The following is a 63179-nucleotide window of genomic DNA, read 5'->3' as shown; positions in this document are numbered from 1 at the left end:
GCAATGGTCACAACGTTGGCGAGCAAGGGATCGATGGGAAGATGGCACGAGGCAAGCACCAGAGCCTATTTTCATACAAGCCTTTCATCACCTTGCGGCTTCAGAAACTTCTCTAGCCCCACGATGGTATGCTTCCTATCTCTGCATGTAAGAAATCTGTATATTTGAAATATTTTAGCTTTGAAACATTCTTGACAGCGTAGAGTTAGGGTATTTCATTAGACGCCAACATTGCTTGCCCAATATGCCAAATTTTGTGCCCCTTTAGATCTTTGATCCCCAACCCTCATCTTTCTTCGATCTCGTCATTGTGTCATTAATTAAACATTCTTCTGCGCCTTTTTGACCCACCAAAATTGCGAGAGCATGCTATGAATCTCAGTTAACAGCGTGTCCGGAGATTGAAACAAGAGAGTGTATAAATAAGAATTGCTTCCCCCACCGCTCTCAATAGCGTGTGCTGCCACCCGAGGACAATAAACTTGTTTTCCAACCCATAATCCTCTTCTGAACTTTATCCTTGATAGCTCAAAGGTTGCTTTCTTTGATTTTGAACTATGGAGGGCAGCCCCAAGTATTTGTCTTGGCTCCGATATGTTCAATATTTAGTGTCTGCGCAATTACTAGTCTTGTGTTCTAAGGTGTGTTGTGACTGAAAAAGATGGCTAACTTGTTCAAATTGACTTTTTGCCCACTGAAGCCCTCGTAGATCTCTAGCAATTCCAAAATGCTTTGCCTTGTATTAGGTGAGCCCTTGCAAAAAAGGATTGAATCATCAGCAAACAAAAGGTGATTAACTGTTGCATCTCCGATTAACTTGAACTCTTTGAATTAATTGTTTTGCTCTTCCTTGTGTAGCAAGAAGAAAGCCCTTCCCCACAAAAAGAAATAATATGGAGAAGGGGTCACCCTGTGGGATGCCCCTATTTGGCCTAAAGTAGCCAAAAGGTTGCCCTTCCACAACAACAGAATAAGAAACAGTCGTTACCAATTCCTTAGTCCAGTTAATCCATTTAGCATCAAAGCCCAGTTTTTTTCATGATGTACCATAAGAAGTGCCATTCAACCCTATCATAAGCCTTGCTCATATCTAGTTTAATAGCCATCTCATGATCTGCTCCAATTCTCTTATTTTTCAAATAGTGCATACATCCTTGGGCAATTAGAATATTATCTGAAATGAGTCTACCTTTGAGATAAGCACTCTGATTTGGGCTTATGATTTTATTCATAATACCTTGTAGTTGGTGCACCATAATTTAGAAATAATTTTATACATAACTGAGGACAAACTAATCGGTCGTACTAAGTCATGTCACTGGCATCTGGCACCTTTGGAATCAAACAAATTTGAGTATGGTTTAAGCTTTTTAGAATTCTACCACTGTGAAAGAAACTTCGCACAGCCTTAAAAATGTCACCTCCAACTATATCCAGAAAAAGTAAAAAAGCTTAGCTATAAACCCGTCATCACCAGGAGCACTCGGAGCATGAACACTGAACATAGCTCTTTTGACCTCGTCTATAGTTACCGGCCTTTGGAGCCTACGGTTCATGGAAGCTGTAACCTTAGGCTCCAAATCCTCCAAATATGGATTCAGATCAACCGAACAAGAAGAAGTAAAAAATATCACAGAAGTAGTCTTCAACTACCTTTGCAATATCCTCCGGTTTCGATGTAATCTCATTGTTCCTCCCAAGTAATCTCCAAATTCTGTTCCTTCGCACCCTTGATTGAAATTTCTGGTGAAAGAATCTGGTGTTCTGATCTCCTTCTCTTAGCCATTTGACTCTAGATTTTTCTCTCCAAAAGCTCTCTTCTATCATATATGCTAGCTCCAACTTCTCTTCCAATCTGGTAATCTCCTCTCCCCCATTGATTCCAGCCATCCGTAGCTCCTCTAGGCTAGCTTATTGATAAACCACTATTTTATGGTTTATATTGTGTTTAATTGCGTGGTTTTATCATGATCCTTACCCACTTATTCATTAATTTAGCATGCATTTATATTTCCTTCCTGAAATTATTACATGGTTGAAAACTGCTTCCTAGAGACTTTTTTATTATGCATTTTAGTTCTCCTTTATCCCATTCGATGCCGTAATCTGTGTGTTAAGTATTTCATGCTTTATAGGGCATGGATGAGTTGGACAGTGGAAAGGAAGCTAGCAAAAAAATGGAAGGAACACAAGAAATTGAGGAGACAACCAGCGAGAAGTGACGCGGCTGCATGGCTCACGCATTCGCGTGAAAGAGGAGAAATCGCAGTGACGCGCCGTATGGCTCACGCGACCACGCGGAATGGAAAAGCACAAGTGACGCGGAAGCGTGGACGACGCGAACGCGTGGCAAGGAAAAACGCGAATGACGCGTCCGCATAGACGACGCGATCGCGTGACGTGCGCGATCTGCATAATCTGCAGAATTCGCTGTGGGCAATTCTGGGCCCTATTTTGACCCAGTTTTCGGCCCAGAACAGCAAATTAGAGCCAGAGAACATGCAGAAACCAGGGAGAATAATTCATTCTATACAGTTTTTAGTTTTAGATCTAGTTTTTACTCCTCCTCTAGGTTTTTCTCTCTACATTCATAGTTTTTAGGATTTTATTTTTCTATCACTTTTTGCATTGGGATACTGAGAAGAGTTATTACCTCATCAAGACTTCGTCATCCCAGTTCGTTTTCTTTACTTGGCTTTACTCTTCCATGTCCTTTGCTTTGTTAATTTTACCATTGGAATATTTTTAGGATTATTTAATACAAGGATTACTTTAATTTTTAATTGATTATTTTTTTATTTACAATGTCTTTCCTTAATTCCTTTTCATATGTTATGAATTTTACATTCACAATTAGCGAGTAGTTCCCTAACTTGATGGGAGTTGATTGAAAGGAACCCTTGAGTTGGAAGGCTTGAAAGAAAGATTATAATTGGGTTATTGTTGGCTTGCCCTCTAGTCACTAATACCAACCCCTTTTAATTAAGTGGGTTGCAACTTGTGAACGGGCATAGCATCCCAACTAGTTTGACTTTCCCTTACCTAGTAAGAGATAACTAAACAGGATAACCTTTAATTATCAATTAATCTAGAGAGTAATCCAACAACAGCGGGGCTTACAACTAATCAACTCCCAGTCAAGGCTATTATTTACATTATTCAAATTCTCCAATTTTATTTCCTGTTTACTCAACTCAAACCTTTTTGAAAACATCTAATTAATAAAATAGCACACTTTTCTGTAACTCGTTGGGAGACAACCTGAGATTCATACTCCCAGTATTTTCATTTAACTTCTGTGACACTTTTCTAAATTGATAAGTGGATTTCTGGTGAGTTAAGAACTATACTTGCAACGTATATATTTTAATAATTTTTAATTCACCAATTTCTGCACCATCAACTTTTTGGCGCCATTGCCGGGGAGTTGCAATAGAGTGCTAAAGTTATTAATTAGAATTTATTTATTTATATTTTATTTTATTTTTGTCATTATGAACTATACGTTTCTTTCGTTAAATGACGCGTTCACTTCTTGATCCAAGCTTGCCAGCATTTGACCCTGAGATTGAAAGAACTCTTTCACATATAAGGCAAACTCGGCGTAGGTGACTCCTCTTTGAGGACGAACCTGAACCGTCATCTAAGGAAGAAACAAGCCCCCTCTCTATTAATACAGTTCATTTATGTCCAGGTGACATGGCAGCGCCCAGAAGAGTCACTATCCAGGAGGAAGGAGCCCCTGATTTTTTGCTCCAACCATTCCAGGTGCACCACCCAGCAGTAGCTGTAGATTTTGAAATAAAGTCTTCACTACTCAACTTGATGCCCAAATTTCATGGCTTACCTGCTCAAGAGCCTATTAAGCATCTTAGAGATTTCCAGACCGCTTGTTCTACTGTTAAGCGTGATGGCACTGACGAAATCTCTATTCTATTGAAAGTCTTCCCGTTTTCTCTGGAGGGAAAGGCAAGAGAGTGGTACTACACTCAACCCAGAGCAATTGTTTCCAACTGGGATGCACTTAGGAGAGAGTTTCTGGATAAATTCTTTCCAGCTGAAGTTGCCGATAAACTGAGGAAGGACATGTCTATGATCGTTCAAGATGAATCTGAGACTCTCTATGAATACTTAGAACGCTTCAATACTCTTCGAGATGCATGTCCCCATCATATGATTGACAAGATATTTTTGCTCGGTTACTTTACACAGGGTTTGAAATCTCAAGATAGGACCACACTGGAAGGTGCTTGCAATGGTTCTATGAAAAAGTACAAGACTATGGACGAAGCATGGCAATTGATTAGAGACTTAGCTGACTCTACTAGGAATCATAGGCAGAGACAAAGTCGGTTAAAAGCTGTTGTGGAGGTATCCACTAGTAAAGAGAATGCTGCTATAGCTTAGAGCTTATGTGAAATGACTAACTTGCTGAAGCAGATGCAACTGAATCAACAACAACCTCAGCAAGTTCAGCCTTCGCCACCACAGCACAGCCAGCAGTTAGTTCCACAAAGAGTGTGCAAAATCTGTGCAAATTACAGACACTATACCGATGAGTGTCCGTAGCTCCAACCAAAAGACAACACTGTAGCAGCCACTCATAACTTTCATGACCGCCCCAATCAAGGGTACAATTAAGGTGGCAACTATAACCAAGGATGGCAGGATAACTCTAACCAAGGTTGGAGAGATAATTCTAACCAGGGTTGGAGGGACAATTATAACAGAGGAGGCAGAGATAACAATGGAAATCAGAGGTGGAATAACAATAACAACTTCAGCAGCAGAACCAGAATCATGCCTACAAAGCACCTCATCTCAGACAGCCTCAAAATTCTGATCACCTATCCCTCGTCATCCCCTAATGATGAATTACTACAAGCCATTGATCAGAGACAACAGGCTATGGAAAATAACTTTAATGCAACTCTGAATGGTTTGAATTCTACTTTGCAAGTCCTTATCTCACAGATTGGATCAATGAACAACTCCAACAACCAGTCCTCAAGCTCTGGTGGACTCCCCTCTCAACCATTACCCAACCCAAAAGGTGGCATTAATGCCATCACCTTAAGGTCTGGAACCACACTGTAGGAGAGGAATCAGGAGGAACCAAGCCCACCAAAACACGCCTCAGCTGAAGAGGTAGTAGAAATAGAAGATGTTGAAGAGGAAGAGGACATACAAGACATAGTTGAAGAAGAAGAAGCTCAACCACAGGAGGAAGCACCAAAAGGCGCAGACATTGCAGAAAACACCACTCCCATTCCATTTCCACAACTTGCAAGGAAGCCCAGGAAGCAGTTGGAACCTGATCCCAAAATGGTAGAAATCTTCAAAAAGGTTGAGGTAACTGTTCCCTTTTTGATGTTATTCAACAGGTACCTAAATATGCAAAGTTTCTAAAAGATTTATGTATACATAAAGACAAAATTAATGAATTAGAAACTATCCCTTTAGGTAGTTCCATATCTGCTCTAATGGGAGGATTACCTGAAAAGTGTAGTGACCCAGGTCCCTGTATAGTTAGTTGTACTATTGGTGGTGTAGTAATTTATGATTGCATGTGTGATTTGGGAGCATGTGTTAGTATAATGTCTTTATCTGTATATGATGTTTTAAGGCTCCCTCCCTTAAAAAGGTCGGCAGCTCGTTTTGTGTTGGCAGATAAAAGCATTATTACAGTAGCTAGAGTTGCTGAAGATGTTTTGGTGAACATTAAAGGGCTCACTTTCCCAACCGATTTCTATATCTTGGAGATGCCCAATAAACACTCAGATAAGCCATCATCAATCCTACTTGGCAGACCATTCCTGAAGACATCAAAATTCAAATTAGATGCTTTTTCAGGAACATATTCTTTTGAAATAGATGGCCGAATGGTAATCTTCAATTTGAATAGAGTCACAAACAACCCTCCAGAAGATCATTCTATCTTCCAGTGTGATATCATAGATGAAACTGTAGCTGAAATTCACCAGGAAGAGTTGGAAGAACAGTACACAGAACAAGGTTCAAGTGTGGGGACTCTATTAACTGACAATAAGGGCACTTCGGCATTTTCACAAGCTCCAGATAATCCAGAGCCTGCCCATGACCAGAAGATAGAGTTAAAACCTCTCCCTCCACATCTCAAATACGCTTATCTTGAAGATGGGCAGAAGTTTCCAGTTATTATTGCACAGGACCTCACTCCTGAACAGGAAAAGCAGTTACTTAGTGTGCTGAGGAGGCACAGGAAAGCAATTGGGTGGAGTTTGGCAGACATAGTAGGCATCAACCCTCAAGTATGTGAGCACAGAATATTTTTAGAGGAAGGAGCAAGACCTGTCCGCCAACCCCAAAGAAGACTGAATCCCACTATTTGGAAGTTGTCAAAAAGGAAGTGACCAGACTATTGGAAGCAGGTATCATTTATCCCATTTCAGACAGTGAATGGGTTAGCCCAGTACAAGTGGTGCCCAAGAAGTCTGGAGTCACTATAGTGAAGAATGAGCATGGAGAGCTCATAGTAACCAGAGTACAGAATGCTTGGAGAGTCTGCATTGATTACAGGCGTCTCAACCAAGCCACCCGTAAGGATCATTACCCACTTCCATTCATTGATCAAATGCTGGATCGTCTGTCAGGTAAATCACATTATTGCTTTTTAGATGGTTACACAAGTTATTTCCAGATTCATATAGCTCTTGAGGATCAGGAAAAGACTACCTTTACATGTCCTTTTGGGACTTATGCTTACAAGAGAATGCCCTTTGACTTGCGCAATGCACCAGCTACTTTCCAGAGGTGCATGGTGAGTCTTTTTTCTGATCTGATTGAGGATTGTATGGAAGTTTTTATGGATGATTTTAGCGTTTATGGTGATTCTTTTAGCCTTTGCTTAGATGGATTATCTAGAGTATTAGATAGATGTGTCAATACAAACCTTGTCTTAAATTTTGAAAAATGTCATTTTATGGTTAAACAAGGAATTGTACTAGGACATGTTGTATCTAATACTGGCATTTCTGTAGACCTAACAAAGGTGAATGTTATTTCTAGTTTACCTTACCCCTCTTCTGTGAGGGAAGTCCGTTCGTTCCTTGGCCATGCAGGTTTTTACAGGAGATTTATTAAGGACTTCAGTAAGGTAGCACTTCCCTTATCCAGATTATTGCAGAAGGATATTGAGTTCGAGTTCAGTGAGGATTGCAAACAAGCGTTTGATAAGCTGAAGACAGACCTGACTCAAGCTCCAATTGTGCGAGGACCAGACTGGAGCCAGCCGTTTGAAATCATGTGCGATGCTTCCAACCATGCAGTAGGAGCAGCGCTGGCTCAGCGTGAAGGTAAGGATCCTTTTGTTACTGCTTATGTGTCTAAGACTTTAGACGCTACCCAGTCCAATTATACTACTACTGAAAAAGAGCTTCTTGCTATTGTTTTTGCTCTGGATAAATTTTGAGCTTATTTACTTGGTACTAGAGTAGTAGTGTATTCGGACCATGCAGCTTTAAAGTATCTATTAGCTAAAAAGGAGTCCAAACCAAGGCTCATACGTTGGATACTGCTATTACAAGAATTTGATTTAGAAATAAAGGATAGGAGTGGTAACCAGAATCTAGTGGCAGACCACTTGAGTCGCCTTGAGCACATTAAGGATGATTCTACTCCTATAGATGATAATTTTCCATTTGATAACCTGCAAGCAGTATCTGAGGTAGCACCTTGGTACGCACCTGTAGCTAATTATCTAGTTAGCCGCACATTTCCTCCACACTTTTCTAAGCATCAAAGAGACAAGGTGAAAAGCGAGTCTAAATATTATATATGGGATGACCCATATTTATGGAGATATGGCGCTGATCAGGTAATTAGACGTTGTGTGCCTCACTCAGAATTTCAGTCCATTTTAGAGGCCTGCCACTCATCTGAGAGTAGAGGACATTTTGGCCCTCAAAGAACAGCTAGAAAGATCTTAGACTGTGGATTCTGGTGGCCTACTCTTTTTAGAGACGCTGCTGAGTTTTGTAAATCTTGTCTCCCATGCCAAAAATTTGGTAATATATCCAGGAGGGATGAGATGCCTCAACAAATTATGCTTTTCTGTGAAATTTTTGATGTTTGGGGCATTGACTTCATGGGTCCGTTTCCAAATTCTAATGGTTATGTTTATATCTTGTTAGCTGTGGATTACGTTTCCAAATGGATGGAAGCAATTCCTACCCGCACTGATGATGCGAACGCCGTTGTTTCCTTTGTGAGAAACCATATTATTTGCCGCTTTGGATCACCACGAGCAATCGTGAGCGATCAAGGCACCCATTTTTGTAACAGGAGACTAACAGGATTAATGAAGAAGCATGGGATTGTTCATAAGGTTGCAACAGCATATCATCCTCAGACCAATGGGCAAGCCGAGGTGTCAAATAGAGAGATAAAGCATATCTTGCAGAAGATAGTCAAACCTCATAGAAAAGACTGGAGCACCAGGCTACAAGATGCACTATGGCCATATAGGACAGCATATAAAACACCCATTGGGATGAGTCCTTTCCGCTTAGTTTATGGAAAAGCTTGTCATCTCCCGGTTGAAGTAGAGCATAAAGCCTTTTGGGCAATCAAGGAGTGCAACATGGGAATTGAGCAAGCTGGAGCTGAAAGGAAGTTGCAACTGCAAGAACTGGAGAGCCTTCGCCTAGAAGCTTATGAGAACTCAAAAATATACAAGGAGAAGATAAAGGTTGTACATGATCAGCACATCAAGAGAAAAGAGTTCCAACCTGGGGATTTAGTCCTCCTTTATAAATCTCGACTGAGGCTCATGCCAGGCAAGTTGAGATCAAGATGGGAAGGTCCATACAGAGTAGAGAAGGCCGAACCATACGGAGTTTATCACTTAAGCCATCCTTCAAGCTCTTAACTTATCAAAGTTAATGGACAACGTCTGAAGCTGTACCATTACGAGAAGATGCAAAAAAACAAAGAGCTTGAGATCTTCCTCTTGGAAGATCCCCACATAGCAGAAGATTGAGCTAGTGAAGCATCCAACTTACGGACGTTAAAGCAAAGTGCTAGGTGGGAGACAACCCACCATGGTATGATCGTTCTTTTCTTTCTATTTTTAGTTTTTCCTAGTCAATAACTCTTCTCTTTATCAGTACCTTCAAGCATCTGCATTTGCATACTTTTATATAAAAAAAAATGGAGGTCACGCGACGCGACCGCATCAGCGACGCGTCCGCGTCGACAAGAGAGATGAGAAAATAAAAAAATGAACAGAGAGTTTCACTGGAGCATGGCTGGAGGCGTGCCAGTGGCACAAATTGTCCCATGTGACCGCGTCGTTGACGCGTCCGCGTCACATGGGATTCATGGCCTCCCACGCGACCGCGTGCCCTGATTTTCGACGTAAAAAGGGGTGCACAACGAAATATTGTGCGAGAATGGTGCTGGACGCACCATCCCATTCACGCGACCGCGTCGCTGACGCGGCCGCGTCATCCCTTCTGAAGCCCACTCACGCGATCGAATGCCCCACGCGATTGCGTCACCCCAAATTTGGCAAATATATCAATTTGCACGTAGAGTTGTGCGGGCGCGAGGCTGTACTCGCGCCAGAAGCATCACATGGGTCACACGACCGCGTGACCGACGCGACCGCGTCAACTAAATTAGAGCGCAGTCACGCGAATGCGTGCCCCATGCAGCCGCGTCGCTTGCGCCGCACAGCTCAACCAAAACTCCCAAAATATCTTATCTTTCTCCCCTCCAAATCCTAATTTTTCTTTTCCCTCCTTATTTCTTCCTTCTCTCTTCTTTCTTCTATCTCACCTTCCATTCTCTCTTTCTCACCTCCATTAACAAGGTTTTATTTTCTTCTTCCCTCCTTCCTTTTCTATCATTCTTCTTATTTTATATGTTATTTTATTTTCTTTTCTTTTTCTTTTCATTATTCATATTTTCTTTCTTCTTCTTTCCTTTTTACATCGTTGCTAGAAATTTAATTGAGTCATCATTTCTCATTATATACTTGTGGATTGTTGCAAATTGTTTGGCAATTATATATTATTTTTCTTAAAAGGGTTGCTTGCATGTTTCCTTTAATACTTTCTATACCTTATTTCATATGCATGCTATGTGTTTGTGAAAAAGCCCGTATGGCATTATGCACTTTTCTACATTATCCTATTCTACTACTCAATGCATGTTTTTCACAAATTCCCTTTACTATTTTATTAATTAAATTTAATTGCCAATACAAACATGTTAGTTTGTTACGAAGTGATGCTTGATCTATGCTACTCATGCCCTTGCCGGCATGCCAATAATCATCTTGCATCTACTCACCCTTTCGTGCACTTGTTCTATTTTCTTTCATGATCTTTTCACATGTTGTCATGACCATGTGTTTATTTCATTCTTCTTTACCGTGCACTGTTTATCACTCACTCCATCCCCTTCCTTGCTTTAATTCTTTGGATTTAACTTACTTTCTCTTCCCTTTTTCAGAATGGCCACCAAGAAAGGCAAAGAGAAAGCTACCCCTAAACCCACAACAAGGAAAGGAACGAAGAGAGCATTAGTGGCAAAGCCTTCTTCAACTGCAGTCAAACCCTCAACAAAAAGAATTAAAAGGATTATCAAGGTTGATAAAAAAGAGATAGCCTTCCCAGCCAAGGACACTGCACGATTCCTAAATCGCTACTGTGAGCAGATGTTTCCTATTCTGGCAGCTCGAAATTACAACAATAAACACCTTTTTATCCTTCCGTCTCATATTGCTGAATTTGTTGAGCCATAAATTGCACAAAGACATTGGGGATTCTTACAGAGACCGCCACGACAGGTTAATCTTTCTTGGATTGTTGAGTTCTACTCCAACTTCTACCTGTCGAATCTGCAGTCCGTCTATTTACGCCAGAAGCAAGTCCCAATTACAGACGAGGCCATACAGCAAGCCCTAGATCTCCCACCTGCTCCAGAAGGATTGGACGCCTTTCAGAAAGCCGCAATCAAGCACCAGGCATACACCTTTGACTGGGACGCTGTTCTTAGAGTTATCGCTCGACCTGGCAGTAAATGGATCTTCGGATACCATCGTTCCTGTCCTAAAGGAATCTCGGCTTCTGCACTCACCTTAGAGGCTCACGTATGGGCACAGATTATGTCCCATTACGTCTTCCCGAGTACTCATGAGTCCTCCTTCACGGCAGACATGGCCGTTCTACTATGGTGCATCCTCACAGACCAGCCTCTTAATTTACCAAGACATATCCGGAATGCTATGGAACATGTGCAGATCGCGGACAACCTACCTTTCCCCGCATTGGTCTCTGATCTTATCTCAGCAGCCGGAGTATCCTACAGAGCTAGGGACACCAAAGTCATTCTTCCACGGGATGATCAGTATGTCCCTAACGGGAGATATCTCAGGCCACAGCTTGCCACTACCAGCCAGTCCACAGAGGATGCTGCAGCTCCTCCATCATCTACTAGTCAACTGCTGCATCAAATACTGAAGCGGTTGGACCAACATGAACAGAAAGCAAAGCTCCGAGAGCGCCGCAACCAACGCCGATTCAAACACCTCAGGGAGCTGCTTAGAGGAGATTACAGAGACTCCGACACCCCGGACTCCACTTTCTTCACCAGCACAGGGAGCCATGACGGCCCCGACTGTGGAGACACTGCTACCAGCCCACCACTGTTCCTGACAGATGGCACCGAGGACGGTGCAAAGCCTTAAGTGTGGGGAGGTCGGTCGGTACCTGACTTCCGGAGGTAATTTCTCTTCCCTAGCACCAATAAATTAGGATATTTTAGTTAGATTTTCTTTCTTTTATAGAATAGGATAAATTGCATAGTAATAGGTTAGTTGCATGCATGTTCTACTTGATTGCAAAGACAATAAGTTTCTTCTAAAAAGATATCTTTGGAACAAAATTTCACTAATTTTAATCAAAACTTTTATGATAAATTTGCTTGAAGTTGTATTTGGAACATGATTTTTGAGCTAAAAAATACACAACCTGTGAAGATTTGAGCCTTTATGCATGGTTACATTATTTAACCATAATTATTTTATTCTTGTGTGTTTACTTCTCTATGATTGTAATCTATATTTTATTTCATCCTATATGTCCAATATTTATTATGTTTATATGCTTGCATGTGATTGAGGCCATTATTTGTTTAAACTCACTTATCCAAATTAAGCTACCCTTTTTAATTACCTTTGTTAACCACGTTGAGCCTTTAAATCCCATTTGTTCTATATTTTACCACATTACTAGCCTTAAGCGGAAAAAAAAAACAATTGTATATCCTAAATTGAATCTTTGGTTAGCTTAAGATAGAATTGTGTATGCTAGTTAAGTATGGGAATTTGTGGGAACAAAAGTTATTAAGGGAATGTGTCATGATAATACAATGGGAATTTGGATACCTACTCATGTGAAACTATAAGAATTAAAAATCTATGTGCATTGATAAGCTATATTTATTTTTATGTCTATAAAAAAAATTTATCAATAATTAAATAAGGGGACAAAATTACCCCAATGCTGAATTAAAAATTCAAAGATCAATGCACATATGATAAAATTGATACATGAGTATGGAATGTAAAAGGGAATTCTGGGTAGCTAGGTATGAGTTCTAAGGTTATATAAAATATATAGGTTGGGTTAAAGCTTGGGTTAATTAAAGATTCAATTTATAAGCTCACTTAACCATATATGTATCCCTACCCTTACCTTGGCCCCATTACAACCTTGAAAAGACCTCATGATGTTTGCATTGGCATATTAACTGTTGTTGATTGGTTAGGAGAAAAACAAAAGTTAGAGAGCATGATTAGAGAATGATAGAGTGATTACCCTATACACTAGAGAGATTAGAGCGTACATACATCATCAGTGAGGGTTCAATGCTTGAATTTCCATGTTCCCTGCTTTCATGAGCTATCTTCTTACACTTTTATCTGTCTTACTGTATAATGATAGAATTAGTGGAATTTGATTTGTAATTGTTTTGAAGAGCTTATTTACTTTTGATCAAGTGGGCAAGAATCATATAGTTGCATTCATATATATAGGTTGCATTGCATTACATGAGTTTCTACATGTTCATACTTATTTATCTTATCTCCTTCAATTAAGCATGAGGACATGCTAATGTTTAAGTGTGGGGAGGTTGATAAACCATTATTTTATGGTTTATATTGTGTTTAATTGCGTGGTTTTATCATGATCCTTACCCACTTATTCATTAATTTAGCATACATTTATATTTCCTTCCTAAAATTATTACATGGTTGAAAACTGCTTCCTAGAGACTTTTTTATTATGCATTTTAGTTCTCCTTTATCCCATTCGATGCCGTAATCTGTGTGTTAAGTGTTTCAGGCTTTATAGGGCATGGATGAGTTAGAGAGTGGAAAGGAAGCTAGCAAAAAAATGGAAGGAACACAAGAAATTGAGGAGACAACCAGCGAGAAGTGACGCGGCCGCATGGCTCACGTGTTCGCGTGAAAGAGGAGAAATCGCAGTGACGGGGCCGCATGGCTCACGCGACCGCGCGGAATGGAAAAGCACAAGTGACGCGGAGGCGTGGACGACGCGAACGCGTGGCAAGGAAAAGCGCGAATGGCGCGTCCGCATAGACGACGCGATCGCGTGACGTGCGCGATCTGCATAATCTGCAGAATTCACTGGGGCAATTTTGGGCCCTATTTTGACCCAGTTTTTGGCCCAGAACAGCAGATTAGAGCCAGAGAACATGCAGAAACCAGGGAGAATAATTCATTCTATACAGTTTTTAGTTTTAGATCTAGTTTTTACTCCTCCTCTAGGTTTTTCTCTCTACATTCATAGTTTTTAGGATTTTATTTTTCTATCACTTTTTGCATTGGGATACTGAGAAGAGTTATTACCTCATCAAGATTTCGTCATCCCAGTTCGTTTTCTTTACTTGGCTTTACTCTTCCATGTCCTTTGCTTTGTTAATTTTACCATCGGAATATTTTTAGGATTATTTAATACAAGGATTACTTTCATTTTTAATTGATTATTTTTTTTATTTACAATGTCTTTCCTTAATTCCTTTTCATATGTTATGAATTTTACATTCACAATGAGCGAGTAGTTCCCTAACTTGATGGGGAGTTGATTGAAAGGAACCATTGAGTTGGAAGGCTTGAAAGAAAGATTATAATTGGGTTATTGTTGGCTTGCCCTCTAGTCACTAACACCAACCCCTTTTAATTAAGTGGGTTGCAACTTGTGAACGGGTATAGCATCCCAACTAGTTTGACTTTCCCTTACCTAGTAAGAGATAACTAAACAGGATAACCTTTAATTATCAATTAATCTAGAGAGTAATCCAACAACAGCGGGGCTTACAACTAATCAACTCCCAGTCAAGGCTATTATTTACATTATTCAAATTCTTCAATTTTATTTCCTGTTTACTCAACTCAAACCTTTTTGAAAACATCTAATTAATAAAATAGCACACTTTTCTACAACTCGTTGGGAGACGACCTGGGATTCATACTCCCAGTATTTTCATTTTAACTTCTGTGACACTTTTCTAAATTGATAAGTGGATTTCTGGTGAGTTAAGAACTATACTTGCAACGTATATATTTTAATAATTTTTAATTCACCAATTTCTGCACCATCAGTTATCTGCCATTGAACTAATCTATGTCTACATTCTTTCAACTTTTGGGCCAAGGAGAACATAGCAGAGCCTACTACTTCCATTTTTCACACTTCGCTGATAATTCTTTCGACATCATCTTCTCCACACCAACGTTCCTGGTATTTAAAACGCCTTTTACTATGCCAGGATTGAGGTTCAGTTTTCATCAAGTTAGGAGCATGACCCGAGCCTGATTCTGTGAGCCTGTGCACCACTGCATTCGGAAACTTCAGCTTCCATCCCATCCCTACTAAATAGCAGTCAAGCCTCTCCTTCACCAAATCCTCTCCTTGTCTTCGATTTGTCCACGTGAAAGGCCGCCCCACCATTCCAATATCCACTAATTCGTTGCTATTAATAAAATTAATGATTGTTGCAATGGTAGTTGCTGATTTTTGGTCTCCACCCTCCTTTTCCGCTTGACTTATTATAGCATTAAAATCTCCCGCTATTACCACTTTTCCTTCCAGTTGTTGACTCATTGTTGTAAGCTCCTCAAACTGTAAGGCTCGAATTTGTTCCGAATAGCTCAAATGGACACCAATGAACGTCCATACCCCATTGTTTCCGAACTCCTTAACTTCAGCTGCTACAAAGAATTCCCCGCTGTTTATAATTTGAACATTGATGCTATCCTTCCAAGCTAGCACAAGTCCTCCTGCCATTCCTGATGGATTAACAATATGCCAGTTTTCATAGCTGCATGCCCGGAGTTTTGCTTCCACCTGTTGAGCTTGGTTCTTTGTTTCACTTATGAACACAATCTCAGGGGAGTGGGATTTACATATCCCTTTTAGGGTGTGAATTGTCAGGGGTTTCCCCAAACCCCGACAATTCCAAACTATAGTTCTCATGGCGCCTTGGGTGCCATTTGTAGGCTGGCACCCTCCACCCCTTGTTCAGCTGCATTTTCATCCTCTATTCTTGCTTTCTTTGTAGATCCTTCAACTATACCACTCATCAACCTTTTTTTGGATCCAGCTTTAGTATCCAACCCTCCAGCACCTTGTCTTGCTAATTTTTTCCACTTCCTGCCTTCCTCTGTTGTGAGACATTGTCCAATAGTGAATTGCATAGGTTGTCTTTCATCCTCCTTGGCATTGAACTGACCAGCTATGGTAACCTCTATGCATTCTGTTCTAGAGTTGGCTGATTGAGGTGACTTAGGTGCTGTCTTGTTGCAAGCGTTTTGTGGTTTCAAACTTTGTTCCTCCTCTTGTATTAACATTCTTGCAAATTCCTCCAATAAGTAGTTTAAGGCCGACTTTTTCTTACATTGAGTAGCCTTATTTTGATTTTGGGCTGAGCTGTTCAATGTTCTTTCTCTTTCAGAGTTAATTCATATTCCCACTTGGCTGGCTTTAACCCATTCGCCAATGTCATCCTCTTTTAGCCTATCACTCTCTGTGTCCTTCAGTAGATCATGGCAGTTTTTCACCTCGTGCCCCAATTTTGCGCAGTAGGTACAGAACTTTCCAAGTCTCTCATAGCGCAATGCCACCTCTACCTCCTTTTTATTAGGTCATGCAACAATTAATTGATCCATCACTTTCTTGGTAGCTTCAATATTGATCTTGGCCTTTACAATCCTAGTTTCTCTGCCTCTCATCTGAAATTTACCTACCTCCAACACTGTGCCCAGCCTCTCTCCCAATTTACGTCCAACTTCGATGATTTTAAACGATTCTGGCAAACCCTAAAATTGAACCCAAACTAGAAAATTAGAAACAATCTCTTCATCACCGTTTTGATCTTCCTTCCATCTCTTGACATGGAGCACGTAATCCTTGAATAGCCATGGAGAACCACATTCAACATGCAAGACATCCACCTCTTTATTAAAAAAGAATTGGAAGTAATTGTCCCCTTTGTCACTCACGCTAAATTCCTCCGGATTTCCCCATATAGCCTTTAAAGCATTCCCCATGGTTCCAACTGAGAAGGTTTTGGAAGCAAAGAGTCTGCTATAGAGACTATTGGAGTAAGGGTTAATACTTTCTGATATGTCTTCCTCTTCCAGCAGAATCACATCCCTACCTTCTTTTCGGTTGTCTTCCTCGGTCAGATCTTCATCCCTCCTTGCCTCAGCCATGCAGATTATGTAGATTATCTTTGTCAAACTAGTAGTCAGAGATTTATGTTAAAATTTAATTGACGTTAATAGTGTAGTCTTGATGACAGCAAAAATTCTATTACAAACCCTAACAGAATACTAAAAAACCCTACAGAGCACTTGTCTTCCACTGAGTACATATATATTATGCCTATTATTATTAAAGTTATTTAATAAACTTTGATACACTTACCAAATTCCTAATGAACTAAATGATGATGACGATATGCACACTACTAAACCTAAAGGCTAAGGCTGCTAATAATAGTACTATTTATGTCAACAGGATAAAAGAGAAATAATAAATAAAAATTCAAGTCACCTTATTAGTATTAACATTAATCTAAACCTCTTCCACTTATATTAACCAACAAGAGCTTTTTAGTTTGGCAATTTACTATATTCATTTTATATATATATATATATGTAGAAGCCAAGCTACTACAAATAGTTTAGCCACTTTGGATAATTTATTGTATATAACCTATTAGGATAACATTTATCTATCTCTAATCATCCTCAAAGTAACTTGGCCTAAATTTCACAAAATTTATTATTTATTATCATTTGATATTTTAAACCCTAGATTAGCATATAATCAATCAAATTCTAAATCTTAAATTAACTTAACCCTAAATCCTAAATTAGCATATAATAATCAAATTTTAAATTCTAAATTAACATATAAATAAATCCTAAAATAACTTAAACAAAAAGAAAGAGGGACTATGGACCTTGAGGGGCAAAAAGGGAAAGAAGAATAGAGACAAAGGGAGAGTCGTGTCGATACTGCAGGGCGATGGCGTCGGTGCTGAATGGCAACGGCGGCGATGCGGTGATGCTGGCAGAGAAACAGAGACAAAGAGAGATAGAGTTACGGCGAATACCAGGGGAGAAGACGAACTGGCTAGTTTCTGTGAGAGGGGAGAGGCGGCGGCAAGAGATCGGGGCCAGGGTGGAGGGGCTGGAGCAGCGGGGAGGGGGAAGGGCTAGAGAAAGAAAGGGAGAAGAGATGTTAGAGAGAGAAAAAGTTTTTTGAAATGAAGGAGGTCAAGGTTCGCACTTTCAATTTTAGGGCTTATTACCATCGAATTTATCATCGGTAACTCATAATAGGTCACCAAAACGTATCGTTTTACTAAAATGGCTTACCGTTGGATAAATCTGACGGTAAAGCCCACGTTAAAGTTCATGCCTATTTCCTTTGTTTTGCCTCTAAGTATTACCGTTGAATTTATCATTGAAATCAAAAATTCGCTGGTAACGATTTGACTAAACAAATTCTATATCAAAACCATCTTTAAATCTGTTGGTAAAGTCGACGGTAATACGCAATATTAAATCTGACAGTACTCGACACATTTCTTGTAGTGATAATACAAGTGAATCAAAGACTGGTCTCATAATTACAAAAATGTCATTTGTTCTAAAGATGTAAATAAAAGAACTACTTAGATTACAATTCAAATAACTAAATTTTCTTATAAGACAGAAGAATAAAGAATAAAATAATCTAAGAACAAGAGAGATATGAAAATAACAGCACTTTGTTCTCAAAATCGTTCTTCTCTTTGTCTTCAAAGGTCCAAATCTATCTTATATAGACAAGGAGCATTGAAAATCTATTGAAAATTCTTCTTCTCCTGTGTCTCCACATTTCTTAAAGTAGTGTAGAAAGTCGAATCACTTTTAGTTTGTGTCAACGCCGTTTGCCAAGAATATAAACTTTGTATTGTACCTTGTTTAAGATGAAAGAAAGCTTCTCCAAATGACATACCTATTTTAGTATGCATTTTATGTTTGAATATTAGAAGCAGATCAACTTTTTTGAGGTTAGCAATTTTTCACTTTCAATCATTTCGCAAATGAAAGTAAAATGTGCAAAATTTTGAGATTCGTAATCTCATTTTTGAGGTATTTACTGGGCTTGTAATGTAATCAAATTTGCGTGAAACTAGTTCTAAAGTAACTACATAATTTCTGAAATATAATTTTGAGATAATCATGTTGTTCAATTTATCTTTTGAAATTGTTTTTAATTTAAATTTGAATTATTTAGATTTAGATAATAACTAATTTGATTTTAATAATTACAAAAAATTATTTAAGTCCTTGATACACTTAAATAAACGTTAGTTGGTACATTAATAACATCATTAAATTATATTTGAGTATATTAATCATTAAAATACTTTCTGAGATATAGTAAAATTAACATTCTCTTAGTCTATATAGATATTAAATTTTAATTAAGTTTAATACTAAATAAGGAGAAAAAAAAGTTGACATAGTTTTAAAATTAATTATAAAAAATAAATATTTAAATTAGTCTCCGAAAATTTTTAATTAAATACTTTATTTCTTATCAAATTTTTACTTTTAGATTTTTTTTAAAATTACTCACGTCAAATAAATTGATTATTTTATTATTTTTAATCAAATTTTTAATATAAATATTAGATAAATAAATTTTATTATAACACAATTAGATTACAACAATATTATTATAAAATAAATTAATCTAATTTCAAAATGACATTAAGAAAAATTATTAAGAATTTATAAAAATAAAAATTTGTTGAATTTAAAAATAATTGGTAAAAATTTATATGCAATCAATTTTACATAAAATTGATAATTAAGAGTAATATTTAATTATTTTTATTTATTAACTTTAAATAAAATTTACTGTAGCTGAGTTTTTATTAAAATAATTAAGTTTTTATTTGGGGCAATTTACTGATTTAAATAAAATGGTCGAAACCTTTACCTAAATGTGCAAAACGGATTGTTGTTACGTGCATGTGCAAAAACCCAATTCTATGTAATCCGTGACAACCCACCACGGTTTCCGAAATGTGCATAAACCGTAATAGGTCCCAGCGGTTTACGAAGGAGGCGTGGCATGCATAAACCGTGGTAAGTCACCACGGTTTATGAGGAAACTGAACTGGTCATAAACCCTTGCGGGTTACAACGGTTTATGTGGGTTCAATTATGGCCAGAAAACCTTGTAGGTTCCCACGGTTTACAATGACGGGAACTCTATATATATGTGGGTGATTCAAGCTCCATAAGAGATCATTCTCACAATGGCTAGTGAGGAAGAGAGTTTTCTTGCCTTAGTCCATTGCTCTGGGAAAATAAAAAAAAGCAAAAGCCATGGTGTGAAGTTTACCGACAGAGAACCACTGAGTATTTTTATCAGTTCGTCCATGAGTTTGTCATATTTGAAGAACATCATCTTGGAGAAGCTTGGCGTGTTGGGTAGCAAGTGGGTTAAAAAACTATTCTACAAGATTCCCATCGCGGTTGTCTCGACCGGTGTTCAGTATGATACCTTTGCGGTTAAGGCTGATGAAGATATTAGGGTTTTGTTCTACTGTGTAAGGAGTTTTTCGGAGATCAGAATCCATGAGTTGTTCGCGAAGTTGGAGGTTGGTGTCGATAGTTCTGGGGCATCCGCTCCAGTTCCTAGCCTTGCTGCCGCGGGTGGTGCATCTAGTTCGATGCCTGCGGTCAGACCGTATCTTCCGCCGGTTCAATGTCCTTCGTTTGCGGCTGATTTAGACTGAATGGAGGTTGTTGGTTCTGTACATTTGGAGAATGCAGCAGTCATTGAGCCTCCTCACGTTGTGGGCACCGGTGGTGGCCTGTTACCTTATATCGAAGACTTTGGTGGACCTGATCAAGTAGAGAATGCAATGCGTGACGATGAGTCTGACCAGGAGCCTGTTGATATCGTAGGTGACAGCGACGAGGACACAGGTGGTGATCCACATGCGCCGCATCGGCCTTCAAGTTCTGCTTCTCAGCAGTACCCTCCACACTTCTCCACACTAAACTTAAATGCTCTTGGTCAACAGGAAGACGGTGGTAACACAGTGGGGGGATCTTCTACAGAATTTCAGATTGGGCAATCATTCCAGAACAAAGATGAAGCTGTGCTGAGTGTCAAGGACTATAGCATCCGGTGAGGTGTTGAGTACAGAGTCATCAATCAGATCATTTGAAGTATCATGGAAAATGCAAGGATTTCGGCAAGGGTTGTAGTTGGTTGATTCGTGTAGCGCTTCGTGCACGAAAGGGCACTTGGGAGGTTAGGAGGTACAACGGGCCACACACATGCTTGGCAAGTTCTATTTCAAGTGATCACCATCAGCTGGATTACCACGTTATTTGTACGAGGATTGTTCCTTTGGTTAGGGCAGATGCTGCTGTTACGGTAAAGGTACTCCAACAAGCGACAGAAGCCGATTACGGTTTCAGGCCTAGTTACAGGAAGGTTTGGATGGCCAAGCAGAAGGCAGTAGCACAAATATATGGAGATTGGGAAGAGTCTTACACGGAGTTGCCACGTTGGATGCTAGGGGTCCAGTCGACAATGCCCGGAACAATCACGGTGTTGAAGACGTCTCCTGTTCGGATTGGTGGTGGGGTTGATGAGTCGACGGTGTACTTTCACCGGCTTTTCTGGACATTTCCACCCTGTATCGAGGCATTCCGGCATTGCAAGCCCCTCGTCAGTATTGATGGTACCCACTTGTATGGGAAGTATGGAGGGATGCTGCTGTTGGCGATAGCTCAGGACGGGAACTCGAACATCCTCCCGATAGCATTTGCCCTTGTGGAGGGCGAAAATGCAGAGTCGTGGTCATTCTTCTTGTCCAACCTCCGACAGCATGTGACTCCTCAGGAGGGTATCCTTGTTATCTCTGACAGGCATAATGGGATCAAGGCAGCGCTTAAGGCACCTGAGACTGGGTGGCTGCCTCCTCGGGCTTTCCGAGCCTACTGTATTAGGCATGTGGCTGCGAATTTCGCCCTAACGTTCAAAGGTAAGGACTCAAGGAGGATGTTGGTGAATGCTGCCTACGCAAAGACTGAAGCTGAGTTTTACTACTAGTTTAACATCATGCGGACTGAGAATCCAGCAATGTGTGACTGGGCCAACTGGATGGAGTATGACAAATGGACCCAACATGAGGATGGTGGTCGACGGTTCGGGCACATGACCACAAACATCAGTGAGTGTGTGAACTCCGTGCTAAAGGGAACTCGCAACCTCCCGGTCACATCGTTGGTGAAGTCAACTTACGGGAGGCTTGCTCAGTTATTTGTGGTACGGGGACAAACAGCAGAGGCACAACACGGATCTGGGCATGAATTTTGTCAGGCATTGGTCAAGGCTATTGATCGGAACCTCAGAGACTCTAGGTGCTTCACTGTGACGTTATACGACAGGCATCAGTCCGCGTACACCGTCGCAGAGACAACACCAACCGGGAGCTTCTCGCTGGGTAGCTATAGAGTTTCCCTTAAGAATCACCGATGCGACTGTGGCCACTTTCAGGCGCTGCATTATCCTTGTTGCCACGCCATTGCGTGTTGCGCCTACTCCCGGCTTAACTGGGCGTCATATGTTCACGAGGTGTATCGTATGAGTGAGGTGTTCAACGTTTACAGGCAGGGGTTTCTCCCACCTATCCCTGAAGGACTATGGCCTCCATATGTTGGGCCTACCATCATTCCTGACCCTAATATGCGGCGTGCTAAGGAAGGTCGTCCAAAGGCAACCAGGATCCGTGGAAGTATGGATCAGTCTCAGGAGAACCAGCCGAAGCGTTGTGGGCTATGCCGTCAGGCTGGGCATACGCGGAGGCTGTCACCAGCGAAGACAGAGTGGTGGAGGGGATGCCTAGATCTCATGTCGTCCAAAATACCTAGATCTCATGCCTAGATCTCTGTGCCCCTGCATCGTTCCTCGGCACAAATGTCGCCCACCTACAATTTTAAGTGAAATGATGTCAAAACAAAGAATAACACATGCTGTTTTTACAATTTATGAACGGATAGTCCTAAACCCTACCTGGAAGCAAGAGGAAACCCGAACCCGTCAAAACCAGTGGGCCTCAGAGTCGGAAACCTCCAGAAAATCCAAGACTGTAGTAGCTGTAGCGGCCCAGCCAAGTTAACGACGTTCCTGTTTGTCCCACGACAAAGACACCTATACAACCAGGCCAGTGCAGCCGATCCCCAGCTATATCTGCCCAAGTCGTCCAATGATGCCAAATAAGGCAACCACCGAAGGTGGACTCGGTTTGCGTTCTTGTCCGCAAACAGCTGAGACGACAACAGCATCAGGATATAAGCACGTGCGTATACACGCACGGTCTCATCAGTAGCATCTGCAGGGAGAACCCGGTACCTCTCGTGGAACCATGTGTAGCACATTGTCATCTGCTTCACTTTACTCTGTGGAGGTAACTCCCCAAACAACTCCCGGAACCACACCCATGCTGGTCTACCGTGTTCCATCAGATTCTCAAACTCAGTCAGGCACCCACTAACGGGTGCACCATCAATCGGCAAACCCAGCTGATATGCGACATCCTGCAAAGTAATGGTGCACTCACCAAACAGCATGTGGAACGTGTGGGTCTCCGGACGCCACCGCTCAATAAATGTGCTAAGGAGAGCCTCATCAACCCAGAACCACTGACTGTTTAGCCTAGCCAGATGATACAAGCCCGCGGTCTCCAGATACGGTATAATCCGGTCATGTAAGGGCATATTCTGTTGCCTCCTAACGGCGCTAATAACCCTACTAGGCTGCAAAACGTGGGTAACAAAATCCCTTAACATACAACCATTACTAACAACATCAAACATAATTTTCATAAAAATTATTAGAATCGTCACATTAAATTCATTGATTCTCTTATTGTGTAATAAACAATGAAACTACGAATACTATGCACTCATGATAAGATTAAAAATAAAGAAAAAAAATATTTTTCAATAAATTATTAACATTTATAACAAAATATTTTACAAAAATACTATTAACCAGACTAACAAAATAAATAAGCATGATGAAATATTTTTACTAACAATACCGATAATAATATTAACACTTACATAGACAATATTAGTAAACGTCTCACATTTTGATTTACAGTAACCATAATAATATCAATATTTATGTAAATAACATTAATCAGAATAACATTACAAATAAACATCATAAAATATTTTTACTAAGAATATTCCTAATAATATCAATATTTATATTAGTATGAATTTTAATAATAATAATAATAACAATAATACTAACTAACCTCTTCGTCGATATATCTTGCCACGTGAGCAACGCCATTTAGTCGGTACAAGCGATCCTCATCCTCCATTGGCTCCACCACCCACTCCTCCTTCAAACCTCCAAAGTTTTCCCAAATTCCTCTCAACACAAGAAGTCTTTCTTTTTTTTTGTGCTGATACAAATGATCCGTCTCAGGCTTCGGCGGATTAGGTATATATAGCACCACATACATAAACCGCGGTGGATTACCGGATTTTACGTGTAATCCATACTCTTCATAAACCGTGGTGACTTACCACGGTTTATGCATGCCACGCCTCCTTCGTAAACCGCTGGGACCTCCTACGATTTACATGACCAAAGTTTTTCCATAAACCGTCCCAGCCTGCTACGCTACGGTTTATGCACATTTCAGGAAACTGTGGTAGGTTGCCACGGATTACATAAAATTAAATTTTTGCACATACACGTAACGTTTTGCACATTTAGGTAAAAGATTCTGTCATTTTATTTAAATAAGTAAATTGCCCTTTTATTTGTTATAAAATGTAACAATTTCCCAAGTGTTACTTCACGGTGTAGTAGAAAATACCTTCCCCATTGGAGAAGGCAGCCAAAAGCAAACTCTTCGAGGTTGCGTTTCCCTTTCAAAAAACAAGCAGCAGCAAACACTTCATTTCAAAACTTCAGAATTCATCGATGGCCATGGTCACGCGTCAGAGGCGTTCCCAACCGTCGGATCCGTCGCCGTCAACGTACACGAAGCTGGACAAGGCGAACAAATCGGACGGCGGAGGTGCTGAGGATGAAAAAGGGTTAGGGTGGTTCCTCCCTTTTGTGGCTCTTGGAATGCTGAGGTACATGAGTGCCTCCTCCAACATCATCCATGACTGTGACGAAGTCTTCAACTACTGGGAGCCCCTCCATTTCCTTCTCTATAAAACTGGCTTCCAAACTTGGGAATACAGGTCCACTTTATTTAAATTAGTGCACTAATAGCTTCTATTTTTCTTATTTTTGTCATTGAAGAACGTTCTATTTATGTGATAAGCTGCCTTTGGATTCAATTCGGAGAGATTTTGACCCGCTGATAGAAAAATTAATTTGCATTTGAGAAGAGAAAGAAAACCATGTACATTTGGATGTGCATAGGTTGGGTTTTTCTCTGCGGCTTGCAGGAAATGATTGGGGTTTTTTTTTTGGGTAAACGATCACTTTAGTCCCCAGAAAGATTATGAAATTGGTGATAGCTTAGCCGTTAAAGAAAAAAAACGATTGTTTATTTCTTTCTTTCAAGAATTAAAATGTTAGCATCATGATCTTACCAAGTCTAAAATTGTAGTTTACTTGGTTTTCTTTTTAATAAATGAAAAAATCACTTGAGGATTGAAACTTCACTCTAGTCTCTTCACTTTGCTTTTGTGTCTCCATGATATTGACAAATGCTGTGTGCAAATTGCAGTTCACAGTTTGCTCTTCGATCTTATTTGTACCTTTTGTTTCATGAGTTGGTGGGTCGACCTGCTTCTTGGTTATTTGCTGAGGAAAAAGTAAGTCTCAAACCGGGCTAGTTGATTTGTTATATGGACTTGACAGTGCTTGGTGGCGATTTATTGATGCATTGAGTATTTAACTCTGTTGTCCATTCTGGTTATTGATGTGTCTTTTTTCTGTTGAAGGTGCGAGTATTCGTTGCTGTAAGACTCTTTCTCGGTCTTCTTTCAGTTATCACAGAAACTGTTCTTGTTGTAGCTCTTTCACAAAAGTATGGAAAACGGCTTGCTTCGTATGCGCTTGCAATGCTGTGCTTAACCAGTGGCTGTTTCTTTGCTAGCACAAGTAAGTGAAATCTTCCTGTATTCCAAACTTTGATATCTTAACATCTTTATTCTCTGTCTTTATGCATTCGATGATGGTTCTTACCTTCATGCAAAGACCAAATACCCTTTTTGAAACAAACTAACTGAATTGTCAGTCAACTATTAAGCTTTTTGAAATCAATGACCTGGGTTGAAATGTGGGATTAAGTTTTGCTAACTTTCTTCACTTTATCTGTTTGTAGGTTTCTTGCCAAGTTCGTTTTCCATGTATGCGATGTCTCTTGCATCAGGTTTATTTCTTCTTGACAAACCTGCAGCATCAGTTGCTGTTGCTGCTACTGGCGTGATACTCGGCTGGCCATTCTCAATCTTGGCTTTCCTTCCGGTCACACTTTATTCATTGTCTAGGAAATTTAATCGGGCATTCATTGCCGGGGCGGTTACATCGATTATTCTTCTTGTAAGTCTACTCAACACATAGAATTGTACCTACCAGTCACTTTTCTGGCCTGTAATTCATATGCTTATACCATCTAATATTGAACATAATATATAGATATGGATTTCACATTATTATTTATTCAATTTTGTCTCTATTGCAATGATTGCATCATTTTACAGGCATTGTCAATAGTTATTGACTTTCACTATTATGGAAGATGGACGTCATCCGTTTTGAATATTTTAATATACAATGTAGCTGGTGGTGGTGAAAGCCATCTTTATGGGACTGAAGGACCCCTTTATTACCTGAGGAATGGATTTAACAATTTCAACTTTTGTTTTCTTCTTGCTCTGCTATTCTTGGGAATTCTTCCCATTGCAAGGAAGAAATATGCACCAGACCTGTTGATTGTGGTATCTCCTATATATATTTGGCTGGGGTTTATGTCTTTGCAACCACATAAAGAAGAAAGGTATAGTAATAGTTCCACATGAGCTGGCGTTAAAAAATTAGTAGTTAATAATACTTTGTCAGTTGAGCAGAAATTTTGTATACTATTGCACTAGACACTACACACCAAGAAGATTATTGTAGTTAATGCCTTAATTTTTATGTATAGAATGGATATAAATCATGGTTCCACTGTGTTAGCAAATATTAAACTGTTAAATGTTTCATCTGTAAGTGGAAGTCTAGATGGGTGTTTAGAAAGAGTGGCATTGTTTACTAATTGGTTCACACACCTTGTTCTCCTGTTAATCCAAGTAGACAATGATTTGGTTTTTATGATTTTCACTATCCTGTGCATTGGTATAGTTCTTTATAACAGTTTCTGGCCATGGTTAATAAATGGTGGTGATAGGTTGATAGCCATTGGTAACCAGTGGTGGAACGAAAAACAGTGAATTACGAGTGCAGGTATGATCAGTGTGATATCTCCAGAACAAAGAAATATGAACAAAAGAAGGAAAAATGATAGAAAACCAATCCAAGAGTTCCTAGAGATACTCCGGTCTCCCAAATCTTCACCAAATAATTCCTTATTTCTCATTTAACCCCTGCACATAATATTTCTCATCCTAACCAAATCATGCAGATATCCGCTTTCTCTTTCTACGGCCACTCATAATTCTGTTAAGCACATGCTGATCCACAAACATGCTCCCAATATGCAAGTTTTAGCTAGCCTTGGTATCTTTTGTAGGTGCAGGGTACTCACCTTTCGTTCCTTTAGTGTCCTTTGAGATGAACTAATTATTTATTCTTATTTGATTGTATCATCATAAATATGTATACACAACATTAATAACTATTAGGACCCATGAATCAGTTAGGGTTGTTAGTTACTCTAAATAAATCAAAGAAGGGATTGGTTAGGTGTGGTTGATCGTCTTGGCCTATTACCAAAAATTTCCAATTCAGTAGAACATTCTGTACTCCATTTCTTTCTTTCCGGTACCAATTCTAGCAATAACTGACCTTTATTCATATTTTCCCTTGATACCTTTCATGAAGGTTTCTTTATCCAATATATCCGCTTATTTGTGTTGCTGCTTCAGCTGTCATTGAGAGCTTCCCTGATCTTTTCCGTGACAAATATAATCCACGTAGTGATTCTATACTGGTAAAGGTGAGATATAAGTTAACTTAGGATTTAGAAAGTTCTCTTTACATTAAATATCAAGTCAATGTAAGTGCATTATAGATTTCCTTCTTTCCTAATGCAGGCAGCCAAAATTCTGAGGCCGGTTATTCTTAGCCTTATATTATGTGCCTCTCATGCCCGTACATTTTCTCTAATTCATGGCTACTCTGCTCCCATGGAGGTTTACAAGATTTTAGAGCACCATGATGATGCAGGAACTGGTGAGTGTCAAATAGAATGGTGATTTTGTTTTCTTTATAATGGTCATTATAACATATATATGAATGATTCAATCTGCAAGGATTGTTATAGCTTTAGAAAGATTTCGGGAATGGAACTGATGGATGCTTAAGGGAAAAAGATTCTGTGTTTCACAAAGTTGCATGCTCATTGGTGGTGATTTCACTATTGAAAAAATGTACAGAAACTGGATGATAAATAATGCTCAAGATACTAAATGCCACATGCAATATTGACCCAAAGTGTTACTTCAATTTGCATCTTTATATTTGGTTATATTTAAAGTGTGCTTCAAGTTGAATCTATGCCCTCATATGCTAGTTTCCTTTTTAATTTCTGTATCAGACAAAGGCTAAAATCATTTAACATTTTGGGACAAACATCAGAATTATTAATTGTTTTGTTCCCTTAAATTTCAGGTTCTGTGCTTTGTGTTGGAAGCGAATGGCATCGCTTCCCATCATCATTTTTCATTCCTAATTATGTGAGTGAAGTTCGATGGATTGATGATGGGTTCCGAGGTCTTCTTCCCTTCCCATTTAATTCTACACTAGGTGGAACTGCATCGGCTCCGTCATATTTTAACAACAAGAATAAGGCATCAAATGAGCAATATGTATGTCCTCATTAATCTACAAAGGAACCAGATCAGTTGTTTGTTCTGTTGTCAATTTTTGCTAGAAGTAAACTAACCATCATTACCATTGATTTGACAGCTCCATGATATTGATGCATGTACTTTCCTTGTTGAGCTTCAGCTTAAGAGACCTTACCTGACTCGTGGAAGTGACATGTCAACTTGGGAGGTAGAAGTCATTCTGGAAATCATTTTTTGTCTTCAATACGATTTCAAAGTTTTCCATTATCGTTCTGTCTAACATATAATTTTTTTTGTTCTTTTTTATTTATTTATTGTTTCTTTCTCCTGATTGTTTGCATTTTCTATGCATATCAGGCTATTGCTGCAATACCTTATCTGGACAGGGAGCTTTCACCATCTTTGTATAGGTCCTTTTTCATCCCTTACCTGTGGCAAGACAAGAACGTTTTTGGCATGTATAAGCTGCTTAAAAGAATACCCAAATGATATGCAGTACTAAATAGTCCTTGAATATCCGGATTCAATTTTGTATTGACTTATTGTAACATCTAAAGAGAAATCATCTAGGATAAGATTAGAGCAAAGTGAAAAAGTGAGTTACCAGGATAACCATTTTTTGGTTGAGACTTTAAGTTTGTAGAAACATAGAATGTAGGTTGTCCCACTTTCTACAATGAATATTGAATTTAAGTTCTAACATACCTTAGACTTTTGCCATGTTCACATGCTAATATTCTTTACTTATTTGAGCTAGCTTTCTCTTTTTCATCCAAACTGCAATGTTTGAATTTTCAATACAATATTCTCCATATGTAACTGAGTTAATCAGCTTTATCCTCATATACCTCCTGTACTGTTGTTGCTATCAATTTTGATTTGTCTTAGAATGTGGAATACTATGTTCTCATATTTCCTAATTCTTAGTCAACCTTGTTATGAAGTAATGGTAAATGGTTAACTAGTTGGTAGCCACAGGCTTTGCCTAGGTTTTAGGCTATGTTGGGAAGAGTAAATATAGAGAATGGCATGGAAGGTAAAAATAAAGCCAACTAAACCATGTTTGGAAGTGACTTTAATGAAGGGAGGCATAGTTAGTGTGTTTACTTGTTTTCACTTTTTTTGCAACACAAATTGTGAAACACAATATTTGAAAGCGAAAATATAAACCAAAAAGGTCATGAGAATTGGTTCTCCAAATAACATTGCTTCTTTCTCCCTTTCCCTTCGTTGATCATATGCACTTCTTTTGATGTCTCAGTATACCCATAATGTTTTACATTGTTCGGGGTAGCTTGACTTAATTAGTGATGTCATTGATGTGTGGCATTTTCCCCTAAGCTCCCTAAGATGGTGTTTGGTTAGTGTTTATAACTTTATATCTATCAAACATAGAGACAGTAATTCACGTCAACTATTTGTTTGTTGAAACATATACTTTTGTTAGACATGGTGACGCACAAAATACATATCTTCAATATCCTTCTTTAAAGTTGGGACATGGAGACAATTCATAAGACACAAATTTTTACCATTTTGTTTTTTCCTTCTCCTTCTTTCCTCCTCACTACTCCTATTATTGCTCTTCTCTCCTCACTGTTCCATCCACCACCACTGCCATTGTATCCTCCTCTCTTCGTCCTCCCCGTCTCACTCTCCACCACTTGTCCAAATCCACTGTGTCTGCTCCTCCTTCATCTAGATCCGCCACCTTTTCTTCCTCCTCTATGTTTGCTTCTCTTCCTCTTCCCTGAGCCCACCGACCGTCACGTTTTCCTAATTTACGTCGCTTCCCCTTTGCCATATCCACCTCTGCCTCTCTTCCTCTTTGTGTTGCCCACCACCGTTGCATTCACAGATCTGTGCCCGCCTTCACTTCACCACATCCACCTCCGCCGACTCAACCTTCGTCCCCTCCATCTCACCTTCGTTTTCTTTTTTTATTTAAGTATCATTAAAGGATTCAAAATGTCTAAGTTCACCAAATATGACGGAAGTGGCAATCCACTTTTTTATTTGAAGAGCTATTGCACCAAAATGGCAATTTGGTCCAAAGAAAAAAAAAATCTTATTAGCTTCTCTCATGAAAGCTTAAGAAGACTCGCTTTGGAATGATATATTCAATTAGATCACTCTAAGATATCTAGTTAGAAAGATCTGACTGAAAAATTCGCGAGTCAATATAATTTTAACTTAGAATCAGCACCGACTCATGAACAACTAGTTATGCAAAACAAAAAAAATTGATGAGCCATTTAGACTATATGTCCAAAGACAGAGATCTCAGGCGACATAGGTACAACCTCCTCTTACTGTGTTAGAAACATGTTCACACTTTTTGGGAAAGTTGCAATCTCCATACATTGGAGACATGGTGGGAGCAACATATGAAGATTTTGCACGCCTTACAACAACTAATCATTGGGAACACAATTGCTGATCATTTGGTTTGAAAATGCCATTGGAGAACCATGATCATCCTCTCCCGAATTGCTTGATAATGAAATTAGGGCAGTAGATGATTTGGTTAATCCAAAAACCAAATATGTTTTTGGGTTAGCCAAAAATATAATTTGGTTAATTAACTAAATTAATCTTATATGATAAAACTGGTTATTAATCGGTTAGAAAATTTAAAAATTGGTTTTTAATCGGTTATAAAAATAAAAACCAATTTTAAAAAATAATCGATTTTCTTAAAAAACTGGTTTTTATTAGGGGTGTTTGCGGTGCGGTTTGGATCGGTTTTGAGTCGAAAACTAATTTTGCTTGCGGTGCGGTTTGGATTGGATGACTTTAAAAAAAAATCCGATCCGATCCGATCCAATTTCAAGCGGTTTGGATTGGATTGGATTTGCGGTTTTGTAAATTAAAAAAATTAAATACATATAACAAGTCTTAACATCAAATTTTAAATAATCAACAATAACATAACAAGTCTCAACAATATCTTTAAAGGCCAACAATAACATAACAATAGAAATAAAATTATAAGTTAGTTAAAATAAATAAATAAATAACATTTTGAACATAAAATATTTATTAAATAATAATAATACTGAATAATATAAAAATGTATAACAAATTGAACATGTTATAAGTATAATTGTAAATATAATAATAAAATAATAATATTATAGTACATTGTGCGGTTTGGATTGGATTGGATCGGTTATGAAAAGTAGATCCGAAATCCGATCCGATCGAGTGGTTTGTAAAAAATAGAATCCAATCAAATCCGAATTAGTGCGGTTTTAATCGATTTTCAGTTTGGATTGAATTGGATGAACGGTTTAATTTGGATCGGTTTGGATTTGAACACCCCTAATTTTTACATTAAAAAAATGGATTTTTCAAAAACCAAAACTAAAAACCGGTTAAAAACCAATTTTTACAAAAAAATTGGTTAATCAATTTGATCACAAGAGTTGCATAAAATTTAGTTTTGGTTTTGGTTAACCGGTTAAAAATCAGTTTTTAAAATTTGGTTTTGCTTAACTACTTTTTAATAATATGAATATGATTTTTAAAATTGTTTTATTAAATTGGTTAACTAAGATGTAGTTATGATTTTTTAACCGGTTAACTATAATTTGGTTATCTTTTGTACACCCCTAAATGAAATGGTAGTGGTACAAGTTGACGAAGTAAAAGATGCAATGTGTAAGACATACTTCAATGGAACTATTAATATGCATGGAAGTGGAATTGGTGTTGTGATTGTTTCACCCACTAGAAAGCAGTATCCAATCGCTATAAAATTGGATTTTGAATGCACCAACAATATAGTTGAGTTTGTAGCATGCGTGAATGGTTTATGTCTTGCGATCAACTTGGGAATCAAACAATTAGAAGTTTTGATGATTTTTCACTTATCATTTATAAAGTAAAAGGAAGATGAAGTACAAAAAATCCAAAATTAATTCCATACCAAAAGTAATTGATAAAGATGATTGAGGAATTTGATGAAATATATTTTCACACTTGTCTCGAGGTAAGAATCAATTTGTAGACGCTCTAACAATCTTAGCTATGATGACTAAATTAGAAGTCCGTTCTAATGTCATACCAATCCAAGTAAAAACACAAAAACTTTCACTATGAAAATATATCGAATAGGAAATAGATGGTAATCCATGGTACTGTGATATCAAGCAATACATCAAAGAAAGAAAATACCTGCCAAAGACAAATGAATCGAGTAAAAAGATCATTTGATGACTGGGAATGGCCTTTTTCTTGAGTGGAGAAATTCTCTATAAGAGAAGTTTTGATGACACACTTCTCAGATGTGTAGATGCTTGCGAAGTCATTATCATTAGAACTGAAGTCCATGAAGGTAGTTGTGAACCCATACCAATCGTCAAATGATAGCACAAAAGATTTTAGTAAGTAGTTATTATTGGTCCACCATAGAAGCTGATTGCATTGCTTACATTATTCGAAAATGTCACAAATGTGAGATGCATGCTGATAGAATTAATGCCCTCCATTCCCATTGCATAACATGATATCAAAATGGTCTTTCCAATGTGGGGTATCCATATTATCGGACCAACCCTAAGGCTTCAAATGGTCATCGATTTATCCTATTTGCAATTGATTAATTCACCAAATAGATTGAAACGATACATTTACTAGCTTCACTCAGAAAGTATTCATCAAGTTCATGAAAAAGGATCTCATTTGTAGCTATGAGATACCAAAAAGGATCGTTATTGATAATACTCCAAATCTCAATGACAATGAAATTCCTAGATTTTTGGAATAATTCAATATCTAACATCTTAATTCAATTCTTTATGAGCAACAAATGAATGGTGCAGTTGAGAATGACCTATTTCTTTTAAATCTCGAAAAGCTCATATCCAGTTGGCTTTACTTATTTATTTTTATATATATATTTTTTACTTTTTATTAGGTTACTAATATCCATATCTAGTTGGTTTTGGCCATTTCTTTCAAATCACCAAATTCATATGCAATTAGCTCTGATTTTCTTTACTTATTGTCAGGTCCTCAAATATAAAGAAAATTCTACTGTGCTGAACCAAAGATCCTTCGACACCCGCGGATGTTACGTGTTTTGGCCACAGTTAGAACACGTGTATAGAGAAAAGTAATGTCGTTCTCAATATAGTGGATGGTGATCTTAAGAAAAGTCACGGTAGACCTCGCAGTTGGCAGGGTCTGTGACAGTTATCCGTGCTTAGCAAAAGATTTATTGATGATAATGAATGTAGTTAACAATAATATAATTGGGGTAATTGATTTTTTTTTTTATTAAATGGGCAGGCCGTTAAATAATTATCTAGATGGGTCTTGGATATTGAACATGTAGATGTGTTGGTCTGGAGGAAAAAGATCCAATGGTGTGAAGGAAAAAAAAGATTGAACATATGGGTAAACGTAATGCATGCTTAATTAACTTTTATGTTTAAGTCCAGTGTTAGAAATAGTCTGTTTTTCTGTATGTCATATTTTTTATGTTTTAAAATGTCTAAATCGGTGCAAGGGGTTGTTTTTTGCATTTTAACTTTATTTTTAACAAAAGATAAAGTAATCTTACAGTTAGTTAGTTGATTGTGTGTTTTAATTAAAAAAGGTTAAATGAATGTTAGATATAAACAGTATTCTAAAATTCAAATAGTCGAATGAGTTTTAAAATAATGAATCATCGAAAAAGTCGTTTCCAATATTATACATGATTAAGAAAAATGCAATTTAGTATTTGTAGATATCTATAAACAATAATATTAAAATAATTATTTAATATCTTAATAATATATTAAAGGGGAGAATAAAATTATGAATAATTTTTGTAATTATATTATAGCAGTTGGCATTTTCATACATTAGATTAATCATTTGAGATTTATTTGATATATGTTATAACAATATATGTAATTAAACTAAATTGTTTATATATTTTAAAAATTCATATTATATTGCATAGGGCAAATCACAAGTGACGAAGAGTGTGGGTGAAGCTGACGAGTTGGGTCCTCTTTTTTTTTTGGTATAATATTTTCCCCAAGCCCATTCAACTTTTTTAACCAAACTGAGGCCCGAGCGTTAAAAACCAAAAACCAATTACATTACATTATATTTAATCTACAATTAATTAGTTTACTGTTACTTTTAATCTATTTGATTAAAAACCTCGATTTTCGTATCCCTACTAAATTGTGGGACCTTCTATTGTATTCGACTGTAACACATGTAAAAACAGTAAATATTTCAATAGGACACGTGTTTTCACCACATCGAGACAAACAAGAGCAACACCTGCTAAAAAATCTTTCTTTCAGCATAGTAGCATCTCCTCAAATATAAACAAATTATTCATTTTTACAAATAAGCAACAAATAAAGAGGGATAGGTATGAATACAGTATTTTGTTTATATTTGAGGACCAAGAAGTTATTCACTCCATGGGGCACAAAAAAAAAGTAGAAAAGGGTGGATGGCTATTAAGAGTGGATAGCTATTAAGATTGATTTAGAAAAGGCTGATGATAGACTGAAGTGGTCGTTTGTCAAGGACACTCTAATTAATGTAGGTATTCCAGAGCATACTATTAATTTAATTTATTGTTGCATCTCGACTGTGAAATGAGAGTTTTGTGGAATGGAGAAGCTCTAGACTAATTCAATCCGTCTCGGAGAATCCGTCAAGGCAACCCCTGGTGCGGTACAATCACAGACTAACCGACAAGTGCACCGGATCGTACCAAGTAATATCTCAGGTGAGTGAGGGTCGATCACACGAGGATTGATGGATCAAGCAACAATAATTGAGTGATAGACTTAGTCAGGCAAACAGAAAGTAATGTTTGGGCAATATAAAAGACATTAAATAATATATAGAATATTAAAAGAAGGCAAGTAAATAAATTGGGAAGAAAATATAGATAAAATAGTTAAGGTTTCAAAGTTATCTATTCTTCCGGATTAACTTTTCTTACTAACTATTTTAATCATGTAGGATTTAATTTATGGCAAACTATATGTGACTAGACCCTAATTCCTTAGACCTTTCTAGTCTCCTCTAAAATTTATTAACTGCCAATTCCTTGGTCAATTAATTCCAATTAGAAGCTGCATGATCAAATTCTAGTTTATATGCCACAAAAATTCTAATTACCCAAAAATAAAAGGATTATATGTCACGTATCCCGTTAAATCCAGATAATTAAAATTTAGGAGAATATGTTTTCAAGCTGTTGTTCAAGTAAAGAGCTTTTCCAAGTTTTACAAGAACTCAAATAGAAAGAGGATCAGACTTCCGTTCCACCCAGATTCATAAGATGAAGAGCGAAACAATTCTTAAATTATAAATCCACCCATGAATTAAAATAGAAAAAATAATAAAATCAATCCATACAAATAGATAGAGCTCCTAATCTTAACAATAGAGGATTAGTTGCTCATGGAATGTGGAATGTAAATTTGTATAGAATTTCCTAATGGAATCTCTCAATAGAAGAGAAGTCTATCCTTTTTATAACTAATCCTAATTAATTTAAAATCTAATTTATAAAATTAAAATAATATCTTTTCCTATTTTAAAATCAAATTTGAATTTAAATTAGAATTAACCAACTAGTCTTCAGTTGATGGGTGGAGACCACTTGTTTTGTCCATTCTACAGCTTTTAATATGTGTTTTCTGGGTTGAGCTGAGTCAAAATAGCCCAGAAATTGCCCCCAGTATTTTTCTGCGTTTTCTGCACGTGGCACATGTCACGCGTATGCGTCAGTCACGCGTACGCATCGATGGTCTTTTCCGCAAGTTACGCGCACGCGTCGCTGAGCAAATCTTCAAATCACGCGTACGCATCAGTCACGCGCACGCGTCGTTATGGAAAGCTCCAAATCACGCGCACGCGTCAGTCACGCGTACGCGTCTCTCCTCGCTGCCATCTCCTTTGATTCTTGTGCTGCAGAAACTCCATCAAATTCCGTCGAATGCTACTTAAAATAAACAAAATTACAAAAGACTTAAAGTAGCATCCGTATTGGTTAAAAGACAATTAATTCTTTATTAAATTCAACAAATTAGATGCAAATTCACTAGGAAAAGATAGAAAAGATGCTCATGCATCACAACACCAAACTTAAACTGTTGCTTGTCCTCAAGCAACCAAAACTAATATAAGTTTAGGATGTGAATTTGCATAAGAATGAAAGTTCGATTAAGCTCATGTCTCTTCTTATAGTGGGGTTTAAAACTGCAATCCTGAATAGTTTTGGCATTTCACTTTATCCTTTGAAGTTCAGAATGATTGGAATCCATAGGAACTCATAATTCAGATAGTGTTATTGATTCTCCTAGTTCAGTATGTTGATTCTTGAACACAGCTACTTTATGAGTCTTGGCCGTGACCCTAAGCATTTTGTTTTTCAGTATTACCACCGGATATATAAATGCCACAGACACATAACTGGGTGAACCTTTTCAGATTGTGACTCAGCTTTGCTAGAGTGCCCAGTTAGAGGTGCCCAGAGTTCTTAAGCACACTCTTTTTACTTTGGATCACGACTTTAACCGCTCAGTCTCAAGCTTTTCACTTGACACCTTCACGCCACAAGCACATGGTTAAGGACAGCTTAATTTAGCCGCTTAGGCTAGGATTTTATTCCTTTGGGCCCTCCTATCCATTAATGCTTAAAGCCTTGGATCCTTTTTTTACCCTTTGCCTTTTAGTTTAAAGGGTTCTTTTTTTTTTCGCAAGCTTTGTGTTTTTCACTGCTTTTTCTTGCTTCAAGAATCAATTTTATGATTTTTCAGATTATCAATAACATTTCTCTTTTTTCATTATTCTTTCAAGAGCCAACAATTTTAACATTTACAAACTTCACTATCAAAAATATGCACTGTTCATGTCATGCATTCATAATCATAGAAAATACCACCACATTTAAGTAAATAAGATTATTCTTCAATATAGACCCACTTTCTCATGCAATATATCACTCCTGTATTTTTTTTATTTGGATTCAAGCTCAGTGAGTAATACATGAGACATCTTTTCAGAATTAAAGCAATTGGGAGAACCAAACTAGTCCTAGGATTCTAACTAATAAAGGATCATGCAGCAAATAAAGCAAAATAGCAGAAAACCGGAACATAACATAGTAAAAGCGGGAAGGAATAAAAGAAATGAAAGAAACTCAACCACCTTAGTTATCTGAGCGATCGTTTTATTCTTCAGGCTGCGCTCCTTTATGAAGATGATTCACCTCCCTTAGTGCCATAAAATTAAATAGAAAACCCTTAAATGAAGCGTCAACACCAAACTTAAAGGTTTGCTTGTCCTCAAGCAAAGAAGAACTGAAAATAAAAAACAAATAGTAAGAGGAAAGAAGAATATAAGGATAAAAGAACAAGAGGGAATTAGGATTGGGAGAGAGAGAAAGAAAATTAAAAACTGGGCGGCGAACTAGTGTAGGTGTGCAGCGAGGGCGACGCGTACGCGTACGGCACGCGTACACGTGGGTTGCGAAATTTTCTTAATGACTGGGTTTTGTGCGATTCGGGTGAAGCCAGCCGCGCGCTCGCACAACTCTCTGTTCGCGTGGCTTGGGAACCAATATTTTCATACGACGCGTGCGCGTCATGCACGTGCACGCATGGATGAACATTTGTGCAAACGACGCACATGCATCAGGGACACGTACGCGTGGTCAATTTTGTACGTCTAGCACACTTCCAGCCCTAAACCAGCACAAGTCTCTGTCCAAACACATATTTACGTCGAATTTCAAGGTCACGTGTACGCGTCACTGACGTGCACGCGTGGAAGGCGAAAAGTGCAAACGACGCGCACGCATGGTTATGCATATGCGTGATGCGGCTTGTGCTTCCAGCATGCTTCCAGCGCTATTTCCGCTCAACTCTCTGTCAAATTTTATTTTTCACGCACATGCATATGACGCGAACGCGTCAGCGACGCTTGCGCGTCATGTGCTCCTCTTCTCTTTTTTTTTTATTTATTATCCGGTTCCTATTCTAAAATAGCTGCATGATCAGAAAATTAGTAAGAACTCAATAAAAATCAAATAAGTAAGAAAACTACTACTACGAAAAACAACTAAGAATGAAAAGGAACAATCATACCACGGTAGGTTGTCTCCCACCAAGCACTTTTAGTTAAAGTCCTTAAGTTGGACATGTGGTGAGCTCCTTGTCATGGTGGCTTGTACTGATCCAGGAATCTCCACCATTGTTTGTAATTCCAATGGCCACTGAGATTCCAAGCTAGGCGCATAACGCCTTCGAGCAAGTTGAAGCAAGTGACAAGGCCCCAAGAGTGTTGATTGTGGGAATAAATTCCAAGGTCCCAAACCTTGCTTTTACACCCGTCTTCTTGTGGATCACCATTGTTCCCACCGGGTGGCAAGTAATCTGAATTCTCACAGAGACATCCAAACAACCTTCTAGACTCATTCAATTGAGCTCTACACCAATCCTTGCACTTCAATTTGGAGCATGCAACCATATTGAACCTTGCTTGACAACTCTTGCCACTAACCATCTTCCTCTTACTCTTAATGCCACAAAGAGCTCTAAGTTGACCATCTGTCTCCAGTAGCCTATATTCAAGTGGGAAAGTAAAGGTTAAGGATAGGAATTTTACCCACTTGAATGTTGTATTGGATGGTGATGGCTTTGGAAGAGGTCTTGCAAGCTCCACTCCCTTGTGTTCTTCTTTGAATTCTTCTACCTCTTTGCAAGCTTCCTCAATTTCAACCTCTTCCTCTTGGTCGCTTTCTTCTAATTCAATCTCTTCTTCATTGCTTACCAAGGGCATGGGAGGTTGTGCATCTTCCTCTTCTTCCATATGTGAGGGTGGAAAGTTCTCTAATTCACTGGAGTATAAACTCATTTGATTGGTTTCCTCACTTTCTTTCATAGGATCTTGCATTGTATCTCTTGGGAAGGAATTTGCTTGTTCCTCTTCCTGGTTCTTGATCATCGTCTGCACATATTTTTCTATATTTTTGACACTTGTCTTTATATCATGTAGGCATTCTTTTATGAGAAGCTCAAGATCTGATGGATTTGAGATGAATAAGGAGATGGTGGTTCTTGATATGAATAAGAAGGAGATGATGGTTCTTGATATGAACGGGGAGATGGTGGCTCTTGGTATGGGTAGAAAGATGATGGTTCTTGATATGGATAGAAAGATGATGGTTCTTGATATGAAAATTGAGATGGTGGTTCTTGATATGAATATGGAGGTGGTGGCTCTTGATATGAATATGGAGGTGGTGGCTCTTGATAGTTGGAACATGGAGCATTGAAGTTTCTTTGGTTTTGATTTTGCCAACCAAAATTTGGATAGTTCCTCCATCTACCATAATATGAATAACTACTCGGGTGTGAGTATTAACCCATGTGATCTCTCTCCATTATTTTTTCTTAGCACAAAACACCAAAAAAGATTAAACGCACCATGTGGTAAATTCTAAGAATTAAAATAAGAAAAAATTAAAATAAAACTAACTAGGAAACACCAAACTTAATTTCAGAAATTAAGAAAAATATTGGTGCTATTTATTTATTTAAAAAATATATTTTTTCTTTTTTTTTCGAATTTTTTTAATAAAATTTAAATAAAATTAAAATTAAAATGCCTAATCTAAGCAATCAAACAACTGATAATTGTTAATCACAGACAATCTGCGGCAACGGCGCCAAAAACTTGGTGCGATTTTTATAACCATAGACTAACCGGCAAGTGCATCGGGTCGTACCAAGTAATACCTCAGGTGAGTGAAGGTCGATCCCACGAGGATTGATGGATCAAGCAACAATAATTGAGTGATAGACTTAGTCAGGCAAATAGAAAGTAATGTTTGGGCAATATAAAAGACATTAAACAATATAAAGAATACTAAAGGAAGGCAAGTAAATAAATTGAGAAGAAAATATGGAGAAAATAGTTAAGGTTTTCAGAGTTATCTATTCTTTCAGATTAACTTTTCTTACTAACTATTTTAATCATGTAGTATTTAATTTATGGCAAACTATATGTGACTAGACCCTAATTCCTTAGACCTTTCTAGTCTCCTCTAATATTCATTAACTGCCAATTCCTTGGTCAATTAATTCCAATTAGAAGCTGCATGATCAAATTCCAGTTTATATGCAACAAAAACTCTAATTATCCAAAAATAAAAGGATTATATGTCACGTATCCCGTTAAATCCAGATAATTAAAATTTAGGAGAATATGTTTTCAAGCTGTTGTTCAAGTAAAGTGCTTTTCTAAGTTTTACAAGAACTCAAATAGAAAGAGGGTCATACTTCCGTTCCACCCAGATTCATAAGATGAAGAGCGAAAATAATTCTTAAATTATAAATCCACACATGAATTAAAATAGAAAAAATAATAAAATCAATCCATACAAATAGACAAAGCTCCTAACCTTAACAACGGAGGATTAGTTGCTCATGGAATGTGGAATGTAAATTTGTATAGAATTCCCTAATGGAATCCCCGTAATAGAATCTCTCAATAGAAGAGAAGTCTCTCCTTTTTATAACTAATCCTAATTAATTTAAAATCTAATTTCTAAAATTAAAATAATATCTTTTCCTATTTTAAAATCAAATTTGAATTTAAATCAGAATTAACTAACTAGTCTTCAGTTGATGGGTGGGGACCACTTGTTTTGTCCATTCTGCAGCTTTTAATCTGTGTTTTTTGGGCTGAGAACTGAGTCAAAACAGCCTATAAATCGCCCCCAGCATTTTTCTGTGTTTTCTGCACGTGGCGCATGTCACGCGTACGCGTCAGTCACGCGTACACGTCGATGGTCTTTTTCGCAAGTCACACAGACTCGTCAATCACGCGCACGCGTCGCTGAGCAAATTTTCAAATCACGCGTACGCGACAGTCATGCGCACGCTTCGCCATGGAAAGCTCCAAATCATGCGCACACGTCAGTCACGCGTACGCGTTGCTCCTCGCTGCCATCTCCTTTATTTATTGTGCTGCAGAAACTCCATCAAATTCTGCCGAATGCTACTTAAAATAAATAAAATTGCAAAAGACTCAAAGTAGCATCCATATTAGCTAAAAGATAATTAATTCTTTATTAAATTCAACAAATTAGATACAAATTCACTTGAAAAAGATAGGAAAGATGCTCACACATCAACCCCATCTTTCTGTACATCTTTATCCAGTGCATGGAAAGATTATCCCAATTGATTAATGCAGCAGTAGAGCAAGATTTCTAGAATCCGATTCAATTAAACAAGAACAGCCCCAATCTCTTGCATCTCTATTTTGCAGATGATCTTATCATCTTTGCTGAAGCTAACATGAGACAAGTTGAAGTCATCAGTAAGGTTTTGGATGCATTTTGCTTGAGCTTGGGTCAGAAGATCAGCAATGACAAAACTAGAATTTTTTTTCTCCAAAAATGTGGGACATAGTATTCGGGAAGAAATAAGTGGGTTCTTGAACTTCAGGCAAACAGAGGACCTTGGCAAATATCTAGGGTACCTCTCATCTACTCTAGAGTCACAAGGAACACCTATAAAGAGGTGGAAGCACAGATTAATGCAAGACTAAATAACTGGAAAGCTTCGTCCCTATTCCTAGCCAGAAGAACTACTCTGGTGAGATTTGTCCTTTCTACTATTCCGAATTATACTATGCAAACTGCTTTTATTCCTGCATTTTAAAGGCATATGCTCTTCCTAGAAAGACATTGAAAGCAAATCCATATGGAGGATAGGAGACAGGTCCCACATCGACTTTTGGAAGCATCAATGGGTGCCCAGTCTTGAGCGCCTAGATCAACAAAATACGCAGGTAACAAATTATTCGGAGTCCGGATCCTCTCTAACGGACTTCCTTTCAGTTTCAAGTGCTTGGGACATAAATAAACTAAAGGAATGGCTTTCTGAAGCTATGGTGCACAAGATCGTTTCCCTGTTCCCGCCCTCTCCGTGGAAGCAAGAGGGCCACATTGCATAGGCTGCAACGCTGGATAGTGTATTTAGTTTAAAGACAGCATACCAAGCGATTAAAGGAGATGAGGGATTAAATGACCAACTCTTCAAGCTGATTTGGAAATGGAAAGGTCCGGAAAGATGTAGATTTCTTCTCTGGCTCATGGCCCACGATGCGATTCTATCGAATGCTGAAAGGAAGAAAAGACATATGACTAATGATGCTGGATGCCCTCACTGCAACCACAATAATGAAATGGCCCTCCATGTTCTCTGAGATTGTCCTTTTGCAACCAAAATATGGAAAATTCTGGAATCACAAGATCATGATAGAAACTTCTTCCGACAAGACAGAAGGAATTGGTTGTCAAAATATTTGGCTAGCACTGATGAGTGGGAAAACAAATTTGGCATGGCCATTTCTTCTATTTGGTACGAAAGAAATAAATTTGTATTTGATGGTGTGACTTCTCAACCTGCAAATATTGTTGAAGCAATCAAGTCCCGCTGTAGAGAATATACCAAGGTGATGAAGAAGCAAGGCATGGCTTCTAAGGTGACCTCGACCCAAACAGCTTAATCAGATGGTACCCACCTACTGCTGACTACCTGAAGGTTAATGTGGACGGGTCCTTTTACTCTCAAAATGGAAACGCTGCTTGCGGTGGAATTTTTCGTGACAATCTTGGAAGGTTTGTGAAAGATTTTGCTTGCAACCTAGGGAGCTACTCTATTATGCATGTGGAATTGTGGGGTATTATCAAAGGTTTGCAAATCGCTATCGACAATGGTTATAATCGTATTGTTATAGAATCCGATTCTATGATGGCCATCAACTTCATCAAAGAAGAATACCCGAGACACCGCCCTTGCTTTCCTCTGCTAGACGACATAAATGTGCTAAGTAGGCGCCTGGCTTATGTGGCATGGAAGCATATTCTGCATGAGGCCAATAATGTTGTTGACATCCTTGCCAGGAAAGGCCAAAACCTTCCGTTTGGACACCAGATTTTTTATTCCTCCATCTGAGATTGTTCATAATTTATATGTTGATAGCATAGGCTCCCTCAGGTTGAGGGGTGGCTAAGCTATGTCTTTGATTTTTTGTTGTTTTGCTTTCTTGCTGGGATCTATGATCACACAAAAAAATTATAATATTAAAAAAATTCATTAGACTTGTCAACCTTCAATTTGTGTTTATTATATTTTATACAACAAATCTTTTGGTTCCATCAATACAAAAAAAGAAAAAAAACTTATCACTAGCTTAGTCAAGTACTCTTCAAGATAAAAAAAGTAAATTACTATTTATACCTATAAATTTTACAAACGTTGATGAAAGTATCCATCAAACAAAAAAATTAACATTGTACACATAAAAGATGGGTTCTGTGTGACAACAGTACCAAAATCATAATCTTTTGTTGACTTTTTAATAAAATTTTCAAATTATCCTCTTTATCTTCTTTCCCAAATTCCAAACTTTTACAACCCTCACTCTTCTTCTTCTTCCGTTGCCATCAGCAACCAGAAGACTAAAAAAACAGAGAAATGGATCCCAAGTCAACTCAGTTGCAACAATCGAAACTAGCCGCCGTGTTGGGAGCCGATCCATCCCAATCCCCATTCGAGACCTTAATCTCACACCTGATGTCTTCCTCTAACGAGCAGCGCTCCCACACCGAGACGCTCTTCAATCTTTGCAAGTAGACCGATCTTGACATCCTCTCCTTGAAGTTTGCACACCTCCTTTTCGCCTCCCCTCACCAGGAGACTCGAGTCATCGAACATTTGCTTGTAATAAGGGGTACCAAAATCGTAGACGTTGGGTTATCTGAGAGAAAGACCAAAGAGCTCAATGTGCGCACGTGTGTCGTAAGAAGAGACGTCGAAGCCTTGCCTCTCTAGGAGGAAGTGTGCTTCCATGCTCATATTCTGGTTCGATGAACACACCATGGCATACCGATATGTCGTTATTCTAAAAAAAAATATTAAATTGAGAGTGCACAACATGGAACTTAGAAAATTTTCACCGTTAAGACGAAAAAGAAGAACATGGTTCTTGAGTGTTGCGTATTACCAATTGAGAGAGAGTGAGAATGGTGGACAGTAGTGGTGGTGATAGTGAGTAATAACAGTATAGAGGGAGAATAGAGGCAATGATAATTAGAAAAAGTATTGGTGGTGGGAGGGTTGTGAAAGTTTGGAATTTGAAAAAGAAGGTAAAGATAAAGGATATGGTAATTTGAAAAAATGCGAACAAAGCCGCATTTCAGGTTCACTAAAAGAATTATATCTAATTAATTCAAAATTTAATTTTTAAAATTAAAACTAATTTTCTTTTTTTAACTTATTGTTTACATTAAAAAAAAATGTTGTTCTACTATACTTTCTTACTCTATATATATATAGTGAATTAATCCAATAGGATTAAATCTCAACCCACATTTTATCTGACCTACATATTTAATCTGTTCTGCACTCAATCCTATCTAAAGCGGGCTGGTTAGCAACCCTATTATTCCATAAATTTGTTATTTTTTAACCCAAAAAAAATCGTATTATTCTAAATAATTTTATTAAAAATTATTTTTTTCAGGCAAAAATCGTCGTGGCCTTGAAAAAATAGACAGGACCGAATTGACAATGAGCAGATTGGTGTTTACTCAAAAAAAAAAAAAAAAAAGAAAATGGTTCAACACCCAATAGCTTAGTTCGTATTTGGAATTGGGATAGTGGGAGTTGAGGAACTGTCTCTTTCGCTGTGTGTTCTGAAAAGAGGGAAAACCCTATTGCGTGCATTGCAATCGACCCCTGACAATGGCCAACAGTAACCTCCCTCGAAGAATCATCAAGGTTCGTATCATTTTCTTGTTCCCTAACCCCAATTTTAATTCCTCTGATGCAATTGGTTTGCTTTCTGAGCAAACCAAAGAAACTCGAAAACCTCATTCTTCCATATGGCTCAATTCCAAAATTGCCCTTTTTCCACTACGATGAAAGGGGAAACCTAAGGATGTTAGGCTTTAATTCGTTTCTTTATCTTCAAAATCTTGGATTTTTCTCTTAAAAGAATTCCCTTTGTTCAACGTGCTGATCACTGCTATTTTCTTTCACTGGTTTGATATGAGCAGGAAACGCAGCGTTTGCTCAGTGAGCCAGGTAGCTTTTAGGTTTTTATACTTTGTTACTCTTTGTTTATGTATTTAATTTTATATTCTTAGTTGAGTTAGTTGCTTGTTTATGTTTTCTTAAGTGTATATATGTAGAAACTAGCATCTTTAACATTTTCCTTGGAAGTTGTTACCTTGCTGATCCAATAATAATAATAATAATAATTATAATGCACGGATTTTACCTGATATTATGATATGTTAATGCAGCACCGGGAATTAGTGCTTCCCCTTCGGAAGATAATATGCGATATTTCAATGTCATGATCCTCGGGCCGACCCAGTCACCGTACGAAGGTAGCAATGAGCTCACTCATTTTCCTTTGTTTCGTATTTTCGGTAGTACATGGCGAGTTGCTGTAACCAATTACGCTTTGCTTTAATGCGTGGGAATGATTTTGTTATATATTTTTATGTTATCTATTTGATGTGCCTGTTACTGACTCATTTTGTTGCTACTTATTGAAACTCTGTGCTGGTTCACAGTCCCTCTGTAGAGAGTTGCGGGTAGGTTTTGATTTTTCCTTTGTCTTTTGGTGCTGTGTTTTAGTCCTTTTTATTTTTCTGAAGTAGTTAACGTTTTATGAATATGAAGAAAAATTGCAACATGGAGTTGGCAAATGCAAAGGGGCATGTGTCCCTAATTGGCTAGGCGAGACCAAGAACTCCTATTTGTAGTAGAGACTCTCTGGTAGAACATTACTGGTTAGGTAGTTGGAGTATATCTTAGGAAGTTAATACCTATAGGAATGCAAAAGGGGGATCCTCTGGATTGAGTAAGAAAAGGTTAGTAGAGTTGATAAGTTTCTTGATTATGTTCTCTATGAACCATTAATAAATAAGCACTTTCTCTCTGATATTCAATAGTTACCTTTCTTCAATCTGAACCATTTCCAACTCTCTGGCATTTACAAGCCTGGTGTTTTTGGGATGGGCTCTCCTCTGTCGTAAATTCTTACTATTCTACACTTGTGATTTTGCTAGGGTGGAACCCTTACAAGTCTATCTTTTGAATTCGTGAGCAGAGGTTTAAGCACAACCATTACAGAATAAGGAGTTTCCTTTGTATACTTGCATATCTTTAGTATTAGATTTCTTCCACTGGTTATCTAGTTAACCTCGAGCTTTTAGGGTACTATCACTTGTATTCTGCTCATTAATTTCATAATATTGTGCTTACTATTTTTATAAGATTTTGAAATTTCCTCCCAAAACAATATAAAAAATTGTGGTTTATCCTTGTTATGTTCATTCATATTCATAACATTGGAATCAAGTCTTCAGTCAGTGTTACATGCAAATGCTTTCTTAGATCATATTTTGATTCCTCCTTTATAGATTCATGTTTGGAAGTGTGGAATGTGATATATATTTTTGTTATATAATTTTGATGTCATTCAATAGGTTTAATTCCTTTTGTCTATTTTCTCTTGAAATGTGTGGATAGCTGACTTTTTTTTTACCAATATGCATGCTTTTTTTGCTTGTATTAGGTGGAGTCTTCAAATTAGAGCTATTTTTGCCAGAAGAATATCCAATGGCTGCTCCGAAGGTTAATTTACTTTTATTCTCTTCTATTGCACTGCCAAAAGTATTACCACTGTTATTTTCATTAACTCTTACTCTACTTCTCTAGGTCGGGTGATATACCCATGTCCTCAATCGAACATCCTTCTGGTCCACTTCTTGTTCTTAATGCCTTCCCTTTCTGAAACTCACATACTAAGAACTTGGAAATTGGCATTGTTTAAATTGTTGAATAGAATATCCTCCTTACATTTTATCTGTGTTAATTTACATTTTATTTTTCTTCTTGAAATTGATGTGAAATTGTTGTTTATATTAGATTATTATCAATTCCATGATCCCATCAATATTTGAAAATACTTGTAATTTTTTCTAAAGAAAAAATATTTTATATACTATCTTAATATGTTGATTGGGTATGGAACGAAACTAATTGATATAGAAATTGAATATAGGATGGAAAATTGTTATAAATCGAGGAATGGTGGACTTTTGAATAACATGCATAGTGTCAGAAAGCATGGCTTTTCTTCAAATTGAAGACAATTCTAGGAATGTTATATAACTGGTACTAAAGAGAGCAAGTGGAATTGAAATGCCCTTTTATTGAGTGAAGTTAATTTTGCAGTGTTTGTTTTGCAATTATTACGCGTGGTTTACAATTGACAAATGGTAAATTGTATAGTTTACTTGTTATATCACTGAAAGATTTTACCTTCAGGTTGACCATTATATACATCTCTACAAATTGGTTTGAAATCTATTATTAAACTTCATCTTTGGATGAGAACTGTGGATACTTATTTTCAAAAACCAAATCTATCTTAAAGCAAAATTACAGGATATTTTGTTTTCTGTGGCTTCAGAGTCTGAAGTCACTACTAGATTTCTTTAGATTGTTAAATAATGCTCTCCTGACTTTGTCTACCATCCTTTCTGTCTTAATCCTTTTCTCTCTTCAATCTTTTCAAAGTTCTTTTTCTTATGAATCCATATTAAAATCCTACTTTTTAGTTTTTACTAGGATAAATGGCATTTTGATGTTTCTTCAATGGTTCCTATGCATTGCTTTTTACAGGTTAGGTTTCTGACGAAAATATATCACCCAAACATTGACAAGGTGCATTTTTCTTGCCCTACATTATTAATTAATTCTTCAATAGATAATTCTCTCACACAGCTGCATGTTTAATTATTTTATCCTGAAAAAACCTGCGTTTAAATCAGCTTGGCAGGATATGTCTTGATATTCTTAAAGATAAGTGGAGTCCTGCCCTTCAGATACGCACCGTTCTTTTGAGGTATATGTATGTTCGGCTTCTGGATTTCCTTATTCTCTTCGCATATCTTTTTATTTCATGAAGCAACTGGTTACAGTCTTGCCTTTGATGTTGAGTTTGCGAAAAAAAACTCTGATGATACATATTAAGATGAATACAGATTTCCATGTATGCCAGTTTGCAAATCTATGAAAAATACTTTCTTTTCCCCCCTCTTTTTTAGTTACTCTGCTGGTATTGAAGAACTCTGCATTTTGTTTGGAAAAACTTCGCTTACGGGAAGAGTAATTTGTGTTCTTTTTCTTCATTTTATGTCTTACTGAATATGTATGAATCATACTTTCATCCCCATTTAATTTATGGAATACCAAATAATGAAGAAAATGTCCCGGGGCAAGTCAAAGGGAACTATTTAACTAAGATGCACTTTTCACAGTGAGTATTATATATTCTGATTCTGATAATATGAATTCGTTGGCACAACTAGTATTCAGGCTCTTTTGAGTGCACCAAACCCGGACGATCCACTTTCTGAGAACATTGCAAAGCACTGGAAATCAAATGAGGCTGAGGCTGTTGAAACAGGTAGGCGTATCTGCATTTATAATTTTTATATTGGAAATTAGTTGATATTGATATCCTCCAGTAATGCAATACAATATTCACATTCTCTTTGAAATGTGTCGTTTGTTAACCTGCAGCGAAGGAATGGACTCGATTATATGCAAGCGGTGCCTGATGATTGGGTTCAAACTTACGGCTTCAAACGTTCAAGTGTATGATATGAACTGTCAGTTTTAAATGGAAAATATGGTCAAATTGTTGTCTAACTTGTGAGTTTATATTCCAAATAGCCTCCAGTTTCCTCTTAATTTCTTATCTTAAAATCCGTGTCTTGGAAGTCAGAATTATTATGTGCTTTAGCGCATCCTTCATTGAGATATACGTACTATTTTACAGTAGCTAAAATTTTTGTATAGGTTTGTGTGTTCTCTTCGTTTTATTTGTTTGGTTATGAAATCTATGATCGCCAAAAGTGTACATTCGTAGTCACGGCACATTTCTTAAACACTTGCAGCTAACGGATTTTAGGGTGGAGCTTTGTGTATTATGAATATTTTTAGGGCCTGGGATTGACGAAGTCTTGAAGAATTAACTGACTCCATTTTACGCTCAAAGTCCTGTCTTTTTCTTTTCTTTTCCTCCAAGTTCCAACTCCCAACTCTGAAACATATCATAATAATTTGTAGTCAATCAATAGAGTTTCAAAGTATGTTATCTCTTCATTATTTTTCACATGGATTTCGCTGGTATGCTTTTAGGATGTTAATACCAATAGAAAATTTTATTGTTCAGACTCGTTTATGACGAATATCTGGAGTAAAACTGAAAGCAATATAACTATAATCGAAAAAGTAATTTTTTTCTTAATACTTTGGATGCATCAGAATATAAAATTACATAAGAATGAACTCGAATTTTCATTTTCAAAATCAAGACAACAGAAATTAAAAAATTAAAAGTTTAAAAGTTAAAAGATGATGAAATAATTTTAATATTAAATATAACTTAAATTCATAAGTGTAAGAAAAAGCACACACACACATACATATAGGAATTTGAGAAGCATGCAACAACAAAAAAGCTACAAAAGGAAATAAGAAAGTCAAATCCAAGGTTATGAAGAGTTTACAATATAGAACTTAATGTAAATCTATTACTCCAGTAGTATTCCTTATTATTTATGAAAAGTTTATTAAAATTTTTAATGCTCAATTCACCTCTCTCAGTCTCGAGTTTATTGTGTTTACCGACTAACAACAATCATTTCTGATTTGCTATTATCATCATTATCATCATCAACGCGGATTAAGATTGACTTTTTATAGTTATTTAATAACGACTCGCATAAACTTTGATGTCACCTATATTGTAGTTTGACCACCTAAATTATCCAAAGTTCCAAACAATGAAATTCGCTACCTAATTAAGAGGCCATGCTTCTCGTAATTATATACCAAAAGTCCAAAACCAAATTAGAAGGAATGCAACATTCATCTGTTTACGAAGAAATGGATTTGTTAAGAATCATCAAATGCATGACCTCCAACCCCACGTTATTGGCGTGTTCACATAAAATAATGTTTATAACAAGAAAATGATAAACATATAGAAGAAAAGAAAAGATAGAACACCACATAAAGATTGTGAATTATCAAGGCGAGTAAATGTAAACATGAAATAGCTTCATCCATTGAGTACACAATGGTCACACAATATATATATACATGTAATTTCTTTAATTTGATGAGTGCAAATTGTTGAAATTAGAAAATGGTTTTGCCCATATTTTTCTCAACCTTGCTCATAGGAGGACTACTAGCCTCTAAACTCATTTGGCAATGGTTCACACAAAAAATTTTATCTTTGCATAATAAGCACCCCAAACTCCCTCCTGGCCCACCAAGGTTGCCAATCGTTGGCAATCTTCTTCAATTAGGGCAACTTCCACATAGAGATTTAGCATCTTTATGCGATAAATATGGACCCTTAGTTTATCTTAAATTGGGTAACATTGATGCAATTACTACTAATGATCCTGATATCATACGTGAAATACTTGTTCGCCAAGATGATGTTTTTGCCTCTCGTCCACACACTCTTGCCGCCGTTCATTTAGCCTATGGGTGTGGGGATGTTGCATTGGCCCCTTTAGGCCCACATTGGAAGCGAATGAGAAGAATTTGCATGGAACATTTGTTAACCACAAAGAGACTTGAATCCTTCTCAAAACATCGTCAAGATGAAGCTAACCACCTTGTTAAGGATGTTTGGGCTAAAGCCCAAACTGGAAAGCCCATTAACTTGAGAGAAGTGTTGGGTGCATTTTCAATGAACAATGTCACTAGAATGTTGCTAGGAAAGCAATATTTTGGATCTAAATCAGCAGGCCCACAAGAGGCTATGGATTTCATGCACATAACCCATGAATTGTTTTGGTTATTGGGTGTGATATACTTAGGTGACTACTTGCCAATTTGGAGGTGGGTGGATCCTTATCAATGTGAAAGGAAAATGAAGGAAGTGGAAAAGAAAGTGGATGATTTTCACACCAAAATTATTGAAGAACATAGAAAAGCAAGAATTGAGAAGAAAAAGAAGAATAATATGGGAATGGAAGATGATGAAGAAATGGATTTTGTGGATATTTTACTATCACTGCCAGGCGAAGATGGAAAAGCGTGTTTGGATGATACAGAAATCAAAGCTTTGATTCAGGTATTTGCATTTCATTAGGCCGTTAAATGATATTTCTGTTGCTTAACGTTTTATTTTATTCATTTAATATATTTTTTATTCCAATGAGGCTGAATAAACAAAAACACTCTTACTCTTTCGAACCTCTATAGACAATATTTTAAATATTTATAGATAACCATAATAATTTACTCGATTTTATAAAGATAAAATTAATTTCATTTATTCATAGACATATTTGTCAATGTCCTAAAAATTTACAGGTTTGCGTTATTATTATAATATATTTATTGTTTAAATAATGATTGTCATTTTTAAGGATATGATAGCTGCAGCAACAGATACTTCGGCTGTGACGAATGAATGGGCAATGGCTGAAGTAATCAAACATACCCATGTCCTTCGTAAAATTCAAGAAGAGCTTGATGCCGTAGTGGGTCCCAATAGAATGGTGATGGAATCTGATTTAGTCCACCTTAATTACCTGCGATGCGTTGTACGTGAAACATTTCGTATGCACCCAGCAGGGCCTTTCCTCATTCCACATGAATCTCTTCGTGACACCACCATCAACGGCTTTGATATACCTGCAAAGACACGTGTCTTCATTAACACCCATGGTTTGGGTCGTAACACTAAGATTTGGGACAATGTTGAGGAGTTTAGGCCCGAAAGGCACTTGCTAGTTGACGGGGGTAGGGTTGAGATTAGCCATGGAGTGGATTTCAAAATACTACCCTTTAGTGCTGGAAAAAGGAAATGTCCTGGTGCACCCCTTGGAGTCACCTTGGTTTTAATGGCTTTGGCTCGACTTTTTCATTGCTTTGATTGGGCTCCGCCTCGTGGCTTAAATCCTCAAGATATTGATACAAGAGAAGTCTACGGAATGACCATGCCTAAGGTTGAGCCCTTGATTGCTTTTGCTACTCCTCGCTTAGCAAAACATTTGTATGTTAACTAAAATGTATTTTCACTTTAAATTCATGAATAAAATATAAATGTTTTGTTAAATGTCTATTCGATCAAAATAATACTTTTTTTTTATATATAGTATAACGTATAGAGTTATATTATGTTCAGAGTCCATGATATTAAAGTAGATTTTATAAAAATCTAATCGATTCATGTTTTAACTCCGCCTATATTATACTTGCGATACATAGCCGGTCCCAAGTCCGGATAAAGGAGGAGGGTTGTGTTAGGTCTTCGGCAACCAACATAAAAATATAGCCGAACCCCCCATGACATGAATCAAAGACATTATTGCGCTAAAGCTAGGTCGTTGCCCGGAAGCAACGCGCCGTATGGCTCGAGTATGGTGTCAAAGCAAGAGCCGCTGCATCGGTGCCCGGATGTAATGTTAAATGAGCAAGGGTTCTCGCGTTTTCGTGAACGGACGAGGGTAAATAAGCTAGTTCACAAAGGAAAAGGTAAAGGTCGAAGCGACAGAAGGTTGAGATTTGGGACATGGAACATAGGCACTCTAACAGAAAAGTCCATGGAGGTGGTGGACACCATGACAAGGAGGAAGATTAACATTATGTGCCTACAAGAAACGAAATGGGTTGGTGCAAAGGCTAGGGAGTTGGATTCTTCTGGTTTCAAACTTTGGTATACAGGAAAGGTGAAGAATAGGAATGGAGTTGGAATAATTGTGGATAAGCAGTGGAAGAAGGACGTAGTGGATGTCAAGAGGGTGGGAGATCGGATCATCTCTATCAAACTTGTGGTGGAGGGAGGTGCTTTCCATGTGATTAGCGCCTATGCACCGCAAGTGGGTTCGGACGAACAACACAAGATAAGGTTTTGGGAGGATCTAGAGAGTTTGGTTCAAGGCATACCTTTGGGAGATAAGATTTTCTTAGGAGGAGATTTAAATGGCCATGTTGGGAGAGAAGTGACTGGATATGGGAGTATTCACGGAGGCCATGGTTTCGGGGTGATCAATGTCGAGGGTAAAACTATTTTGGACTTTTCCTCAACTTTTGATCTCCTCATCGCAAATACATGTATTAAAAAGAGAGACGAACATCTTATAACCTATAAGAGTGGCATGACAAGCTCTCAAATCGACTTCTTCTTGTTGAGGAGAGTCGACAGGAAATTTTGCATTAACTGTAAAATTATCCCGGGAGAGAGTTTGACAACACAACATAGGGTGCTCGTCATGGATTTTCGCGTTGAGCAAAAGTTGAGGAAAAGACATCATACGAAGAACCCAAGGACGAGGTGGTGGCGGATGAAACGTGAGGAACAAAGAAGCTTCCTAAGACGGGTAGGAGAAGAGGCAAAGTGGGATGGGAATGGAAGCGCGGAAGAGATGTGGAGGAAGATGGCAGAAGTTATTAGAAGAACAGCAAAAGAAAGTTTTGGTGAATCTAAAGGAATAGGACCAAGAGACAAGGAGTCCTGGTGGTGGAATGCGGTATACAAGAAAAGATAAAGATAAAAAGGGAATGCTTTAAAGAGTGGTCTTTATGCCGCAATGCAGATAACTGGGAAAAATATAAGGCGGCTAAGAAAGAGACAAAAGTGGCTGTAAGTGAAGCAAGAACAAGAGCATATGAGGGTCTCTACCAGTCTTTGGGCACGAAAGAAGGAGAAAAAGGTATATATAGAATCGCAAAGAGTCGGGAAAGAAGAACGAGAGATTTGGATCAGGTTAAGTGCATAAAGGATAAGGATGGAGAGGTGTTGGCTCAAGAGGAGAAGATTAATGAAAGGTGGAAGAGCTACTTCTACGAGTTATTTAATGAGGGACAGAAGACTCTTCCGAGCCTTGGTCGATTATGCACAAGGGAAGAGGATCAAAACTTTGACTACTATCGAAGGATTCGAGACTTCGAGGTAAAAGAGGCTCTAAAGCAGATGAAAAATGGCAGGGCAGTAGGACCTGATAATATCCCGATTGAGGTTTGGAAGGGTCTTGGAGGAAAAGGCATCAACTGGTTAACCAAGCTTTTTAATGAGATTTTAAGGTCAAAGAAGATGCCTGATGAGTGGAGAAAGAGCACCTTGGTACCTATCTACAAGAATAAGGGGGATATACAAAGTTGCGGAAACTATAGAGGGATTAAGCTTATGAGTCATACTATGAAGTTATGGGAAAGGGTGATAGAACGGAGGTTGAGAAAAGAGACACAAGTAACAGAGAACCAATTTGGATTTATGCCAGGCAGATCTACCACTGAAGCGATATACCTATTAAGAAGGATGATGGAGAGGTATCGTAGTAATAAAAGGGATCTACACATGGTGTTTATTGATTTGGAAAAAGCGTATGATAGGGTACCAAGGGAGGTCTTATGGAAGGTTTTAGAAAAGAGGAGAGTAAGGATCGCATATATTCGGGCAATTAAAGACATGTATGATGGGGCCACAACTAGTGTGAAGACTCAAGGTGGTGTGATAGAGGAATTCCCTATTGGTATAGGATTACACCAGGGATCATCCTTAAGTCCATACCTTTTCACATAAGTCTTGGAAGTACTCACAGAGCACATCCAAGAGCCTGTGCCATGGTGCATGCTTTTTGCCGATGATATTGTCCTTATGGGAGAGTCAAGGGAAGACCTAAATAAGAAGTTGGAGTTATGGAGAGAAGATCTAGAAGTGTATGGTCTGCGCATAAGCCGTAGCAAGACGGAATATATGGAATGTAAGTTCAGTCTGAGAAGGGAAAACTCCAATATAGAGGTGAAAATTGAAGAGAACATCCTACGAAAAGTTAAAAGTTTTAAGTATCTTGGGTGCATCATACAGGATAATGGAGAGATTGAATATGATGTAAATCATAGGATCCAAGCAGGTTGGTCAAAATGGCGGAGTGCATCTGGTTTTATATGCCACAAAAAAATGCCTTTAAAACTTAAAGGTAAATTCTATCGCACCGCTATAAGACCGGCTATGCTGTATGGTACGGAGTGTTGGGCGGTTAAAGGGGAGCACGAACATAAGCTGAGTGTGACAGAGATGAAGATGTTGAGATGGATGAGTGGTCATACGCGATTGGATAAAATAAGGAATGAAGATATAAGGGAGAGAGTTGGAGTAGCACCCATTGTGGAAAAGATGGTTGAATCGCGTCTCAGGTGGTTTGGACATGTGAGAAGAAGACCGATAGAACATCCAGTCAGGAGGGTGGATGAGATGGAAGATGGACAAAGGGCAAAAGGCAGAGGAAGACCTAAGAAGACCATCCATGAGGTGGTCAAACGAGACCTACATGTAAACGGTCTCTCTGTAGACATGATACATGACAGAGCACAATGGCGTCGTTTGATTCATGTAGCCGACCCCACTTAGTGGGACAAGGCTTTGTTGTTGTTGTTGTAATCGATTCATGTTTTGATGGTAGAAAAAAGAAATGATTTAATGTTAATATTGTTGTTGAAGAGATAGGAGATGATTGTTAAGTATACAATTGTAAGGAAATTTATACTTTTAAAGTTATAAATATTTGCATAATTAAATGAGAAAGTATGAGAGAGCAACATATATAGTAAACAATGTGAATAACGAATTAAAAAAGAAGATAAAATTGATTTTAAATTAATTTTAGAATTAAAACTCCTTAACAAAGATACTACTCCAACTAATCCGAATTTTACTTTAGAAAATGTTTCTGTATGAAAGATATTTTTGAGGCATAGCTCGTTCTGCTGATATTTGAACAAGTTTTCCTTTGAGACAAGAGGGTGGAACGTCGTCTTCTTGTGAAGAGGCGGCGTTGGACACCTGCAAAGGGACTCCAACGCTCAAGTAAGTAAGAGTGTGAGATGTTCAGAGTAGAGAGTGGAGTAATCACGTACCTGAATGAGTCACTTATATATATTGAATTACTTTTAGGCCGTTATTCGTATTTCTATTACTGGTTTTGACGGGGTCCTTTGTTGGTGGTCCGATATTTGGGGATTTAGTGGTTTGAGTGTGGAGAGATTTGCGGTGAAGTTATCTTATCCTGCTGATTCTGATTCTGAAGTTGTTGGTATAGGCCAATTTTAGGGTAACGGATCATAGCCCCCAAAGTCGACCTGTTGAGTTATAAGCAGGTTGAGCTTATTCGAATTATAGCTCGGAATCAGGATCAGTCGAAGCCCCCCAAGCTCAACGTGTTTATTGGTGGTTTCGAAATGGGGCGACCTTTGCGTGCCAAGTGTCCGAGGTATAGACGGATCGAGCTTTGTTCAGGTATTCCTCGGAATTGGAATGGTAGAGCCTCTTTAGTTTGGTTTGGTTTATCTGAGGCGTTGGAAGTTGGAAAAACTTTATGTTTTGGCGATTAATTTGAAAGTGATATATATTTTGATTTTGAATTAAAGTTTTGGAAAAGGGGGAATAGACATTTGATAAGACTCTTGCAGTTAATGTGCATTGGGAACCAAAACGGTTGTTTTTTTTGTCCACTAATTTTGCGTTGCATATTTGATAAACGGTTCTGATTTTGTTGGGGTTTTGGAGGGTCGTATGTATAGTGGGCTTGGAAAAATTTGGACTTTGGTTTGCTCCAACTTTGCTCTCTTCCAATGTAAAGGTGTGAAAAGGGGGGGGATGGTTGAATCTGGCGAGTGCCCTTGGCCGAGCCATTTTTAGTTTGTAGAAGTCGTCTTATAAAAGATTTAAGTCGATGTTTCTGAAGGTTAGTGTTGCCGAGGGCGAGTTTTCCTGGTATGTTGATGAGTGTTTGCTGGAGAAGTTTTCTCTTTTTTGGGTTCCAAGGCCTAGGCAGATGTTAGGTATGGATAGGATGGAGTATAGAAATGAGATGATTGTTGAGTTCCTGGTCAATCATATATCTTCGTCTTCTTTGTTATCTGTTATGGATCTTCTTGAGCTTGAATCGGATAAGGATGTGTTGGCTGAGTATATAGGTAATAGTTATATGTGTAGGATGTGTTTTTGGCTATTTATGGTGTTTGATATTGATTATGTTTATTGCAGTGGAAAAAGTTCTGAAGGTGACCTCAAGTGGTTTGCGAGCGTTTTTTCGTACTAAGAATGTAGAGAAGTAAGGGTCAAGTAGTCATACTGTGGCTGAAAAGGGCGCGGAGGTGGATCAGTCATCGCCAGCCAAGAAAGTGAGTTATAAAAGAAAAAAGAGAGAAGGTAAAAAGGAGAAGGGGTGGGGGTGTCCAAGGATAAGGTCGGTGGGAGAGAAGTAAATTTAGAGCAAGTGAAGAGTTTCACGGACAACCAGAAAATTCTTCATGGGTACAAGGGTGATGATGACCTGACCTTGTTATGGAGTGAACAATTCCCCTTTTCTATTGTTGCTGATGAACATGCTCAAAGTCCCTCTGACGTGAAGCTTATACATGACGTTGGTGATGTTGGTATCTCACAATATCTGCAGGTATATCCCATTATATCCGTAGTGACTGTGATTTTTGTTCTTGTTCTATTTTCTCAAGTTCTGTGTTTTTTAGGTGATGGGAGCTCGACTGATGTGTATTGGCCCAACTCAGGAACTTAAGCAGGCTTGAGACTCCTTTGATAAGGCATCTATGACTCAATTGATGAAGGATAATCTGGAGAAATCGAACAAACTCCATGATGCGCTGGACTTAGTGAATTCCTTGCAAGAGAAATTGACGACCTCTGAGAATGCTGAAAGAATTTCAAAGAAGAGAAGGCTGCTCTTGAGGCCAGATTGGTGGTGCTTGTTGCAGAGAAGAAACAAATAGAAACTAAAAAAGAAGACCACGGTCTTGAGATGTTTGTTGCCGGCTTTGAGATCTGAGGTAGACTTGTCCGCAATGGACCCTTGCAAAGTTGTTGTGGATGGTCAGCTTATAGAGGATGATGATGATGATGATGATGATGATGATGGAGAGGAGCAGGGTGAGAACCCAGATGCTCAATGATTGTTTGTAATAGATTAGGATGTATGTTCGTTTCCTTGTCATTTGTTTGTGGATTTTTGGTTTATAGCCAAAAGACTGTTTTTTGATATGTTTGATTTGTAGGTGTTGGATTCTGGCTTAAAGCCAAAAACACTATTTTGATGTATTTGCTATTTGTTGGCGTACTTAGCCAAAAACATTTGGTATTGTTAGAAATTTTGTTGAATGTTAATACATGTTTTGGTAAGTTCTGTGACTTGCTGGATACTCGTTGCTTGAGTTTATGAATATGTTGTTTAAGATGATTGGTTGAATAAGATAGGGAATAGATATATGAAGTAAAGTATAGCTAGTATAGTTTCAGTTATTGAAAAAGTGCAGGGTGGGTGCCTCATTAAAACCTCTCCAGCAAAACCCAACTTAGGGACAAAATCTAGTAGTAGGAAAAAGAGTGCATCACCCTGTCCGACTTATAGACTAGCTGTAATCCAGTTTTAAAGAAGAAATGTTCCACGTATTTAGTAGTATTGTGCCATCAAGTGTTTGTATTTTGTATGCTCCCTTGCCGATGACTTTGCAAATTCGGAATGGGCCTTCCCAATTGGCGGTTAGCTTGCCATGTCCTAGCGGCTTTCGTACGTCTTCTATTTTCCTGAGGACGAAATCTCCATCCGAGAATGTTCTCGGCCTAAGTTTCTTGTTATATTTCTGAGCTATAGCTCGTTTTGCGGCTAGCTGTTGAAGTGTTGACCTATTTTTGTTTTCCCTGACGAGGTCAAGCTCGGTTCTTCTGTTTTGAATGTTGTCGCTTTCATTGATGTTGTCGGTCCTGGGAGATTGAAGTGAGATTTCGATAGGTAGCATGGCATCACATCCGTATACCAGCCTGAAAGGATTTTCTTTTGTTGATGATTGTTCTATTGTGTTATAACTCCATAGTACTTCTAGGATGAGCTCAACCCATTCTCCTTTTGAGTCTTCGAGTTTCTTTTTTAGGCCTTGTAAAATGATCCTATTGGCAGCCTCAGCTAAACCATTAGCTTGTGGATGTTCTACATATGAGAACTGTTGTACTATTTTGAAATTTTGCAAGAAGGTTGTGAATTTTTTATCTATAAATTGTCTACCGTTATCAGTTATAATGGATTGAGGGATACCAAATCGGTAGAGTATGTTTCTCCATACAAAAGAAATCATTTTTTCGGAAGTTATTTTTGCCAATGGTATTGCTTCTATCCATTTTGTAAAATAGTAAATAGCAACAATTAAAAATTTAACCTAGCCTAGTGCAGGTGGGAAGGGTCCAAGGATGTCCAGCCCCGACTTGTTGAATGGCCAGCTTACCTCGGACGAGTGTAACTGCTCGGCTGGGTTGTGAATGACTGGTGCATGATATTAGCAGTGGTTACAATGTTTAACCTTATACATGCAATCTTGTTGTAACGTTGGCCAGTAATAACTTGCTCGGAGGATCTTGGAGGCTAAGCTGCATCCTCCTATGTGCATTCCACAGTCACCTTCGTGTACCTCGTCCATTGCTAACTTAGCATCTGCCGTGTCTAGGCGTTTGAGGAGAGGCCTTGTGAATCCCTGCTTGTATAGCTCGGATCTGAGAAGTGTATAGAAACCTGCTCTTCTCTTGAATTTCCTTTTATTTTGAATACTACTAGGTATATCACCTGTTTGTAGATAACGTATAAAAGGTGCTCGTCAGCCCTCTTCCTGTGAAATACTCGAAATTGTCATTAGCGTAACACTAGGTTCATCAAGTGTTAGTTGAGATAATATAGGTGTTTTAGTTTGGTTTCTCGTTGTTGCTAATTTTGAGAGGATATCTACCCTATCATTCTGTTTTCGAGGTATATGGGAATGTTAATAAGATTATTAGCGATGATATTGTATTTCTCTAATAGTGGATCTCTTACCTAAAAGTTACCTGTTACCTGTTGTACCACGAGCAAAGAATCACATTTGACACTTAGCTGCATTATGCCCACTGCGTGGGCCAATCGTAACCCTGCTATGAGCGCTTTATATTCTGCTTGATTATCGCTCGCATGAAAGGTAAATTGTATGGATTGTTCTAAAGCTGTCCCATGTTCATCCTCGAGCAGTATTCCTGCTCCTGAGCCTTTAGTGTTTGAAGCTCCATCGATGTATAATGTCCATTTGTTCTTCGTGGAATCAGGCTCTTTTATGGTTAGCTCTGCTACGAAATCGGCCAACATTTGAGACTTGATGGCTCCTCGGGATTGATATTGGATGTCATATTCAGATAGCTCAATCGACTATTTAATTAGCCTCCCCGCCAATTCAGGTTTCGTCAGAATTTGTCGGAGGGGTTGTTCAGTTCTGACTATGATGGTATGGCTTTGGAAGTAATACCGCAATCGTCTGCCGTTGTTATGAGCGCCAAAGCGAGTTTTTCCAACTTCGAATATCTGACCTTGGCATTTTGGAGGGACTTGCTGACAAAGTATACTGGATGTTGTTGTTTTCCTGTCTCTGTTACCAAGATAGAGCTAATAGCATGATTAGTAATAGATAAATAGAGGTATGGTGGTTTACCTACTTCTGGTGTTTGAAGTATTGGCGGTTCTGAGAGTAGAGTCTTGAGCTCGGTGAAAGCTGCTTCACATTCCTCAGTCCATTCGAATGTTTCTTGTTTTCTTAGAGTTTTGAAAAAGTGATGTGATCGGTGAGCTATGTAGGGTAAAAATCTGGCCAGCACTGCTAGCTGACCAGTTAGTTGTTGAACCTCTTTGACTGTCTTTGGGCTTCTCATATTTAGAATTGCTTGGCATTTTTTGGGATTAACTTCAATACCTCGGCAGGTGAGCATAAAGCCAAGGAATTTCCCACTTTGCACTCCAAAGGCGCATTTCTCGGGGTTGAGTTTCATGTTGTACATTCGAAGTTGTTGGAATATTTCTTTTAAGTCCTTAATGTGGTTTATTGCATGTAGTGTCTTTGCCACCATGTCATCGACATAGACTTCTATGTTTCGACCGATTTGGTTTGAAAAGACCTTGTCCATGAGCCTTTGGTATGTGGCACCTGCATTTTTGAGCCTGAATGGCATATAACCTTATAATAGAAATTTCTATTGTCAGTAATAAAAGTAATTTTATCCTGGTCGGCCGAATACATTAGTATTTGGTTATAACCAGAATAGGCATCCATAAAGCTCAAACATTGGAAACAGGAGGAACTGTCAACTAGTTTATCAATGCATAGGAGGGGGTATGCATCCTTTGGACAGGCCTTGTTAAGGTCTGTATAGTCCACACACATCCTCCACTTACTGTTATTCTTTCTTACCATTACCACGTTGGCTAACCAAGTGGAGTATCTGAGTTCTCTGATGAAGCCCGCGTTGAGAAGCTTTTGGGTTTCCTCCAGGGAAGCTGCACTTTTATCTGCGCCGAGGTGTCTTTTCTTCTAGGCTATAGGTCGGATTCATGGGTTGATTGCTAACTTGTGACAGATGACGTTGGGATCTATCTCTGGCATATCTGTCGGTGTCCACGTGAATAGATCGACATTTTGCCTTAATAGCTTGGCCAGTTGTTCTCGTTCTTCATTTTTCAGTGCATTACCAAGGTATGTATATTTGCCTTCTTCGGCCGTTAGTAGAACTTTTGTGAGGTCATTAGTAGGCATCGGTCGTTCTTGATGGTTGGTTTGAGGGTCTAAGTCGGCCGGGGGGGGTAATTGTTCCTAATTGTATACTGCTTGAACAACTGCTGTTCGGGCTGTCTTGAGTATTCATTCTTCAGGCTGGCGTATAGCACTATCTGACTTCCCTTTGGTCTCCATGGGTTGTTACTACTTTGTGATCCTATGAGAAAAACTTGACACACAAATGCACAGTGGAAATGATAGCATTGATTGCATTCAAAGAGGGTCTGCCTAGAATTATATTTTAAGGACTTTTGCAATCAACTACTAGATATTGTATGTCAATAGTTCTATGTTCAGGATAGTTTCCTAATGTGGCCTGTAACCATATATAACCTCGAATAGAGACTCGCTCACCTGAGAAACCTACCAGTTCTCCAGATGATGGTTGCAGGGCTTTGTCACTTAACTTCATTTTCTGAAATGTTGAATAGAATAGTACATCTGCGCTGCTTCCTGGGTCCATCAGGATTTTCTTAACCAATGGCTCTTTGACCTGCGTAGAGATAACTACTGGGTCGTCGAGGTTATGATCGGTTGCCTTATAGTCGTTGGGGAGAAAAGAGATCTCTGGTTTGTCTGGGTTGACAGGATGGGTTGAGGTTGATGCTGTCATAGTCATCATAGCTCGGTAAGATCTTTTTCTTGCCGAGTTTGTACATCCTCCACCTGCAAAACCATCAGAGATGCAATTTATTATTCCGCGAGTTGGATTAATATCACCGTCTACCTTTCCTTATCTCGGGGATTGTCAGTTGTTTTAGAATGTTGGTCGAGGTCTTCTG

At 38.1% G+C, this 63179-nt stretch overlaps 7 protein-coding genes across 7 annotated transcripts; 5 read left to right on the top strand and 2 right to left on the bottom strand.

The window, feature by feature from the left end:
- Positions 1-14759: 14759 nt before the first annotated feature.
- Positions 14760-15548, bottom strand: LOC140183359 (uncharacterized). Its single transcript, XM_072231772.1, has one exon. The coding sequence runs from the start codon at positions 15546-15548 to the stop codon at positions 14760-14762; it is 789 nt and encodes a 262-aa protein (XP_072087873.1).
- A 6174-nt stretch (positions 15549-21722) lies between these two features.
- Positions 21723-22547, top strand: LOC114927462 (uncharacterized). The gene has a single exon (XM_029297407.1). It carries the CDS (start codon positions 21723-21725, stop codon positions 22545-22547), a length of 825 nt encoding a protein of 274 aa, XP_029153240.1.
- A 125-nt stretch (positions 22548-22672) lies between these two features.
- On the bottom strand, positions 22673-24141 carry LOC140183358 (serine/threonine-protein phosphatase 7 long form homolog). The gene is made up of 2 exons (XM_072231771.1): positions 23929-24141; positions 22673-23419 (listed from the first exon to the last, which is right to left on the bottom strand). The coding sequence occupies exons 1-2, from the start codon at positions 24139-24141 to the stop codon at positions 22673-22675; spliced, it is 960 nt and encodes a 319-aa protein (XP_072087872.1).
- A 305-nt stretch (positions 24142-24446) lies between these two features.
- LOC112790063 (alpha-1,2-mannosyltransferase ALG9) lies at positions 24447-29359 on the top strand. The gene is made up of 10 exons (XM_025832288.3): positions 24447-24877; positions 25372-25459; positions 25589-25748; positions 25972-26189; positions 26351-26646; positions 27690-27804; positions 27902-28040; positions 28479-28675; positions 28776-28865; positions 29015-29359. Exons 1-10 carry the CDS (start codon positions 24609-24611, stop codon positions 29144-29146), a joined length of 1704 nt encoding a protein of 567 aa, XP_025688073.1. The 5' UTR covers positions 24447-24608; the 3' UTR covers positions 29147-29359.
- Positions 29360-43045: 13686 nt separating this feature from the next.
- LOC140183357 (uncharacterized) lies at positions 43046-43662 on the top strand. The gene is made up of 2 exons (XM_072231770.1): positions 43046-43189; positions 43249-43662. Exons 1-2 carry the CDS (start codon positions 43046-43048, stop codon positions 43660-43662), a joined length of 558 nt encoding a protein of 185 aa, XP_072087871.1.
- A 1465-nt stretch (positions 43663-45127) lies between these two features.
- Positions 45128-49791, top strand: LOC112790062 (ubiquitin-conjugating enzyme E2 35). Its single transcript, XM_025832286.3, has 8 exons — positions 45128-45489; positions 45768-45795; positions 46017-46103; positions 47300-47358; positions 48412-48453; positions 48561-48634; positions 49101-49198; positions 49315-49791. Exons 1-8 carry the CDS (start codon positions 45454-45456, stop codon positions 49350-49352), a joined length of 462 nt encoding a protein of 153 aa, XP_025688071.1. The 5' UTR covers positions 45128-45453; the 3' UTR covers positions 49353-49791.
- A 1156-nt stretch (positions 49792-50947) lies between these two features.
- Positions 50948-52882, top strand: LOC112790061 (cytochrome P450 703A2). The gene is made up of 2 exons (XM_025832285.3): positions 50948-51892; positions 52191-52882. Exons 1-2 carry the CDS (start codon positions 50948-50950, stop codon positions 52830-52832), a joined length of 1587 nt encoding a protein of 528 aa, XP_025688070.1. The 3' UTR covers positions 52833-52882.
- The last annotated feature ends 10297 nt before the right edge of the window (positions 52883-63179 follow it).

This window comes from Arachis hypogaea, chromosome 3 (assembly GCF_003086295.3).
Source record: "Arachis hypogaea cultivar Tifrunner chromosome 3, arahy.Tifrunner.gnm2.J5K5, whole genome shotgun sequence".
Classification (NCBI taxonomy): Eukaryota; Viridiplantae; Streptophyta; class Magnoliopsida; order Fabales; family Fabaceae; genus Arachis; species Arachis hypogaea.
The sequence above is the reverse complement of the archived record's forward strand: the minus strand, read 5'-3'. Positions and strand labels throughout refer to the sequence as shown.

What these genes read in the sequence shown, in the direction of transcription:
- LOC140183359 (XM_072231772.1), bottom strand. Translation starts at nt 15,548, where the DNA reads ATGAGAACTATAGTTTGGAATTGTCGGGGTTTGGGGAAACCCCTGACA.
- LOC114927462 (XM_029297407.1), top strand. Translation starts at nt 21,723, where the DNA reads ATGCGGACTGAGAATCCAGCAATGTGTGACTGGGCCAACTGGATGGAG.
- LOC140183358 (XM_072231771.1), bottom strand. Translation starts at nt 24,141, where the DNA reads ATGTATGTGGTGCTATATATACCTAATCCGCCGAAGCCTGAGACGGAT. An exon ending in CAAGATATATCGACGAAGAG is followed by an intron (nt 23,420 to 23,928) that starts GTTAGTTAGTAT and finishes CACGTTTTGCAG; the next exon opens with CCTAGTAGGGTTATTAGCGC.
- LOC112790063 (XM_025832288.3), top strand. Translation starts at nt 24,609, where the DNA reads ATGGCCATGGTCACGCGTCAGAGGCGTTCCCAACCGTCGGATCCGTCG. An exon ending in CCATGATGATGCAGGAACTG is followed by an intron (nt 28,041 to 28,478) that starts GTGAGTGTCAAA and finishes CTTAAATTTCAG; the next exon opens with GTTCTGTGCTTTGTGTTGGA. An exon ending in GTGACATGTCAACTTGGGAG is followed by an intron (nt 28,866 to 29,014) that starts GTAGAAGTCATT and finishes TATGCATATCAG; the next exon opens with GCTATTGCTGCAATACCTTA.
- LOC140183357 (XM_072231770.1), top strand. Translation starts at nt 43,046, where the DNA reads ATGGCCATTTCTTCTATTTGGTACGAAAGAAATAAATTTGTATTTGAT. An exon ending in AGCAAGGCATGGCTTCTAAG is followed by an intron (nt 43,190 to 43,248) that starts GTGACCTCGACC and finishes GACTACCTGAAG; the next exon opens with GTTAATGTGGACGGGTCCTT.
- LOC112790062 (XM_025832286.3), top strand. Translation starts at nt 45,454, where the DNA reads ATGGCCAACAGTAACCTCCCTCGAAGAATCATCAAG. An exon ending in GACCCAGTCACCGTACGAAG is followed by an intron (nt 46,104 to 47,299) that starts GTAGCAATGAGC and finishes TGCTTGTATTAG; the next exon opens with GTGGAGTCTTCAAATTAGAG. An exon ending in ATCCAATGGCTGCTCCGAAG is followed by an intron (nt 47,359 to 48,411) that starts GTTAATTTACTT and finishes TGCTTTTTACAG; the next exon opens with GTTAGGTTTCTGACGAAAAT.
- LOC112790061 (XM_025832285.3), top strand. Translation starts at nt 50,948, where the DNA reads ATGGTTTTGCCCATATTTTTCTCAACCTTGCTCATAGGAGGACTACTA. An exon ending in AAATCAAAGCTTTGATTCAG is followed by an intron (nt 51,893 to 52,190) that starts GTATTTGCATTT and finishes GTCATTTTTAAG; the next exon opens with GATATGATAGCTGCAGCAAC.